Source organism: Rutidosis leptorrhynchoides, chromosome 2 (assembly GCF_046630445.1).
Source record: "Rutidosis leptorrhynchoides isolate AG116_Rl617_1_P2 chromosome 2, CSIRO_AGI_Rlap_v1, whole genome shotgun sequence".
Taxonomy (NCBI): Eukaryota; Viridiplantae; Streptophyta; class Magnoliopsida; order Asterales; family Asteraceae; genus Rutidosis; species Rutidosis leptorrhynchoides.
In genome coordinates, this window is record NC_092334.1 from 43,748,111 (window position 1) to 43,820,199 (window position 72,089).

At 33.1% G+C, this 72,089-nt stretch overlaps 2 protein-coding genes and 1 long non-coding RNA gene across 4 annotated transcripts; 1 reads left to right on the top strand and 2 right to left on the bottom strand.

Annotated features, from left to right (window-relative positions):
* The first annotated feature begins 6,054 nt into the window (after nucleotides 1–6,054).
* Nucleotides 6,055–6,471, top strand: LOC139887830 (nuclear transcription factor Y subunit B-4-like). Its single transcript, XM_071870881.1, has one exon. It carries the CDS (start codon nucleotides 6,055–6,057, stop codon nucleotides 6,469–6,471), a length of 417 nt encoding a protein of 138 aa, XP_071726982.1.
* Nucleotides 6,472–10,098: 3,627 nt separating this feature from the next.
* On the bottom strand, nucleotides 10,099–12,728 carry LOC139890791 (uncharacterized). Its single transcript, XR_011773445.1, has 3 exons — nucleotides 12,605–12,728; nucleotides 12,301–12,364; nucleotides 10,099–10,656 (listed from the first exon to the last, which is right to left on the bottom strand). It is a non-coding gene; the product is annotated as an uncharacterized lncRNA (long non-coding RNA).
* A 2,228-nt stretch (nucleotides 12,729–14,956) lies between these two features.
* Nucleotides 14,957–21,882, bottom strand: LOC139890792 (uncharacterized). Of its 2 annotated transcripts, none has more exons than XM_071873705.1 (10): nucleotides 21,788–21,882; nucleotides 21,464–21,606; nucleotides 21,067–21,361; nucleotides 20,579–20,803; nucleotides 20,153–20,412; nucleotides 19,685–19,905; nucleotides 19,040–19,165; nucleotides 18,353–18,526; nucleotides 15,734–15,871; nucleotides 14,957–15,504 (listed from the first exon to the last, which is right to left on the bottom strand). In XM_071873705.1, the coding sequence occupies exons 2-10, from the start codon at nucleotides 21,540–21,542 to the stop codon at nucleotides 15,172–15,174; spliced, it is 1,851 nt and encodes a 616-aa protein (XP_071729806.1). In that variant the 5' UTR covers nucleotides 21,543–21,606; nucleotides 21,788–21,882; the 3' UTR covers nucleotides 14,957–15,171. The 2 variants fall into 2 exon arrangements, with proteins under 2 accessions (XP_071729806.1, XP_071729805.1); XM_071873704.1 differs by having other exon boundaries at nucleotides 20,153–20,442.
* Nucleotides 21,883–72,089: the final 50,207 nt, after the last annotated feature.

The following is a 72,089-nucleotide window of genomic DNA, read 5'->3' on the forward strand; positions in this document are numbered from 1 at the left end:
TACTTATTAATACAAGCAATTTTTACATATATCATAAAGCATAAGCACACTATATTACATATATTACACCACACGAATACAACTATCTTATTCCGACTCGCTTGTTTCTTCTTCTTCTTCGGTTTTGGTTCGTTTTGCCAAGTTTCTAGGGATATATGATGTTCCCCTAATACGAGCCGTAATTTTCCACATTGGTTTAGAAAAACCTGGTGGTTTAGAGGTTCCCGGGTCATTGTTACAACTTAAGGACTTCGGGGGTTGACGATACATATAAAGTTCATCGGGGTTGGAATTAGATTTCTCTATTTTTATGCCCTTTCCCTTATTATTTTCTTTTGCCTTTTTAAATTCAGTTGGGGTAATTTCTATAACATCATCGGAATTCTCGTCGGAATCCGATTCATCGGAGAATTGGTAATCCTCCCAATATTTTGCTTCCTTGGCGGAAACACCATTGACCATAATTAACCTTGGTCGGTTGGTTGAGGATTTTCTTTTACTTAACCGTTTTATTATTTCCCCCACCGGTTCTATTTCTTCATCCGGTTCCGATTCTTCTTCCGGTTCCGATTCTTCTTCTGGTTCCGACTCTTCTTCCGGTTCCTCTTCGGGAACTTGTGAATCAGTCCACGAATCATTCCAATTTACATTTGACTCTTCATTATTATTAGGTGAGTCAATGGGACTTATTCTAGAGGTAGACATCTATCACATAATATCAAACGCGTTAAGAGATTAATATATCACATAATATTCACATGTTAAAAATATATAGTTTCCAACAAAATTTGTAGAGCAATCATTTTTCAAGTAAACACGGTCGAAGTCCAGACTCACTAATGCATCCTAAAAAACTCGATAAGACACACTAATGCAAAATTCTGGTTCTCTAAGACCAACGCTCGGATACCAACTGAAATGTCCCGTTCTTATTGATTAAAAACGTTCCATATTAATTGATTTCGTTGCGAGGTTTTGACCTCTATATGAGACGTTTTTCAAAGACTGCATTCATTTTTAAAACAAACCATAACCTTTATTTCATAAATAAAGGTTTAAAAAGCTTTACGTAGATTATCAAATAATGATAATCTAAAATATCCTGTTTACACACGACCATTACATAATGGTTTACAATACAAATATGTTACATCGAAATCAGTTTCTTGAAAGCAGTTTTTACACAATATGATACAAACATGGACTCCAAATCTTGTCCTTATTTTAGTATGCAACAGCGGAAGCTCTTAATATTAACCTGAGAATAAACATGCTTTAAACGTCAACAAAAATGTTGGTGAGTTATAGGTTTAACCTATATATATCAAATCGTAACAATAGACCACAAGATTTCATATTTCAATACACATCCCATACATAGAGATAAAAAAATCATTCATATGGTGAACACCTGGTAACCGACATTAACAAGATGCATATATAAGAATATCCCCATCATTCCGGGACACCCTTCGGATATGATATAAATTTCGAAGTACTAAAGCATCCGGTACTTTGGATGGGGTTTGTTAGGCCCAATAGATCTATCTTTAGGATTCGCGTCAATTAGGGTGTCTGTTCCCTAATTCTTAGATTACCAGACTTAATAAAAAGGGGCATATTCGATTTCGATAATTCAACCATAGAATGTAGTTTCACGTACTTGTGTCTATTTTGTAAATCATTTATAAAACCTGCATGTATTCTCATCCCAAAAATATTAGATTTTAAAAGTGGGACTATAACTCACTTTCACAGATTTTTACTTCGTCGGGAAGTAAGACTTGGCCACTGGTTGATTCACGAACCTATAACAATATATACATATATATCAAAGTATGTTCAAAATACATTTATAACACTTTTAATATATTTTGATGTTTTAAGTTTATTAAATCAGCTGTCCTCGTTAGTAACCTACAACTAGTTGTCCACAGTTAGATGTACAGAAATAAATCGATAAATATTATCTTGAATCAATCCACGACCCAGTGTATACGTATCTCAGTATTGATCACAACTCAAACTATATATATTTTGGAATCAACCTCAACCCTGTATAGCTAACTCCAACATTCACATATAGAGTGTCTATGGTTGTTCTGAAATATATATAGATGTGTCGACATGATAGGTCGAAACATTGTATACGTGTCTATGGTATCTCAAGATTACATAATATACAATACAAGTTGATTAAGTTATGGTTGGAATAGATTTGTTACCAATTTTCACGTAGCTAAAATGAGAAAAATTATCCAATCTTGTTTTACCCATAACTTCTTCATTTTAAATCCGTTTTGAGTGAATCAAATTGCTATGGTTTCATATTGAACTCTATTTTATGAATATAAACAGAAAAAGTATAGGTTTATAGTCGGAAAAATAAGTTACAAGTCGTTTTTGTAAAGGTAGTCATTTCAGTCGAAAGAACGACGTCTAGATGACCATTTTAGAAAACATACTTCCACTTTGAGTTTAACCATAATTTTTGGATATAGTTTCATGTTCATAATAAAAATCATTTTCTCAGAATAACAACTTTTAAATCAAAGTTTATCATAGTTTTTAATTAACTAACCCAAAACAGCCCGCGGTGTTGCTACGACGGCGTAAATCCGGTTTTACGGTGTTTTTCGTGTTTCCAGGTTTTAAATCATTAAGTTAGCATATCATATAGATATAGAACATGTGTTTATTTAATTTTAAAAGTCAAGTTAGAAGGATTAACTTTTGTTTGCGAACAAGTTTAGAATTAACTAAACTATGTTCTAGTGATTACGAGTTTAAACCTTCGAATAAGATAGTTTTATATATATGAATCAAATGATGTTATGAACATCATTACTACCTCAAGTTTAGTAGGTAAACCTACTGGAAGTGATAAGAAATGATCTAGCTTCAAAGGATCTTGGATGGCTTGAAAGTTCTTGAAGTAGGATCATGACACAAAAACAAGTTCAAGTAAGATTTTTACTCGAATTAAGATAGTTTATAGTTATAGAAATTGAATCAAAGTTTGAATATGAATATTACCTTGAATAAGAAAGATAACCTACTGTATATAACAAAGGTTTCTTGATCTTAGATGATTACTTGGAATGGATTAGAAAGCTTGGAAGTAAATTAGTAAACTTGAAGGGATTTTTGAAGTGTTCTTGAAGTGTTCTTCCTATGATGATTATAGCTTGATTCTTGAAGTGATTTTTGATGAAGATGATGATTAAGGGCCTGTTTACTTGTGACTTAATGAGATTAATTGAGTGGAGGGATTATTCGGTCAGCATATTTGATTGTTTACTTGGACCTTATTGTTTAATCCCAACTAACCAAAGGGCTGTATGGCTCATTCCAAAAACCTATGTTGTCCACATATAGCTGTCATATTTCTCAGATTTGCCCCAATCCTCTCGTTTTCCTTTTTTTTCTTCATCTTCCTTATAAAAACAAAAGCAAATCTTTAAATTGAAGCTAGTTATATGAAAACCCAAATCAGAAAATTCCTCCGAGCACCATCACCGTCACCGGCGTAGCTGCATCGGCTTCACCACAAAAATCACCGTCACTGTCCTACTCTCAGATCTGGTAATTGTGAATAATAAAAGGGCTTGTTGTGGATGTCGCCGTTGATCAATGGGTGAAACAAATGAAGATAATATATCCTTCTTTCCATGTAGAGAAGTTTATGGTTGTGCTGTTATCCATTTGTCAGAATTACATGTGATATTCTCAATTTGTGTTATTTATTTTTAATTATTATTACTTTTATTTATGTTTCTTTATAAGCATATCGAACCTGTTTTTTAGAATAGTAAAATGGAAAGAAACATCTAACAAAGCTCATGTGAAATTTACCCGTGCCCTCATTAACAATTTCACGAAAAGATTTCTTGTATTTTGTTGTAGTAGCTTTTAAGGATAAAATGGTCATTAGATGTTATTCAGGCTATTAATTCAAGATAAAAGTAAACAAGCATTTTCATTCTCCCCTTACTACATATTGCCTTTCATTATCCATATGTTCATCCATATCCATTTAGGACTTAATAGTAAGAAAAGTAAACAGGCCCTAACTACTGGAAAAATACGTTCATAATAGTGTGGGTGTGTTGAGAGAGAATTAGAAAGAGAATTGGAAGTGAAATGGAGTGAATGATGAGTGGTAATTGGTGAGTGGTGAGTGGGGTTAAAAGGAGTTCTAGTTAGTTGACTAGCTCATGGTAGAAGTTAAAATTGATTAGTCATACATGACATAATCAAGAGTGGAATCCCATGCTAGTTCCTATTGGTATATACCCATAGTAAGTACGTTTTGAAGCTGTGTATAATACGGGTAAAAATACGACTAGAATTCTTGATGAAAGAAAAGAATGGGAAAGTAACTGTAACCATTTTCGTTAAGTATGAATGTTTTGATATATGTCTTGAAGTCTTCCAAAAGTATTTTAATACATCTAAATACACTACATGTATATACATTTTAACTGAGTCGTTAAGTCATCGTTAGTCGTTACATGTAAGTGTTGTTTTGAAACCTTTAAGTTAACGATCTCAATTAATGTTGTTAACCCATTGTTTATTATATCTAATGAGATGTTAAATTATTATATTATCATGATATTATGATATATTAATATATCTTAATATGATATATATACATTTAAATATCGTTACAACGATAATCGTTACATATATGTCTCGTTTCGAAATCCTTAAGTTAGTAGTCTTGTTTATATGTATATAACTCATTGTTAATATACTTATGGAGATACTTACTTATCATAATCTCATGTTAACCATATGTATATCCATATATATATATCGTCATGTCGTTTTTACAAGTTTTAACGTTCGTGAATCGCCGGTCAACTTGGGTGGTCAATTGTCTATATGAAACATATTTCAATTAATCAAGTCTTAACAAGTTTGATTGCTTAACATGTTGGAAACATTTAATCATGTAAATATCAATCTCAATTAATATATATAAACATGGAAAAGTTCGGGTCACTACAGAGGGCTCCTCGATATAAATGAGAACCACAAAAGGGGTGAAAACTGCGAGAACCTATTAATTTCATAGTTTTATGTATTTAAATGCAACAATTACATGCAAATATTAATTAATTTTCATATCATTAACAAACATATGTTTATTAACACAGATTACATGTTAAATTGTTAATTATATAGTTGACTATATAGGAAAAACATAACTTTTTTCAAACTATTTTATATTCATTTCTTACTCTTCATCAATATTTATGAGTGATTCAATCTACTACCATGGTGAAAATCTTTGTAAATTAAAAGTTCACGCCCTTTTTGTGGTTATCGTTTAAACTTTTAGCTATATATATATATATATATATATATATATATATATATATATATATATATATATATATATATATATATATATATATATGTATGTATATATATAATCATAAAGAGTGAAACTCTTTTTTGGGGGGAAATAATTTTATTTTATTTTTAATTTTTTTTCTAACATTAAGATCACATGAAAATATGAACATTTAAAAAAAAAACACTTGTGACGAATGTTATCATTTTGGCGGAAAAACGTTCGAAGAAATAAATGATAAAATTCATCATGAGTAATGTTTTAGTTAGAGTTTATTTTCATCTTGTGTGAAGTTATTTTTTTTTTTAAATTTAGCCCGATTTAGAGTTTAGGGTTTAGTGTTTTGGGTTTATACCCTTAACTCTAAACCGTTTAGTTAAAAATTCAATCTAAACCCTAATTTTTAAACCTTAAACCCCAATTTCTAAACCCTAAACCCTAATTTCTAACCCCTTAAAATACTTTAATTATAACATGCATGTTATCATTTATTTCTTCGAGTATTTTCCCGTCAAAATAAGTATCACACATCTATTCATGTCCATGCAATCATACAGACAAGTGGGTATGCATCCATATCCATATACATACATATAAATGCATATATAATATTTATGTATATTAATATATAAAGTGATACGTGTCTGTGTTTTAGAAGGCCTTGACAGAACCTAGCTAGAGATTGATAAATGGGAGATGAGCAAGATAAACTCCTGCCTGTTGCAAATGTGGGCCGGATCATGAAACGGGTCCTACCACCAACAGCCAAAATCTCCAAAGAAGCCAAAGAAACAATACAACAATGTGCCTCAGAATTCATAAGTTTTATTACTGGGGAGGCATCTGACAAGTGTCAAAAGGAGAATCGAAAAACGGTGAATGGTGACGACATCAGTTGGGCTCTTGGGTCATTAGGGTTTGATGATTGCTCGCAGGCGATCGTACGCTACTTGCATAAGTATCGCGAATCTGAAAGAGAGCGAGGATTAGCTGCTGCAGCCTCTTCATCAGCAGCATTATTAGCATCAAATGATATTATAAGTTCACCACTAGAGTTCAGATCACAAATTGAAAAAGGGGGAGCATCATACACAAAGCCTTGTTAATTAAACTTATTTGTAACCCTTATTTATCTCTATTTTGTAATCTAAATTAAACGCTCAATTTTTTTCAACTAAATTAATTGTAGTATGTACTATAGAACATAAAAATTGTTTTTACTTTCGCGATCTCTAATCATATATTTAACAGAAGGGTACTAAACTCTAAAGTTTTGTGAGATGTGAGCAATCATATGTCATGATGGATATGGCATATATTCCAGAGTTAATACTAATTGTTATGGATTAAGTCATTAAGATTACTAGCTAATTAAAGACTCTATGCGGTCACGATTACTTTTTTATGGGCTTTATGGCGATTCCGGAACGGTGTTGTTTTTCTTGATTCCTTTTGTAGAAAAAGTAGTTTGTTTGATGTTATTAGACTTACTACTTTTCGTTGGATTAAAAATAGAGGTCATCTAGTTTCTAATTGGAACTCATGGCTTTCTATTCCGTTGTAATTATCCCTTAGCGACGCTAAGGGATCGTTTTATTTATATAATTGATTCTTTGGCCGTTATATATATAAAAAAAAAAAGACTGTATGCATCTCCTTTGTTAGTTTTGTTCATTGCCTTCTAAAATATTCTTTACTTCAGGTTTTGCATTGTTACATGAACTCTGATAGTACTGAAATGATTTCAGTTGCTCACTGAAGTATTTAGAACTGGTAACAGTTGTAACAGTTTTTCAGTTGTGCGTTTCAACTGATCATACATACCAAATTAAGTAGAGTATTTAATATGCGATACTCTAGTGATTGTAACTAGCTCTCACAATCGTATTTGAAGTTCACATCTACTTTAGTGATTGTAACGTTGAAGGGTTGTAAGTTGTAACCCCTTAAAATTTTTAGGTGTTACGTTGTTATGAAATTTTATTTAGTGAATACTTTAGTACTATCATAGATGTGTTCATAAATAAAACAATGCGTGTGTACCTCAAAATTTCAAGATCGTGCTCCATTGCATCTTTTCTTGTAGTTTTTAACAATTTTTTAATAATTTTTCCATGCTTAAAAATGTAAATATAAGTTACAAGCGTAGAAAAATATATCGTTAAAAAATTTGAAGCGTGAAAAAATTTGGTGTCAAATGTTACCGTTATTAACTTTTTTGACACTTTTAAGTGTCCCTGGGTTTTCCTGGGTTTTCTTTTTTGACGTTTCTAAGTGTCAAATTTTGTGACACTTATAGTTGTAAAAAAAAATGTTAGTTATTCACGTTTCAAATTATTAAAAATATTGAAAGCGTAAAAAATAAAACATATTTTCGTAAGAGTTAAAGTTTACGAGATTGGGTGATGTTTTGATTATTTTTTGAACTTTTTTCTCAGTTGAGAGAGATATTTATGAAATCACGCATGTCATGCAGTTTGGCTCCCTAGATGTTTTTGTTCAAGCTCTGCCACGCTACTAATTGTCATCGTTACATAATTAGCCCAAGAAAGAAGCTATATTTCCATGGCATATAAAAACTGTACATAATCTACGAAATGAGGAAATCATTTATCATTTATAATTATTGAGAATTGAGAATATATGGTCACCTTCTAAGCACTGAAGTTGCTTTGTCACACTACATGTATTGTATCTGGATCTTTAATATTGATCCCAAATCAAATGTTCATTATGCTACGTGGTGCTTTGGTGTCCAATTAGTTCAAGCTAATCAAGTTAGCGTTTTCTCATAAATTACAATTTTCTTTGTTGATCTAACGTGTTATAAAAAGTTCCATAGATTTATATATTTCTATCTATTTGTTTATGGTATAATATATAAATATAAATAAATAAAATATACATATACATATACATATACATATACATATACATATACATATACATATACATATACATATACATATACATATACATATACATATACATATACATATACATATAAAATAAAACTATGAATTAAAATGAGATAATATGATTATGAATAAGAAAGTTATTCTTTTGGGTGATGCATATTTCCTTTATAATTCATAACCCAAGCTTACATACAATCACTGAAGCTTTGGAAAATAATCATCCATATTTCAATATCTGTACATCCGACATAAACAAGCAGTATCATATGATATGTGCATTAATTCAATGAGTTCAAAAGTGGTCCACATCATAGTCAAACTTGGTATCAGTTTCTCATAAATATTATACTTAACCAATCATGAAAAGGGGTTGTAATTAGGGTTTTGTACTTTTGTTACGTTAATTAGTAATTAGTATTAGTATTATTATTAACCCAAGAAGCAGGACCATTTAGGTAGCTAGTTTTGGTAACTTTACAGAACATGATTTATCTTTCCTATAACAACAAGAGAGAAAAGATTTGAATAATCATACTCCCCATACATATAAAGAAAAATTTGTTTAAAACCATAACAACTCTTCTTATATCGATTTAAAATAAGAAGTTTGATCCCTTTATAAGTCTACAGTTTTTTTTTTTTTGTGGTTAACCATTTTAAGTTGAACTAGAAGATATCTAGTTAGTTAAAAAAAATTGTTTTAGATTTGGGGCGCTACATATGGTATCACCATAGAATTTGAATGAGTTGTTTGTAACGGGGTCGTCAGGAGTTTGAGTGAGTTGTTTGTAACAACCCGTCCTACATCGGTTTAAGATAAGAAGTTTGAGTCTCATGTAAGTCTAAAATTATGTTTAACTAATATTTATCAACATAAATTATACGTAGTAGTTGAAACTTAAAGATATATACCTAGTTAAGCTCATCTCATTACAAAATTATACTAATACACTTGTTTATTGTCAGAGTTTAGGGTTTAAGCATGCAACTTAAAAGAGCTCTCTTTAAGGACCACTTCTCCGTTATATTCCTTGAATGGTGTTACTATATGTACTCATCACATAATGTAGTACACTGAAAGTTAATTTTTTACATGGTTTCAGGTGTAAATGTCTCAATTTCATAACTTAACATATAAGTTATTGGACACTGCATGATGGATCATAAAAAGTTCAAGATTCAAGCACGTGTGGCAGAAAGAAGGACAAATTAAAGTTGAAAATCAAGTTCTAGATTTGCAGGGGATATTTGTTTATCATCTTAAGGGTGACTTGATCCCGAATAAAGCAATTTATTATAACTTCAAGGAATGGTGCTACAAAGTTTGCGCTCTCGATTTATTGGCTTTCATCATAAAATAAAGATGAGTTGTACCTTGGTAACACTATATCATCTTTTTAATTATGAATGGATGTCGACAAGCTGGCGCTACACGCTGTTTCGTGTGCCAGTTTATGGTGACACAGAGTTTAATGGTATTCGAGATTTAGGGGTTTATGTTTTACGTCATCGAATTTTGATTAACATCTATCGTGGCCACATATTAAACAATATGTCTAGTGCCTTAATAATTGAATTCCTATATGAGTGTGTCTTTTAAACATGTCCTTCATTGTTATATTAGATATTCAAGCTCTAGCTGCAACTGTATTGCAGAACAGTGATTGCAAACATACAAGAACAAAGATATATTTCAGCTTTCAACATATTCATCTATAAACATTCAGTTATTAGTATATGTGTTGAACACAAACATGTACATTTATATGTATTAAACATTCAAAACTTGGCATTATTATTATTATTATTTTGGAAAGCTGAGATTATATTAAAACCCCGCAAGGCGCGAGCAAAAAAGATACAATTGATTATAAGATTGAAATGAACTAACACCAAAACTAAAACCAAATGGCCAGTGACCTTACATATGATAATCAATAGAACCCCTTGGATTCAATCTCCACTCTTCAAAACACCCGTGAATTAATTTGGATCTACTCGATAACCATAAGAATGATAATGCCTTTAGATTGGCCATTGGGTCTTCGTTTAAGATCGACTGTCTTGATTCGGGGTTAGAGTACACCAAACTAATTTTGAGATAGACTATTAGCTTTGAACATTAAAGAAAGATAAATACAAAGAATTAAAATGAATCAAATATTAGGTTTACAGTAGCTTCAACAAAACCCCATCCATCCTCAATATCAGGTCCCACCCAAAATCCAGATATCACCCTTGGAGTACGTACAAAACTATAATCAGGAAAAACAGCTCCAAAATAATGTCTTGAATGTGCAACAGCCGTGTTATGATGCCGCTTCAAAGAAAGTAGTCCATCAATATATGATTTGGAAGCCAGACAACGGGTTCCTTTAAATAGCAATTACATATGTCAGAACAACAAAGAAAATAACGATACAGAGACATGGTTCAAATAAAAAACAGTCCTTCATCGCGGCAATACATATTTATATCAGAAGCCTGTCTGGATGCATTTAAACAAACATAAAAAACGAACATATAAATTATTCAGGAGAACTAAAATTGAACGTCAAAATTACAGAAAATGCTCAATTCTTCATTAGTGGACTATCTAAATCTTAAAGATGGTACTTTTCATTAGAAAATTTCCAAGAACGTAAGGCAAGGTAGTCAAAAGACAAGAAAGACGGACAAAACAGGGTGATTTTAGACAAAGCCCTTCAATACAAGTCAGGTGAGTTGGCCGACTCCCTAAAGTGGAAAGTCGCAAAGCGCCAGATTTTCGACAAACAAGCTTTTAACTTTTCTTTAATTGACAAAAACGACATATCAGTTCTTCTCTAGCATTCTATTTTGATCAAGCTGACAAAATTATCCAAAAATGAAAGTTATATCGTATTATACATGTCAGTACCCACCCTTGTGGCCTAGTGGTACACCCAACACCATGTGTGTTGGCTGGGGGTGGGAGGTCTCAAGTTCGAGTCCCCTCCCTTAAAACATTCCAGGGTATTTACCCGATTTATGGAGCGACCCCGGGAGGTTTGTATTCCAGGATTTCAGCCCGCTCCGCCTGCTCCTCGGGATGGTTTAAGGATTGGGTCCCTGTAATGCGGTTCGGGTTTTCGCCGAAAGCGTATGTGTGCGTGGAAAATGATCGGGTGGGTGGGTTATTTCCCCGTCAGTAATTCCAAATACTTGTCTTTCAAAAAAAAAAAAAAAAAAAAAAAAAAAAAAAACCTATCCCATGTTTTATATACAATCAGTGAATCACGCACAATACATATGCAATGTCTCAATTGAGACATCGGCTATGGGTACCTTTCCATATCGTTGGGCCAAAAGCCCTTTGGTGTCACAACTAAAAACAAAAGAATCACATACACCATTTTCCGTCTTCTATATTCTCTCATTATTAAGACCATTTTTAACCCTGAAGGGCGTGTTGGCGTATTGCTGGGTGGGGGTGGGGTGCTTGATGAGCGTGTTGCTAGACTGTGTAATGGGGTGGAGTGTTAAGTGGCGTGTTGGGTGATGTGTTAAAATCTGATTGGAAGTTGGGTGAAATAGTGGATAAAAATAAAATAAATAAATATTTGGGCCAATCAAAAACAAGGAAATACTCAGCACATGAGATTCATTCCCGCGCCCACTTGAAGCACACCACCAACACACAACCCAACACACCCCATTACCATGTGCTGGGTGGCGTGTTGGGTCAACACACAAGCCAGCACGCCTGCGTTAAATAAGGTCTAATTAATGTCACAGCAACATTGAAGAACCACGACTGGCTAAAACATTACGATAAATTTGAAGAAATGAAACATAGTGTGAGGAATCACATAAGTATACAACCATGTGTTTTTCTAACACAAAATTACACCATTACGAACAACATGAATAGTTGAATTCGGATGGAAAGTCTAAATTAAAGACATATCAACAGGTTATATAGTAGTATAAGCATGGAATCCCAATTATTAGTACAGTCAAGCTAATGATAAATAAGTTTTTGAAGGAGATATATACCGCTTAAGTAGGTCGGTGAGCTTGAAAGCAAACTGCAGCTGTCCGTTGTTCTTACTTGTAGATCCTGTAATTAAAAATAGAATTGGAAAAACAATCACTATCAAAATCATACTGCAGTACCTTAATTTAAGTCAAATAGGAAAAATTAAACACTTCTCTTAGATAAATATGCATATACTAAAAAAATGAAGATAAAACTAAGTTGCAAAAAGAAACTTAACAAAACAGTAGAAGAAATGTAACTGTAAATTGGAATTGAGGAGTAAATGAAATATGAAAGGAAATGAGTATACTGTTAGGGTACCTTTTTAACGAAAATTAGGGTTTCTGTATGTGGAGCGAAGAAGATGTGAATTAAGGGAACGAAACACGCCATTGAAATCGAGGCTAGGAGGCAAATCAAAACACAAAGTTGGAACATTTTAGAGTGAAACTAGTTAGACACTCGCTTTAGCCGGGTTCATTTTTAATGTATTTTATTAAGTTTAGTTTGTAAAAAATTTTTGTGGCTAACGATGATGTTGTTGAAACGCAACTCGAGTCGAACTAAGGTATAACCCGTGAAAGATTTAAATGTTATTTAAAATTAATAATATATGTGCATCTCCGCGTTTCGCTATGGAGTTGTCGACTTTTAAAAATTTAACGGAGAATTAACGTGTATGAAAAGTACCTCAAATATTTAGCGTTTTTTAAAAAGCGCCCATTTTGCGTATAGCTAGTGACATTGTGTTCCTAAAATTATTTCGAGTTTAACGATGGTGGCGGAAAAATTTAACTCGTTGCAAGTGCGAAGATATGACCCGTTGAATATTTGGGTGGAGTTTGTTTAAGATTTTTTATGAGAATGGTTAATTGACACTTTACCCCCTGTTTGGGGGGTAGATTTGATTTTTTGGATAAAGTGTGGGGTGGTTTGTGGTTGAATTTGCAAAAAAAAAATAAAAAAATAAAATAAAGCAAGAAGTCGAAAATACCCCCGGGTACTATTCATTTTATCCATGTCTTTTAGAATATACTAGTTGTGGAGCCCTCGCTTCGCGCCGGGGGCTCCGTTTTGAATGCGAGTTAAAAAAAAAGTCTTGATCTATTTTGTAAAAAAGAATTTTTTTCGACATCTAACATTGAAGGGTTGTTCTTTTTGTGAAAGTTGCTTCTTTTAGCGTTCGGGTTTTATTTAAAAAAAAAAGTTAGTAAAGTGGGGGTTCGATTTGTATTTTAATAAAAGTTAGGGGTTAAGTTTGTGAAATTTGAAAAAAATATACGGATAAAGTGGGAGTTCGATTTTTATTTTAATAAAAGTTAGGGGGTTAAGTTTGTGAAAATTGAATATTAGTAAAAAAAAAAAGTTAGTAAAGTGGGGGTTCGATTTGTATTTTAATAAAAGTTAGGTAGTTAAGTTTGTGAAATTTGGGAAAAAATATATGTATAAAGTGAGGGTGCGATTTGTATTTTAATAAGAGTATAAAGTGGGGGTGCGATTTGTATTTTAATAAAAGTTGGGGGGTTAAGTTTGTAAAAAGTGAAAAAAGGAATAGTACTATTCATTTGGCCTTTGCCTTTTAGATATTGGTATATAATGTATAATATAATATAATATATGGCCTGTTGCGAGTGCGAAGATATGGCCCGTTGAATATTTGGGTGGAGTTTGTTTAAGATTTTTTATGAGAATGGTTAATTGACACTTTATCCCCTGTTTGGGGGGTGGATTTGATTTTTTGGATAAAGTGTGGGGTGGTTTGTGGTTGAATTTGAGAAAAAAAAGTAAAAAGTCGAAAATACCCCCGGGGACTATTCGTTTCCCCTATGTCTTTTAGAATATACGTATAATATAATATAATACATCATATTTTAAATTTACTCCTCCAATAATAATTTATTGATATTTTGGCCCCTCTTAAAACAAAACCTAACTATTGATACATAATATTTTCTGAAATATTACGTTGATATCATAATTAGTGAATTAGAGTTTTTAACGTCATGTTGAGAAATACATAATAGTAATGAAACTGGTAATACAAATAAACGAATCGTTAAGAATTTGTTTGTAGTTTGTTTCGGGTCACGAGTTGGGCATTTCTTGAGCCAATGACGAATCCACCCACATTAGAGTGATGTACTTTGACTCTACTAGTTATATAAATTATGTACAAAGTACCACTAGATATGTATAAGACACCACTAAATTATAATATAATCATAAGACTTCATAAGTTTTATTTTTATGAGACCCACTTGAGTTTTGATCTTAAATTCGTTACTACCTAAAGCTCAAGAGTCGTCAAATATAGGTCAAGAAAGTTATCACGGGTGAGTTTTCTAAATGAAAAACAAATAAGGTTTTTTCCTGTTCAAACAACCCGTGAATAAAAAGTATTTTTATTGTGATATACGCGACCTAATGGGTTAGCTTTGTACATTGAATAGGAACATATGACCCGTAGATAAAGCAACGAAAGCTTGTACCCTATCAGGTCGGGTCAACAACAACATTACTCAATCCTGTCAAAGTGGGGTGATGTGTCAGAAATTTGACAGTGACATGGTTAATCCTTGCATGAGAACCACACTTGTAACTTCGAGGAGTTAGTAAGTTACCCCGGGGAAGATGGGCCTTGAAGAAAATACAGGTTTACAAGATAAAGTTCAAGTAAAATAGCTGAATACAAAGATACAAGCCAAGGATCATAATCTATTTTTGGTAGAGGTGTATCTGATCGGTAGTAAAATATTAATTTATACTAATTTATAAGAAATAAAGATTAGTACCTACAAAAAGTTTTTGGAACAAATTCTATAACATCCACTTCTACCAGTAATGTACAAATTCTATGTTGAAATGGTGCAAGCCGTTAAATGCATACTTTAAGTTGAATCCACTTGTGGCACCACCCTCTTGTCAGATGTATCTTTCGTAACATGTTTGCCGGTATACTTTTTACTATTGTTATTGCCACTACTTTTGCCACCGGTGTTCATGTCCTTTTTCACAATGGTACGTTGCATGATACGAACCGGTATCCCACCCAAATCAAAGTCTTCCTTCAAAGATCTTGTTAAGAACCTTATGTCTGTATCTGAAAGCTTAGTCTTCCCACTAACAAATGCAACAAAAGTCGGTGGTCGGGCTTTGACTTGCGTAAAATACTTGACCTTGGGCTGAGATGCTAGATCCTTCCACGAATGCCTGCTCATAACCTGAAAAATTGTAGAACTTTATATCTAGGCCAAGTGTTTTGGGTCACTTAAGTTTGTCAATTTGAAACCAGTCAAAATAAATATTAATTAGAAGTGAATTAATTTGAAGGGATTTGATGAGTTAAGCAGATCATAAGTCCTCTAGCATGCACATTAATACTGGTGAAATTGGAAACGTAAGAAATTAAAAAATTTAATTAAGAATAATATTACGAAGTATAGTATTAACCTTGAGTAGCCAACGATTAAGGCGGGCTGTTGACAATCTCAAACACCATTTTTTGTAGGTCTCAATGACATGTTGCATTACATCGATTCTGCCTTTTCCCTCTAGTGCTGAAACGAATACAATGGGTATCCCAGTCACCTGTCAATAATAAGCGTATGTTAATCTTTAAAAAAATGCGTGTAAAAAAAACTAGATTCGGAGGCAAGCAAGAAACAAAAACTAGATTATAGCTTATACAGAGTACGACAAAATCTCAGTAGCCTAGCTATACAACTTCTTTTCAGTTACTTGTAACATTTCATTTCATTTCATTTTGTTCTTCTACCCAATACTGCAACAGAAATAGATGAATCTCTCATGTATGGTAATATCCATGAAAATTGATAATTTAAACATGTTAAAAAAGGTTAACTAGTTATGAGATACACGTCGAAAATTGTTCGCTTGTTTGATAGCTAAAATATCAAATCAAGTAATATTAAATGCGGATTTATACCTTCAAACCCTATTCAGAGTCTACACAAAAATTATAATGTTTGACCTATATTCACCTATAAACACTAAATTAACATTACTCATAATATCTTATGTATTTAACTAGTTTTCGAACCCTCGCTTCGCTGCGGGGGTTCGATTTTTAATGTATTTTATTGTGTTTAGTTACGGAGCCTGCGAGTGAAAAATCAACATATATGAAAAGTACCCTAAATATTTAGCCTTTTTTTAAAAGTGTCCGTTTTGCGTATAGTTAGTGACATTGTGTTCATAAAATTATTTCGAGTTTAAGGATGGTGTCGGAAAAATTTAACTCGTTGCGAGCGAGAAGATATGACCTGTTGAATATTTGAGTGGAGTTTATTTAAGATAGTTTATGAAAATTTTGGTTTGACGCTTTAACCCCCTGTGTTGGGGGCCGATTTTAATTTTTGAACAAAGTGTGGGGGGGCTTTTGTGGTGTTACTTGAAAGAAAGAAGGGAGAAAAAAAGGTGAAAAGACGAAAATACCCCTGGTACTATTCATAAGTTTTGGCTAATAGTTAATATGGTAATTTGTCACAGAGAAGTGTAACTGAAACAATTAGCTGTACAATACAGACATCTTACATGATGCAGGATCCGATAACTTTATTAGTAGGCTTGTCAATGGACTAGAAAATAATGGGCCTCCAAATCGTGTGTGTGGCAGTGAACATTTACGAGATAAGCAAGGATTGCATCAAATGTTGAATTGGAAGCATATTAAATTATTTAAACTCAATTCGTATCCAAGTGGAGTATTAGTTGGTAGCAAATAAGTAACAAACGAGCCACAAAGTTAGGAATATTAATTTGTTATTCATGTTTATCCGTATAATTGTTAGAGGTTATAAATACTTTTACTTTTTAGTTTTAGGAGTTAGTTGATTAATGTTATTTGTTATTCGTGAAGAACAAAATTTATAGCCAAGAAGGCTTGGTTTCTTTTTAGCAATTATATTTTTGATGTGTAATATCCAATCATATTTTGCTATTTGTATTGGTGAGTAATATCCAATACTAATTATCTATCCCATCTTAATTGTTTAAGCCATCGATCCTTTCATTCCGGATTATGTGGTATCAGATTTCAGGCATGGCTAAACAAGCCGAGATTGAGAGCTTGAATCGCAAGATTCAAGAGTTGGAAGACATGCAACATCTCTTGCGTCATATAGAGATGAAGCTTGAAAATCCAATATTTTTAGGAGAGGCTCAACCGGATGACTTTGTTGATTCGGTTGATCAAATTTTCAACATGGAGTACGTTTCTAATCATTGTGTGGATGAAGATACCGTCCCTATTTATGATACTGACGGTGATGAAGAGGAATACGAGTCACAAGAGGACGGGTTGGATATGTCAATCGGTCATGAGAGTGAAGATGAGATAGTTGATGGTCTTTTTTGTGTGTTTAAAAAAATTAACAACACATGCAAGCTTGAACTCCCAGTCCATTCCAATGTATTAAGCACTTTTAAGGCTGCTAATTTGTCATCATATGTCGGTTATAGTGGAGACTCGAGGACGAGTCTTTTTGAAGAACGGGAGAATGATGCAGGATCCGATAACTTTATTAGTAGGCTTGTCAATGGACTAGAAAATAATGGGCCTCCAAATCGTGTGTGTGGCAGTGAACATTTACGAGATAAGCAAGGATTGCATCAAATGTTGAATTGGAAGCATATTAAATTATTTAAACTCAATTCGTATCCAAGTGGAGTATTAGTTGGTAGCAAATAAGTAACAAACGAGCCACAAAGTTAGGAATATTAATTTGTTATTCATGTTTATCCGTATAATTGTTAGAGGTTATAAATACTTTTACTTTTTAGTTTTAGGAGTTAGTTGATTAATGTTATTTGTTATTCGTGAAGAATAAAATTTATAGCCAAGAAGGCTTGGTTTCTTTTTAGCAATTATATTTTTGGTGTGTAATATCCAATCATATTTTGCTATTTGTATTGGTGAGTAATATCCAATACTAATTATCTATCCCATCTTAATTGTTTAAGCCCATCGATCCTTTCGTTCCACATTATTGCATATTTTAAAAAATGTCTGTATATTGAAAAACGGAAATAAAAGAATTCTGCACAAACCTGGGGGATGATTGACTGAATTTCTTCGGGTACAACTTTAATTACCCGATCATATAGTTTATCTTTGAGAAGATCCATCTTATTCACAATTACAACTAAACCCCTCCCTTCTTCTATAGCTCGCCTAGCTATCACTATTTCATCGTGTGTCAAGCTTTTTCTTGCTTTTGAAACCTGTTTATTTTGGGAACATTACAAATTACAAATAGTATTAATTAATATGCTGATTGGCCTATGTTTAATCTTCAATAGATCAAACACACACACACACACACACACACACACACACACACACAAATTAAACTTTGATTGAAAGAACACAATAAATAAGTTGCAAGTTTTCCAACGTGTATTTCAAAGGCACATAACCCTTTTCAATCAATTTATACAAAAGCTAAATATTTATCGATGTGCTATAGTTTGGAAATCGTAGAACAGTAAGTTTCATGATTAATCCAAATGTTTTACCCCGGTCCCTACCAAAAATACCAATCATTATTCAACAAATAACAAATTTTGATCAGTTGCCCAATTCGCAAAACGTTTGCACCTCTAATAACAAATGTTAAATGATGAATACTAGAATATGCCACGAGTTTCACATCTATCTACATTAGTTTGGAGAGAGTGAGAGAGCATTGATAACATCTTAGTTCAATAATTTATAGGTTACAAAATGGGACCCACCTCTTCACCGTCAAGGACTAAAGCAACCACGTGGGCCCTCATCAGATTCTTCTTTGACTGCACAATGCTCAAGGATGATGCTCCTTTCTCCGACTTTGTCCTCTGCAACCAACCTGCTGTGTCCACCTAAACAACAAAAAATAATCAAAGTAATACACTTCATAACAGCCTAAATACAATGAGTTCAGTTTTGTAAATGCAAATATGACAACTAGCTACATGAATAATGTAAAGGTTCCAAAACAACCATCAAAGTTTCAAAAGTTTTGATTGAATGAAACCAACTTTCCAAAATGTCAATGTAAGGAAATCAGACATGGTTACCAAGCAAAATGAAGACATCGCAGCTGATATGTTGGTAATTCTTCACCATGTTGACTTATAATAGACTATCTTACGTAGTTCTTTTGTAACATTTTTGCAGGTACATGTTTGTAGTTCTTTTGTAACATTTTTGCAGGTACATGTTTTTCTATAGGCTTTTGGCATGGTTAAAAGGTGGTTACCCAAACAGAAGTCAGACCAGTGTTTGTTACTTACTAACCATTATATACACCTTAACATGAAAACATATAGCTTCCAGTCATACAATACATCAACCATGAAACATCAATAAACATTACTGAAATAAAAATTAAGCATTACCATGTATATTGTTCTTCCTTCAAATTCAAACTCAACCCTAATTGAATCTCTTGTTAAGCCAGCCTCTGGACCCACCAAAACACGATCTTCCTGCAAAATTGCATTGAGCAAGGTTGACTTCCCAACGTTGGGTCGTCCTACAAATGCCAGCTGCAATGGTAGTTTCGAGTCGTCCTCTTGCTCACAAGACTGACATTTTTCAGTAGTTTCATCAGCAGGTTCTGAGCAGCAAAATAGGATCATGAATACCATTATAATATGAAATTTCTACAAAAAGAATGAAGATTGTAGAGGTCTTTTTGCTTCAAACAAGGCAAACATACCGTAGTTAATTTAAGATAAGCCGGGTCATACCAAAGCTAAGGGAACAAGGTCAACTATAAGATGTAATTACAAGCTTGAGGGCCAAAGTAGACCACACACCCTATGATTTCTTTAATACGTAAGAGAATGTGAATATAATTTTACCATCGATATGTTGAAGCATATGTTCCTCAAGCAGTGGCCTGAGAGCTTCATAAAGATCATTCATCCCCAACCCAGTCTCAGCTGACAGAGGAATAGGATCTCCAAATCCCAAGGTACGGGCTTCACCAGCAGCAGCAGACACCGAACCAAAACCATCATCAAGTGACTCAGCTTTATTCATTACCACAATGATCTTGATTCCAGGAGCATGTTTGCGAAGCCATTTTCCAACATCCAAATCCATTGGCTGCAACCCATCTCTAGACAAGACACAAGGAAATGAGAACAACCTAAAAGCCACGTTTATGGAAGAAAAAAAAAGCAGTGATGGAGACATTTAAAAAATGCCTTTAGATATATGTAGTTTGTAACTCAAAAACAACTGCACATAAACAGATGTAATCATAAACAGCTCATGAAACTAACCTTGCATCTACAAGAAATAATGCAAAATTGGACATCCTTAATACGTTCGCTGTCATTTCTGCTGTCCTCCCAAGAACAGAACCAGATGAAGCCTCGGCCTCTAAGCCAGCTGAATCCAACACCTTGAATCGCAAATCGCCCAACTTTGCAATTCCTTCTCGTATGTCCCTAGTCACATGATCATTGGGTGTATTGTACACAAGTGCCTCTCTCCTTCTAATCAAACTACAATATGATAATCAAACACACAATCATAATTCGTAAGTACTTTTAGCAAGAAAAGTTGATCTTTGTGAAAAATAGACAAACGGGCAGCATATATGCATGCATTAATTTCAATCACTACCAGAATACTTATGAATGAATCCCTTCAGATATTGTTTTATCTCTAACGGGTAAAAAACAAGCTTAAGTATAAACTGGTCAGACAGGTTGATTGCATCAAACTGGTCGAACGTCACTCAAAGTCTATTTGGCGATGTACTAACCGATTAAATAATGCAGACTTGCCAACATTGGGGCGGCCAATCAGAAGTACAGTTGGAAGAAAACGCGCATCTACTTTGTTAAATTCAACTGGTTTTCCACTATCAAACTTAGCCCCCAATAGCTCAGTCCCACTAACAGCAGAAGCAACTTTTGTTTTAGTATCACTCACTTCATCTTGAGCCGAAACAGTACAGAACCAACTTCTACTTTTGAAAGTACAATCATGGTAATGTGAGCCTATAAATGCTGTTCCAATACCACCTACAGGTAAGCATTTATCACGAACAAGTGATCCTATCAATTAAAACAATATTAGCACGTAAGACAACGTTTTTTCTTCGTCTGATATTCGTTCAAGATACATTTGCATAATGAATATAATAATAATAATAATACCTCTATTCAAATGCAGAGAAATATGATTGTTACAGAGGGCCTTGCGACGTAAAAGAGCACGAATTAACACAAGAGACATCACATAAAGTGTTTTGCTTGTAGTGACTAATTTGTGCTACATGTAGCTCTCCTATATTATGCACCTGAATACGATTAAAAAAGGAAAAAACATGGCTAATATTCAGTCATAAACGAGTTGAAAAAGTTAGAATGCGTTTAACAGGCATTACGTCGAACACATGGTGTGCATTCATAAATAACATCGTTAAGAAATTAAACTAAAATGAATAATTTAAATAACTATCGATGGATCAAGTGCCGTACCTTGTTGGTTGAATTGACTAGCTAAGGTGTTTAATAACTTATGGGAAGAAGATGAATGTAGACGGAAGTTAAATTTTGGGGGAAAATGAGACCAGTGAACAAAGAAAGGAGCGGGTTTTGTTTTTACTTCTTTATTCACTTAAAGAATTATAAATTTATATTTTGCTTCCTTGTAATTTGTTATACCGCCACTTTGGTACCTTCAAATATCGTTGACTTGCTAATTGACTCGTTTAAGGCAACACTTGTTAGGTTATCAAAGTATTCACTTTTTATTGTATTAATCAAGTTCTATAATTATTTAACTTTGAAAAGGTTATGGTGTGTGTACTGTACTTGTATGAGGCTTATTATAATTCATTTGAGTATGAAAGCCTTCTAGATGACATTAGAGACTTCACAACTATGTATATGCATCTTGAATAGGTTCTAGAAAATATGAATGGGGATTTATCGTCATTAGTAAGTCATGCTTTAGAATACCATTGCATTGGAGGGTACTACAAATAGAGGCGAAATGGTTTATTGAAGAATACGAGCAACTAAAAGACATAATTCGGACAATGATTGAGCGTGCAAAATTGGATTTTAACATGGTCTAAGCAATTTGCATTGAAGATCTATAGTACTCATCGAGGTATCATTCAATTCATCAGAATTAGATGATTTGTAATTTGTAATACTCGGTACTATATATGTGATCTTGATGATAATAAATTATTGGTACGTTGTGGGAAAATCTAAAATGGAATAAGAAGATAAATTTTTTGACAAGATCAACTAATAGAGCATTTTAGATGTGTGTGTGAGTGTGTGCACGAGCTATATTGTTAATATTATTATTATCACTTATAACTTATGTTAGAATCATGTTTTATCAACTACTATTTCTACTAACTTTTTTTGTGTATACATGGGTTTCCGACGCGTTTTGCGAGCCGACTAATCACAAGGGGACTATTCGCTTTGCGGGCAGCCCGGAGCCAGGGCCGGATTTGGGGTTGAGCGGCTTGTGCAACAGCACTGGGCAGAAAATGGTAAGGGGCATCAAATTTCATGTCGAATTTGAAATATTATAGTCAAGGAAATCGATTTAAAAAACTTAGGTTTATGTTTGAGGTTGCAGGTACTTAGGAAGAAGAAGAAATGTTTCATAGTATTTGGTTTAGGACCCTTTTTTTATAATATAGCTTCATTATGGTCCCTCAAATTTTATTCTTAACAATCTAGCTCCCTATAAATTCAGATAAATCAAAAGAGTGTACAGGGACCTCGTAAACTACAAATACTAGAAATTGTACTACGGAGTACTTTACTATACATAATACTCGTATTATTCACAAAACTTACGAAAATTTTCATTTCTAGTTTTCAACTTGTCAAAATGTGTAGTTTGGTTGAAATTTTTTTTTTTTCTACCAAAGTACAATGATTCAAGAAAGACCGAGCGAATTAGCATTTTTGAGTATTGAGAATAAATTATTTATCGGATGTTGACTATGATAAAATAATTGATGTTTTTGCTTCAAAAATATCGTTTTAGGTGTTAAACAGACTTATAATTCGAAGTTTAACTCCTCGTAGTGTAAAGTTTTAAGTAGTTAATAATAATAATAATCGGCAAGTGGTTTAGCCGCATAACTTGACTAGGTTGTAAATCCTTAAAAGAGTATTTTTTTATAAGGGGCATCGTTTTTCCCGACTCGTACATGGCATCCAATATTGCAGGACCGGCCCTGCCCGGAGTCATCGCAGATGAACCTCTGTGGCCATGAGAATGATTAATTTTGTCGCCTCAATGGATTTGAACACATGATCTACACTTTGGAAAGGTAGAACCTAACTACTTCACCACCACCCTGTGGTTAAACTACTTATGCAACTTTCATAACACCTAAAAGTAACCCTAATTTGTAGATGGGAATATGGGATATCAATGCAATCGAAGAGATTTTTTTGGATCATATGGAAAAAAAAAAAATGTTTCATTGGCTTCTACAGCGTGATAAAAGAGATCACAAAAACCACATTGATCAACACACAATTGGTCATCCTTCCCTATCTTAAAGTGTAGTAATAAGTCTAACTAATGTTGCTACACATTGATTTAAATGTTTCTCTACTGATAATTAATAGTGTAAGTCATGCCTAGTGATTCAACTGTCCTGTTCTTTAAGAAGGAAATGGCAAGAGGGGATAGTTCAAAAGCAATTCAGTGTTACATGCAGTGGTGCTACTAAAGATGAACAAGAGTGGACATCAAAAGTTTAATCCTAGAGACGTGAAAGAAACTCAACATAGAATGAGATTTTGCTAAATCTCAACTTTTAAACGAGTTTATCGAGTACAATGAAGCAGATTCTGTTTAAAAAAAATGTACAATGAAGGAGATGGCATGCTCGTATATTATTATTCTTGTTCAATTCAATCCAAGATTTGCAATAGTAAAAAATGTGCACCTTTCATTTGAAAGGGTAGTTAATTCTAAGATAACTTTTGTACGATGAATGTAAGACCTTGTGTTTGTGTATTTTTGGAATTCCAAAAATGACTCATGAAGAAACATGTATTCATAAATTTTGTCTCGTGACAATCTTTCTTCAAAAGCTCTTACACAATGACATTGCAAATTACACAGTTTGCTTTACTATAAAACTCTTGTCATACCGTAACAACAAAATGAATTTTTTTTTTTTTTTTTTTAAATGATATTTTAGCCATAAATAAGGTAATTAAATCACACAACTTCTGCCAAGTTAAGCCTGCTACATCTATTACAACCATCAATACATTTAATTGCTAAGTGATTATGTTGGGCAACAGATCATTTTCCGTTGAAAAGTTAAGAAACTATTTTGCTCAGTATAGTTTACCACATTAAAAGCGAATTATAGCAATCAGTTTGCTACACATCCATAGTTAATCGGCCTAAACGATGCAAAACAAGATTTTAATGTTCAAGTGAAAAAGTATTACACATCACAATCTTCAACGAGATACAAGCCAATGTATCTCCACCGGAGAGAGCCAAAGCATCACAATCCTTGAAGTCTTTGCACACTCCATTATTATTGATACATAGATTAAGAATAGTCTCACTGACGAGTTAACTAATACCCGGCGCTATGGATATTAACCATAAACAAACTATACTTGACATTGTTGAAAAAAAAACATAAAGTATCTTTTTTTCTTGCAACTTCATATAATCAATATTCCATCTAAATTCAAATGTAGACATTGAGTTACAATGAAGTACAATTAAACTTGTATTTTCCAAACACAAGAAGCTATGAGCATCTAAGTAATGATTAAACACACTCAGATTTTAAATAACGATTCAAAACACGTAGATTTTTATAGTAGATTTTTATACACTGAAAGGATGAATCCTCACAGCCAACGTAACTAACCCATACATCTACCGAATAATGAATTTCCTTAATTTATGTCACTTGTTTACCACATAAACATATTCAGGATAATCTTCAATCGGCCCATATTTATAAATATTATAACTATTGATTTCATAAGATAATACATTGTTTTACAGATACTTGCTAAACACACTTAGATGTTCCCGAAAAATCTTGAATCGCCCATATTTATAAATATTCTAAGTATTAATTCCATCACAAGATAATACATTGTTTTACGAATCTTGCTTGTAAAAGTCATCCGCAACCATCCTTACCCCACCGAGGCACCGGATACCTCAATAATTAAATACTAGTACAGGATTACCATATCAAACTTTATGAATCAAAGAGGTGTATGTAACAACTCTTAGACTTGGAATACTACCTCTCGAATAAAGGTCGATCTATAAGAGCATAAACAACCTTTTTTTCAAATAGAGACTTATAACGCAAAAGCATAAGTCACTATCTTCATTTAAACAAAGAAACATCGGTTGAAAATTCGTCATTGCAATAACAGTAATTAACAGAGTTAATTTGACGATTAAAAAAAGTGGTTGAGTTGGAAGCGTTTGGTTAAACAGGTGGATGAAGTCATCGAATATAACGATTAGGGGAATAGGTTTCAGAGAACAAAGTGTTTGATTTGATTCGTACGGATGGTGAAAAAAACGAAAATTGTTACCTGATTTGGCATAGAGAAGAAGAATACTTGCGGACATCATTTTGCGGCTACCTCATCAGGACAATGTTATAGAATTAGGGTTTACTCGTCAATGGGTTATTTATATACACATTTTATGGGAAATATTTATTTTTTAAATTTAAATGTAAATGTAAAATTTTATTATATTAATATTATATTCAATTAAATTAAATTACTGATAATACTCCGTATTTTTTATTTTACAAAACAACATAACAACAAACTGATTAAAAACTAATGTTTTTTTATCTCGATGAGATTTTTTTTGTATATATAGATAATTTGTTTTTGTTTATGATTTGTATACATTATAATAACTAGCTTTGGTTATTCGGACGAAATGATTATAGTTATAAAAAGTTATAATTTTTCGTTAAAATAAATTATCCATACTGTATTTAACAAAATTATATAAGATAATTTAAACAATCAAACCCGCATAATTATATGTTAAAAAGTTTGCACAAAACAATAATTGTTATACGATAATCAATAATAATAATAATAATAATAATTACTATGTACAACTCATTTATGTACGTTATCAACTTATTGTAAGGGTATCGCTAGAATTATAAATGATATAAAACTAATTTGTATGTAACATAATTTATAACTGGCGAACTCGAGTGATTATAAAAAAAATAAAATTAAGTTATAAGGAACTCGTCAACTTTGATGTTGTGAGTTCGAGTCCAACACCAAAAAGTGTGTGTTAGCAGGTCAGAATGATGTTGAAGAAATATGTGTTAAATTGAACAAATGAACATCTTCGGCAAGCAACATGAATTACATACAAGATGAATAATAGTTGGAAGTTATCGCTCCTATTTTGTAATATTACACACCATATGTGTTGTTCGACGTGCTTTTCAAAGAGTTGTAGATGTTATTAAACTATTGAAGTATTTGTTTATTGACACTAATGCTTTTGTTAATTGTCCGAAGTTATATGCAAGTAATAAATAACAGTAAATTTCATTTTCAAAATTATAAGAGAGTGGAATAAGTAACTGCTTATAAAAGTACACAATCTACAAAGACAGAAAAAAATTGAAAGTAATGAATGAGTAACGTTTACAATATAGCATGGGTATTATAATCAAATCGAGGGACAATAGTTGTTGTGGTGAGCATAAGCTAGTAGCAAGTACTCGATATGATAGACACATAACACGTTCACTTGAAGTCTCCAAACGTGAACATGTGAATGAAGATTACACAATTCTTCGAACGTTGAACGAAAATTACGCGTGTGATAGCTATGCTATTACTCCTTGTCCCAATTTAATAGTCTTTATACAAAAAAAAAAACACACATTGTTTAATAAATGTTATCATCACTTTGTACTTTTTGATTCACTTTTCTATGTCACATTTTTTACTTTTTACATAGTTTTTTTATTTTACATGAAAATAGCAATAGTATTGAAGAACTTTATATTATTATTCTTACCTATGTTTAGAAGTGGATTTTAGATTGGAAAATTTAAAAAAGGAAAACGGGAGCTGTTAAATTGAGACGGAAGGAGTACATGTTGACAAGTTGATATAAGGAGTAACACAAAGAATTAATTCAATATGGTTAGCTCTTCGACCAGATCCTTCTTTGACATATTCTATACTACTACAGACTAAAAATGCATTTGATAAAACTAAATGATTTGACGCATAATGGTTCATAATCTGTGATTTAAAATCTATGAATAAATTTGGTTCTAAGTGAAAATAAGTTGTCCGATAATCATTTTAAACGAATGATATGAATTGAGTAAAATTACCTTATTAACGTGTTACATGAATAAAATATTCTATATTTGTTTGTTAAGTGTACTAGATATTTTTTGAAAAGCAAACTCACACACTCATTAACACGAATATTTACAACCACGAATATGTCCCAAGTGGGACTTGAACCCTCAACCTCTTGGTTGGAGGGCCACCACGATACCGTTGGGCCAAAGGCCCTTTGGTAAGTGTACTAGATATGATTTGAGAAGGAGATTACACGAAACTTATGTGTTTAATGGTTAAGAGAGTGTTTCAACTCTGAATGGTTATGCACTGAATGTTGAACCATCCAACATCATATGTCATTCAGAGATAAAAAAGAAACGTACTGAATGATGAACTCGGCGTTGAACCATTAAATTAGGAAGTAAGCAAACATACCATAAATCCACAATCCACAATATCTCTTATAACTGCACAAATACAGATATATTAAAACCTCATAACACGTTCTCACTGCACATTAACAAAAATATTCCATTAATATGTGTTTTACTTTCATGTTTTTAATAGGGGTGTCTACGGTGCTTCTGCAAAGTGTGCAGCCGCACAGGGCCCCAAATTTTTAAGTGGCCCCAAATTTTGAAAAATCTATGTAATAATTCATTTATTCGTACATCGTAACGAAATATCTTACTTGCGGTCTATCATCTAACAAGAAAGACTTAATAGATTGACGTTTATAGGTATTAGAACAATATAATGGGAGTATTGACTATAAAGAGTTGAACAATTACTTCGTTACAAAAAATGTTAGGATTACGATTTTATGTAAACAATAGTATAACTATAACGAGTTGACAACTATATGGGAATAACACTTTGCAATGGTTGTTTTGAAAATTTTTAATTCTATTGATTACGCTATCATAGTATTATATATTATACGTATTGAAAAAATTAACATTTATAGGGGCCCTTTTTTAAGTTTCAACCAAGGCCTCCGAAATTAGCGAGACGACCCTGGTTTTTAATGAGTATATTGGTGTTGACTAAAAGTGAAACTTTTGACCCATTTATATCTCTGAGTTACGGTTCTCGATACAACCCAACCCATTAAGACTCAACCCGTTTGATCCGTCTAAAAGGATACAAAATATCAAATATCAATATCAAAAAGGATTCTAATAAGAAAACAATGCCTCAAATAACACTAACTTGTAGAATTGTTACAACAATAGTAGTACCAAAAATCCTAGCAATCGCTACATCATCAACAAAATCCAATATAGCTGCCGCGTACCACATCCTAATCGTAATCACGCTTAACAACAAAGTGACCTATTTTGACCCTGTTAATATCAAACCTGACCCATTTGCAAACCAGCAATGTAATAATTAATATATTAATATTAATTTGGGTGGAAAGGGTACATACTCTATAATGCTTAATGTCTTGATATTTAGTTGCAACTCTTGATAGCCTATGTCTATACCTTATGAAGTGCTTTCCATTTGATCATCAACAGTAGGATCAACATACTACACACACATCCACAAAACCCAGATTATCAATCAATCAATCAATCAAGAATACAACAACACTAAAATACTTCGTATGCCAAGTATTAAATTAACGCGAAGAAACCGAAAAACCTACATTTGAAGCATTTGATACTCTAATAAGCATCAACTTTTGCGAATTGGATTTGGATTTAGATGAATAAAAAAAACAACAAATACATGTGTGTTCGATTCTTTAACCCTTTTTCGCATCCATAAAACAAGTGTTTAACAACAGTATCACATTACGTTACGTGAAATAGAATACAAATAATGATGAGACAATATCATACATTTTTTGTTCCAGTGGCTTAAGGTAGGGGTGTGCACCATTTAGTTTCAAACCGAATAAACCGAATATCGAATTGAATCCAAACCAAAAAAGTCAAACCGAATTTTTTAAACGGTTTTCGGATCGATCGAAACCGAAACCGAATTCGTGATTCGATTTTTGGTTTGATTTTTGGTTTTGAAAATTCTAAATTTGGTTAACCGAAAACCGAATTAAAAACCGAATTCAAATTAATAACATTTTAAAACATATTTATAATAATAATATTTAAATATTTATATTATAGTATTTGATGTATTATTACATTTTTATTAAACAATAAACATGTTATATATCCTATATACTTAAATTAATTCCACAACCGTTATTCTTAATTTATATGTAAGTTTATGCTGATTAGGATTTTTATTATTAGTGATTATCGGTTTTAACCGAAACCAAATCGAAATAAAATTTGGTTTTCGGTTCGATTTTGGTTATGGTTTTGATATTTAAATTTGGTTTCGGTTTGGTTTTTGGTTTTGATTCTGTAAGTTTCAAAACCGAAAAAACCGAACCGAATAAACCGAAAAACCAAACAGATGAACACCCCCAGCTTAAGGTATACAACAAGAAAACATCTAATACTACTTCCAAATATAATAAGATAATAAATTATTTGTTGTTGAAGTGTCTAGTTCTTCGATCATGGATTCCACTGATCCAAACCCTTTTGGTTCATAGGAATGCTTGTAGTAAAGTGACTTGACTCTTTGAAGACGTTACTGACATTGAAGATGGTTCCACAGCAAAAGTTGTGAAGACCCGTCCTAATCCATCCGGACGAAGTCCATATCGATTATAAACGAATCACAACAGTTGATTACATCGCGAGGTACTTGACCTCTATATGATACATTTTACAAACATTGCATTCGTTTTTGAAAAGACAACATTTCATTACATCGAAAGTGGACGGCATGCATACCATTTTATAATATCTAACTATAATTGACTTAATAATAATCTTGATGAACTCAACGACTCGAATGCAACGTTTTTTGAAATATGTCATGAATGACTCCAAGTAATATCTTTAAAATGAGCAATTGCACAGCGGAAGATTTCTTTCATACCTGAGAATAAACATGCTTTCAAGTGTCAACCAAAAGGTTGGTGAGTTCATTAGTCTAACATAAATAATCATTTCATAAATTAAATAGACTACAAGATTTCATATTTTCATTTCTTAAAAACATACGTCCCATGCATAGAGACAAATATATCATTCATATAGATTGAACACCTGGTAATCGACATTCACAATATATATATATATATAAGAATATCCCCATCATTCCGGGATCCTCCTTCGGACATGATATAAATTTCGAAGTACTAAAGCATCCGGTACTTTGGATGGGGCTTGTTGGGCCCGATAGATCTATCTTTAGAGTTCGCGTCAATTAGGGTGTATGTTCCCTAATTCTTAGATTACCAGACTTAATAAAAAGGGGCATATTCGATTTCGATCATTCAACCATATAATGTAGTTTTGATTACTTGTGTCTATTTCGTAAAAACATTTATAAAAATTGCGCATGTATTCTCAGCCCAAAAATATAAAGGGTAAAAAGGTAAATGAAACTCACGCATATAAATATTGTAAAACAGTTAATAAAGCATTTGCATGTATTCTCAGCCCAAAAACGTAAAGAGTAAAAGGGAGCAAATGAAACTCACCATACTGTATTTTGTAGTAAAAATACATATAACGACATTAAACAACTGAACAATGCAGGGTTGGCCTCGGATTCACGAACCTATATCATTTGTATATATATATATTAAAACATATACTTGTAGTCGAACAAATATATATATTTATTTGTGACATCATTAAAAATTTATAGGTTTCATTATTTGTTTAAATGTACTTATTTCATATATTTTAAGGATATTAATATAATTAAGTTATGTATGTTAAATATATTTTATATGAAGATCCTTTGTTTGTGAAAATGTTAATTATGATAATATTAATTTTAGTAATAATAATGATATTTTATAATAGAAATGATAAAAGTGATAATAATAATGTTAATAAGAATAATGATATTACTAATGCTAATAATACAAAATTCATATTAATATTGGTAAAGATGATAATAGTTTTAACTAGAAAAAATCCGACCGCGCGTTGCTGCGGTTGTATTCGACGCGCGGTCCAATTTGGATATACGATGTCCGTTTCGCGTATAGTTAGTCGTGTTGTATATCTATATATATGTATGTAATATAGCCCGAAATATTTATTTTTTTAACGATGTCCGTCTCGCGTATAGTTAGTCGCGTTGTGTTCGTAAAATTATTTCGAGTTGAACGGTGGTCTCGGAAAAATTTAACTCGCACCGAGCGTGAATATAGGGCCCGTTATTTAGTGTTTTTTTAACGATGTCCGTTTTGCATATAGTTAGTCCCGTTGGGTTCGTGAGATTTTTTCGAGTTGAACGGTGGCCTCGGAAAAATTTAACTCGCACCGAGCGAGAAGATAGGGCCCGTTATAAATTCGGGTGGAGTAAGGTTTTTTTATTTTAATTAAATTATAAATTTACGTTTTTTACCCCTGAAAAAGTGTTAAGTTGAGGGGTTGTTGTGTAATTTGTGCGAAACTTGGAGGACCATTTGTAGTGTGAACGCAAACTTAAAACGACGATTCGTTAAAACTGAAACGACCAAAAATGGGAGGAGGTTTAGTATATAAGTATAATATAATATAATATTTAATATTACAAGTAAAGGTATTTTTGTCAATAATTATATTAATGATAATAATAATAATGATATGTATTACAATAATAGTAATAATCATAATCATAATAATTATAACAATGATAATATTACTCATACTAATGGTAAAATGATATAATTTATCCTTTAAAAGATAATATTAATATTAGTAATAGCATTAATAATACCAAAAATCTTATTTGTAACTATAATCATAAAATTACGTATGTTAGTAATAATAATGGTATTGATAATTATAATACATGTAATTATATCAATAATTAATAATCACAATCATAATAATAATAATAATACTTGTACCAATAATAATAATAATAATAATAATACTAATAGTACTTAGTGATATTAATTAGTAATAACAAAAATGATAATAATATTACTCCTATGATCTATATTAACCTAATCAATAACAATCTTTAATAATGATAACAATCATAATGTCAATAATAATAATAATAATAATAATGATACTAATAATAACAATAATAAAAATAATAATAATAATAATAATAATAATAATAATAATAATAATAATAATAATAATAATAATAATAATAATACAAGAACTACCTCAAAATTCGGCCCAAAAAGAATATAATGACCCTGCCAGGATTCGAAACCGAGACCTCTCGCACACCCTACAACTCTCACGACCACTGCACCACTTCTGTTTTTCTGATTCATTACTAATTTAAAATCTATTAAGTCGTCCCTCCTGCTTCCCTAGTTCTTCTTCTTCTCCTTGAAAACTCAATCGACCAACATGTAAGGATCAGGGATAAATCCCTATTTTATATAACTTTAGTGTTTATAAATGATACATAAACGACTAGTGATCAATTCAATCAATTAAAACAACAACAACAAAATTTAAATGAAACTGAAATACACTTGCTGCTGTCGCAGCTTTTTTAAAAAAGAAAAAGAAAAATGATTTTCGGTTTTAAGAGCGTTTTAACAAAAACTTTCTATAGAAAATAGTTTGGAAATCATGTATAAAAACTTGAGGAATCATCAATTGTTCCATAAATTCAAAAACGAACTCGAATTTCCTTATGAACAAATTGTTTGACTTTTTAATTTATATGTTTGACTCCAAAATTCGTACGTGTTAGAAGGAATTGAAGATTGAGATTTTGAGGATAGATTTAAAATGGAATTCCTAACCGCACTGTATTTATACATTTTGAAGATTCGTTCAAAGTCGACATATGGTGAAAAAGTTGACTTACAGAGTGTCGAGCTGTGTCTAAAAAAAATGATGAATTTAACTGATTTAAATCCTTGTTGGTTGTTTTAATTGATATTAAGAGTGTTAATTTGGATGTTTAAATCCATCATTAAGAGCAGCTCGATGGTTTATAGAGGAGGAGGATTCGACAGCCATAAATCAAACAAGGAGAAGAACCAAAAAAATATAAAAAGTAGATATAGAGATTTAACAGAATCGTACAATTGATATCTGTGATAAATATTCGATTGGCTTTTTCTGCAATAATCGACAGACATGTAGGGTAAGCAGAAAATAAAATTTGAATGTTAAATGTAACATATCACTGGTATTTATCTTATTTTTATAAATTTATAATTACTATTATTAATTAATAATTATTCTAATAATAATAATACAAGTTATTACTAATGATATTAATAATCATAAGAGTAATAATAATGATACAAATAACAAGTATAATGGTATTTATTTATAATAATGTTAATACTTAATGATATAAATAATACTAATATTGAATATAATAAAGAAAGTAGTAATAATAATATTAGTATTAATCCAACCATCATATTTTTACTTGTAATCAATATTACTTATTAATATTTATTTCATATTTACTAATTATATAATATATTCTATAATAACATAACTTGAACATGTTTTAAATATACGTTGCAAGTTATATTCATATATATATATATATATATATATATATATATATATATATATAACTATATAATATCGTAATAGTTTTCATTACAGTTTATAATATTTTACATATTTATCTATAACATCAAATACATATAATAGTTTATTAATATGTTTAAAAACTTATTTATAATTTTGTAAATCCATGATTATGTAAGTGTACATATTCGTTTACAAATAATTGTTCGTGAATAGTCGGAAATGGTAAAAGGTCAGATGATTTCATGAAAAAAAATTTGAGACTCAACGTTACACACATTGCTCATCGTATCGAAATCATATAAAGATTTAAGTTTAAATTTGGTCGGAAATTCCCGGGTCATCACAGTACCTACCCGTTAAAGAAATTTCGTCCCGAAATTTGAGTGAGGTGATCATGGCTAATCAATAAAAATGTTTTCATGACCAATATGAGTTGATAATTAGAGGTTTATCATCATTGAATAATAATGATAAAATAATTCGATTATTCTAAGGATTCAAATGAAGCTATCGTAAAAGAGTGAATTGAAGAAAAATAAGATTTTCCTTAGCCTTTGATGTAAACAGGGTTGAATTTAGAAAATAAGGTGCATCATAGCTTTTGATGTTGTCTTGGTTGAATTTCGGAATTCAAGGGATTTAAAGAAAATCTTCGAAATCCGAAAGATTTGATTCTTCGACGAATAGGGAAATTAAGATCTTTATAATTAAATACGGTGATCTGCCTCGATTTCTCTGTCTGATATTCCCTTTATAAATTAAACATTTTCCGTTCCATTATTTTCACCATTCCTATACTTTCTTTCTTAGTTCATACATCCAAAGATTTTGAAAATGCTTAATCTAATTCTGATCCTTGTCCTCATTCTTACTATCGCAACAATCATTCTCCTTTTCCAACTTCCACCAGAGGAATCTGCTTTCTTCTACTTCGCCCTTGAGATTATAATGTTTTTAATTCTCCCGTGTCTTTATGTTGCGATTAACATTGATATGCACGGTTTGTAATTTATGTGTTGTTATCAGGCTTTACATTCTCCCTTATATTTTAAAATTCTATGATTTTGTTTTCTCTTCCTGACTTCAAGTCAAGCGAATATTAGTCCAGAATTTGTAGATATAGAGTTTCGAATGATTATAATGTTTTAAGCAGGAAGGAATGTGATAGCACGGTTTGATTTGTCAAATTACCAGAATCACTGAGAATAGAACTATCAAGAATATATTTTCTTGATAAGTACGGAGGTGAAGTAGAATGAACGAGTCGTGTAACATGGCACATGATGACGTTATGATCTGTGAATCATCATGTTTCATTAGAAACTCAGCATGACTTACTGTAATATAATCACGTTGATCAAGTGTCATTATATTATTGATGTTATGCGAGGTGTATATAAAATAGCTTATATTTTACTAGGAAAAACTATTAAATACGATACAATTTTACACAAGATATTTATTTATTTATAGAATGGATATACTTAAACCTTGCTACAACACTTATAGGCAGTGTACCTAATCGTACAGTAGTGTAGTTTTTAGTAAGTCCGGTTCGTTCCACAGGGAATCCTTTTTTTTAAACAAAGCTCAACGCTATATTAGTTTACTTTTATAAAAATACAAACATATATATAAGTAATATTATTATTATAAAGGGGGGTTTTTACCGTTTAATGACCGGTTTGTCGATTTTAAAACTTTAGTCGCAGTTAAAACCTAATGTAAACTATTAAATAAATAAAAGACTTTAAATTAAAGCGTAAAGTAAATAACGATAATGAAATTGCAATAAAAGTGCGATAAAATAAAATTGCGATAATTAAAAAGTACGATAATTAAAAGTGCGATTAAATAACAATAAATAAAAGTGCGATAATTAGAAGTGCAATTAAATATAAAATAAAGGAAATTAAATATGAAATAAAAGAATTATGCTTATTTAAACTTCCGTAATCATGATGTTTGACGTGTTGATTTTAGTTTTATGCCCATGGGTTAATTGTCCTTTGTCCTGGATTATTTAATATGTCCGTCTGGTTTTTGTCCATAACAGTCCATCAGTCATAAATATAAAGTGCGAGTGCCCTTGTCAAATTATTCTTATACCCGAAGTTAAATATTCCAACTAATTGGGGATTCGAATTGTAACAAGGTTTTAATACTTTTTTTAATGAATACACCAGGTTATCGACTGCGTGTAAACCAAGGTTTTACTACTTTGTTAACAATTACACCAATTACCCTTGAATGCAATTTCACCCCTGTTTTAATTATTCTAGTGGCTATTAATCCATTTCCGTATTCGGTTAAATGAACGATTATTCGTACATATAAATGCCCCGCCCATCGTGTCCGATTGAGTGTATATGGTAATTTATAGGGACGCCCAATTGTAAATCTTTAAATTAACATTAACAAACTTTCATTTAGTTAAACAAATATAAAGCCCATTAATAGCCCATAGTCTAATTTCCACAAGTGTCGTTCTTTTGTCCAAACCCCAATTATGGTACAAAGCCCAATTACCCAATTTTAGTAATTAGCCCAACATCATGATTACTTCGTTTTAAATAAGCATAATAATAACTTAGCTACGAGACATTAATGTAAAAAGGTTGAACATAACTTACAATGATTAAAAATAGTGTAGCGTTACACGGACAGAATTTCGACTTACACCCTTACAACATTCGCTAACATACCCTTATTATTAGAATTAAAATTAAAATTAAAATATAAATTATATATATATATATATATATATATCGTTTACGTATGATAAGAGAAGAAAAAGATTATGAATTGCGATCAGAATTCGGTTGCTTTTATAGGAAAAGTTGATTTTTGGGGCTCCGCGACTCGCGGTGAAATCCTCTTCAATCTCCGCGAGTCGCGGAGAATGAATTTACAGCTCAGTCCTTGGAGTCTTTCTCTGCCGACGGTTTTTATTTATAAATATAATATATATATAATTAATATAATTAATTATATATTATATTATATTTATATACATAGTTAACTTGTAATTTTTAGTCCGTTGCGTCGAGCGTTGAGAGTTGACTCTAGTCCCGGTTCCGGATTTTCGAACGTCCTCGCGTACAATTTTATATTTTGTACTTTGCGTTTTGAATCTTGTACTCTTGTAATTTCGAGACGTTTCTTATCAATAATTGGAACCTCTTTGATTGTCTTTTGTTCTTTTGAGCTTTTTGGTCATTTGCGTCTTCAATTCGTCGAATCTGTCTTTTGTCTTCACCTTTTATTATTTAAACGAATATCACTTGTAAATAGAACAATTGCAACTAAAAGCTTGTCTTTCTTGAGGAATAATGCTATGAAATATATGTTCGTTTTTAGCATTATCAAATATTCCCACACTTGAGCGTTGCTTGTCCTCAAGCAATATTGTCTTGAAATACTAGAATCACTTCTTTATTCTTCACACTTTGTACATCAGTGATTTCTATACGGCGGTATAAACAATGGTAGTAACGATATGGTTTACAGTCCCACATGACTATAAAAATTTAGATCCATTAAGGAAATTGGATCTTTATGAAAACATTTGATCTTTTGAAAATTAAATCTAGTTTTTACCCTAGATAAGTTTTCCGGGATAACCCTTTACCGGTGTTTGCAAAATATTTTTGTGGGTTTGGTGGGTTTCAGATTTGAAAATTTTAGCTCAAACTTGCGGTTTTGTGTCACCCACTTGCTAACCTTGTATTTGGAAAGCAACACGTCCAGTTTACTTGTCCCGTATATTACCTTTCGGTAAACTACCGTCCGGTTGAAAGGAAAGCGTTGAACAAGCAACTGTTAAGGCAATGTCCCCTGACATGCTTTTAATTATGGTCTATAACGTGTCGGACGCAATTACTATCCTTGGTAGGAGCAATAGTAAAGCTCACCCTTATAATTTTTCGGTATGGCACAAGGTCCTGTCTTTGACCACTATGCAACCACCGTTCTTACGGTTGACACCCGATTTAGTTCAGGTGACCTAATGAATTCCAGGTGAATTCCTAGGATTTTACGTTCAATGGTAATGAACGCATTGAAGATAGGGTTTTCAGAAAATAAATCGGTTTATAATTTTGATCAAAATATTTTCTCGTTCAAGCTCGAGTTTAGATATCATTGAATTCCATGAGTTTGAATTCTCAATCTTTAAGGTCAATCTCTAGGATTGAGTAATATCAGTCTTAAAAGCTGATTTTTAATCTTTAAGGAGATTATCCTTTCTGGGGATCTGATTCATTAGTCTTATCCAGCTAATTTGCATGGTGCCCCCCCATTGTACGAGATAAATCCTTCTCATGGTTAGGATAAATCCGACCACTTGGCGACCCTGTTTTATGCTGAGGTCCGTGGATTTCCAACCGATTTTAGTGATGACTTTTCTAGATTTTTCGTCAACCTACAGCTGGTCTGGACGACAACTTCTTGACCTAAATCAAGAAGCGCGTGTCTTTTTCGGAAGACTTTACTTCCTTTTAATGATGGAATTGATTCATCGTGTAGATCCATCTCTTCTTTTCTTTCATCCGGTAAAACAGTTTAGTTTAGTCCAAAGCAAAAGTATTTTCAGTTATTTGTTACAGATATATGTGACATATGTTTAAGATAACTTTGTAAATTTTCCCACACTTGGCTTTTATTTTTCTTTTTTTTTATCGTCCTCTATTCCATTTTAAATGAATTTTAACATTTTGGTTTGTTTCTCAATTTATGTCCTTTCCGAGGTAACAATAATTTCGGTGTTAAAACCTAGTTTTACCGTTCATAAATATGTACAAACATGATTTTGAATTCATTTAATTGAAAATTTTGAAAAATTTTACTAGAATTGGGTAGTCAGTATATAAGACTAGGGCTGTTCTTTATTATCAGAGAGCACTAGATTCTAATACAACTACTGCTTTACTAGTATTTTTAATGGTAACCAAGTGTATAAAGTAAAAATTTTTAAAATCCGAAAGAATTTAACCCCTCCCCACACTTAAGATCTTGCAATGCCCTCATTTGCAAGAAATCAGTAACAATTTAAATTATTGAGGGTGATTTGTGTGAAAATGATTAAATTTTTACCAAAGTTTCCAAATATATTGGCGTTTGTTTGCTGAATGATAAATGGTGCACATCATTTGTTCATTCCGTCTTGTTGTTATTTCACATATATTTTGCATCTTGTCGTCAAAATTAGTTGCTTTTGCTGAACTTAATGCCAGTCTTTGAAAATGCGTTGTTTTACCCTGTTGTGTACATAGGATAAACTGCAAACATATATACATATTTTTGAAGTTTGGTATATTACCCCACATTCAAAAATTATTAAAATCTAAGAATAAAAGTTAGATAATTATAAAAATGATTACAATATTAACAAAAGTATTAACCGTATCAATAATTGCAAATTACAAAATAAAAAAAATAATAAGCAAACTAAGGATGATATTGGTACCAATAGGGGTTCCAGGCATAACCATAGGTGCTATAGAATGCTTCGGCAGGGTCATACGTAGGATATGGTGGCTGCATCTCTATAGACCAAGGAGGGAAGATGGGTTTCGGTGTAGGAATATAGTTTCTACCTATATGTTGGCAATGAGCTATGATTTGGTTCTGATGAACTTGCCAATCTTCAAATGCTCTCTGTCTAGCATTTTCGTATTCCTGAGAAGCTATAAACCTATGCATTTCTTGCATCTCATTCCCCCCTCCTACATTACCTTGCTGCTGGTTTCTCTCCACCTGTGGATGTCTACCATGGTATCGTACTGCGGCGTTATTTCGCCTCTTCAAAACTTTCGCACCATGGTTGTAGCGACCCCGACAAATCGTCAAATGACGGCGTCATCTACGTATGGTCTCATTACATGGTCGTAAGTCTTTATAACAAAGTTTGACCGAAAAATATGTCGCATTCATTTCATAAATAAGGATGTTTCAAAGTTTACAAAAGTAGTTTCCATAACAAGTACATAACAATGTTTAGAGTTTGTATGAAACACGTGCGACACAATTAAAAGTAGTCAAAAAGACGCTCCACGTACGCAAGTATACTCGACATCCAATGCAAGTATCAAAAAGTATGAGCGGAAGCATGTATCACCTAAGTTCAAGGACCTGAGAAAAACATAGAGAATCTGTCAACGAAAACGTTGGTGAAATCATAGGTTTAAATAAGTAAGTGAGTAAAAGTAAGTTGAACCACAAGATTTGCAACATCGATAAAGTCATAGTACATTCTAAAAGTTAATATTCACGAGCACTCAATTATCAAAGCTTAACATTCCGTCCGTTGAACCCCGTAATAATAGTGTTAGAACATACACTGTTTCCCGAAAATATATTTCACCCGTAGACGGTAGCGAACCGTCCGAAGTGAGGGTTTGTCAAACCCATATGGCCATATAACATAAGTTCTCGCTTACACCATCTGATGTAACTAATGATAATCGAATTGAGGATTTGTGTTCAAACTCGTATGTAGAATGTTTGTTTTCCCTGTACTTGTGTTCACGTAGTTTAAAAGAACGTTTATGTTTTCTCATCCCAAAAGTAAGTTCAAAAAGAGTAAAAGTGGGACTATGATCTCACCTTGTATGCAAGAACCAAAAAGTACTTCGACAAGTAACGTGTGCAAAGAACAATGCTAGTCTTGACCTAAACAAATAGGTTGTATCAATAACGATAGTCACGAAGGGTCAAAGATGTTCAATTAGTCCTATGGCTCAATACGACTCGATCAATATAGCATGTGAATCAAATCATCAAGTTTCATGCAAGACACAAGTATAAAAGCATGTTAGAAAGATTGCATAATTAATTGATTAAGTTTGACAAAAAGTCAAACTTGGTCGAGTCAAAGTCAACGAAAAAGTCAACATGTTCGGGTCGGGTCCCGGACTATTTTTCCATGCTAATTATTCATATACAAGTATATTAAAACAAGTTTCATGTGAATCGGAGGTCGGTAGCTAGTCAAACATTTCACGTGAAATGGGACCAAGAGGTCAGAATCTGGCCAGGTGATTCTGCGCGCCGCGCGGGGATGGGGCGCGCCGCGCCACTACCTGGGCAGAGAATTTTGGTCAGTTTTTCAAAGTGTGCACGAACCAAAACCTTTTCTAACACAACTCTTGACCCACAAACACTTATAACGCCTATCATACATCGTTGGAAAGGTATTTTGACGAGTAAAACAACTAAACACATATCATCAATCAAACTTCCACTTGCAACAACCAAAAACCGCAATTAATGTTCCTCATTCAATGCATACAAGTCATAAATGCAATTTAATGATTTGGCAACCAAATTACATGAACGATATGCCGTTTCGAAGGTAATTAAGCGTACAACACAACCTAACACTTACAATTAACATTATCAAGCATTTAATACATCAAGATTCAATTTACTTCTATCAAACCCTAACCCAAAATCACAAATTCAACAATCATGATTATGAAACTAATCCATGTCAACCTACATACCAATTTGAAGCTAGTGATGTTAGGAACACAATTAAAACATGAACTTTCATCATCAAACAACATATGAACACCTAAAACTCAAGATTATGCAAGTGTTCTTTCATAATGAACTAGTTACATCAAAATTGCAAGAACAAGCATACAAATCACATAATCATACTAGACTTGAGCCATAGACACTAATTAACAACTTTATAACTCAAAAATCTCAAGAACACATAAAATTAGTGATTTTAGAAAGTTACCCAAAATTGATGAAATCGGTATGGAATCGAAGAGGAGATCACGAGGAGTTCAAATATGTAATTTGTTTTGATTGAATCCTTCTTGAACGAATTTGGATGATGATTTCCTTTTGATGAAATTAGAGAAAAATATGGAAGTATTTTAGAAAAAGAGAAATGAATGGATAATGGTGGGGAGGTGGTTGACTTAGTCAAAAGCTAGTCACCACTTTGGTGTTTTGGCGGAACTAGTCCCTCGAGTTCGGTTGCGGGTGCGTTAAATTACCTAAACATGATAATTTAAAACGCGTATTAACGAGAGGTGTTATAAACATAAAACGGAACTTAAATAGCTAAACGGAAAATTGACGGAAAAAGGCGGGATGTTACATTACCTACACCTTAAAAGAAATTTCGTCCCGAAATTTAAGCAGGCGTAGTAATCGTAGTTTCTTCCTCAGAATCTGACGTTTCCGGAACCGGGAATAGATGAGGGTGTTTCTTTCGCATTTGATCTTCCCTTTCCCAAGTAAACTCGGGTCCTCTTTTGGCGTTCCATCGGACCTTAACAATCGGGATCCGGCTTTGTTTTAATTCCTTCTCGACGTAGTCCACAATTTCAACCGGTTCCTCCACAAAATGGAGTTTGTCATTAATAGTAAGTTCCTCGAGAGGAACGACGATATCGGGCTCGGCAAGACATTTCTTCAAGTTAGATACATGAAAAGTAGGATGGACGGAGCTTAGTTGAGGCGGAAGATCCAAACGATACGCAACGGTTCCAACACGCTCTAAGATTTCGAAAGGACCAACATACCGCGGATTTAGTTTCCCACGTTTCCCAAAACGGATGACACCTTTCCAAGGTGCGACTTTTAACATGACGCGGTCACCGACTTGAAATTCGAGGTCTTTGCGTCTTTTGTCGGTATAGCATTTTTGACGACTCCGGGCCGTCCGAAGCCTATCTCGGATTTGAAGAATCTTCTCGGTGGTTTCGTGAATGAGTTCGGGCCCGGAAATTTGCACGTCACCCACTTCAGCCCAACAAAGAGGAGAGCGACATTTTCGACCATATAACGCTTCAAAAGGTGCGGCCTTAATACTCGCGTGATAACTATTGTTGTAAGAGAATTCGGCGAGAGGTAAGTGATTGTCCCAAGCTTTTCCAAAATCAACAACGCAGGCTCGTAACATATCCTCTAAGGTTTGTATTGTACGTTCACTTTGCCCATCGGTTTGGGGATGATATGCGGTGCTCATGTCCAAACGCGTTCCCAACGCTTCTTGTAACGTACGCCAAAATCTAGAAACGAAAAGACCATCTCGGTCGGAGATAATCGATAACGGTACTCCGTGTCGGGCTACAATCTCTTTAATGTAAAGTCGTGCAAGTTTCTCCATTTTGTCGGTTTCTTTCATGGCGAGAAAGTGCGCGGATTTGGTGAGACGGTCAACAATGACCCAAATTGTATCATAACCGCCCGACGTTTTCGGTAGTTTGGTGATAAAATCCATCGTGATCCTTTCCCACTTCCATTGCGGGATCTCGGGTTGTTGAAGTAACCCGGACGGTCTTTGGTGTTCGGCTTTGACTTTAGCGCAAGTCAAACAATTGGCGACGTATCTAGCAACCTCCTTTTTGATGTTCGGCCACCAATATTGTTCTTTAAGGTCATGGTACATCTTATTGGCGCCAGGATGAATCGAGTATCGCGATTTTTGGGCTTCGTCTAGGATGAGGTTTCGTAGATCGCCATATCTAGGCACCCAAATTTTTCTGGCGTAATATCGAAGTCCGGTCTCCTTAACTTCGAATCGGGAGACGAGAATGTTTAAAAGTTCGCGTGCGATGTTGTTGTCCTTAAGAGCTTCATCTTGGGCTACCCGAATTTGGCTATTAAGGTTGGAGTGGATGGTGATATTCAAAGCTCGGACACGAAGAGGCACCGCTCTTTCTTTTCGACTTAAGGCATTGGCCACTACATTTGCCTTCCCGGGGTGGTAACGAAGCTCGCAATTATAATCGTTCAAGGTCTCAATCCACCTTCGTTGTCTCATGTTTAGTTGCTTTTGATCGAAGATATGTTGGAGACTTTTGTGATCGGTAAAGATGGTACTTTTGGTACCAAGAAGATGATGTCTCCATAACTTAAGTGCAAAGATGACGGCACCGAGTTCAAGATCATGTGTCGTGTAGTTTCGTTCGTGGACTTTGAGTTGTCGAGAGGCATAAGCAATGACTTTCTTTCGTTGCATTAATACGCATCCATAACCGTTTTTCGAGGCATCACAATATACAACAAAATCATCATTGCCTTCGGGAAGTGACAAGATAGGAGCGGTGGTTAGCTTAGTTTTCAAGATTTGAAAAGCGGTTTCTTGTTCGGATGACCAAATGAACTTTCGGTCCTTGTGAGTTAACGCGGTTAAAGGGTGAGCGATTAAGGAAAAGTCCTTGATGAATTTACGATAGTATCCGGCAAGACCCAAGAATTGACGAATTTGAGTAGGAGTAGTAGGAGCCTCCCATTTACTAATGGCTTCGATTTTCGCAGGATCGACTTTAATGCCTTGATCACTTACAACATGACCGAGGAATTGAACTTCCTTCAACCAAAATTCACACTTGAAGAACTTGGCATAGAGTTGTTCTTTTCTCAAGAGTTCAAGCACGAGTCGGAGATGTTCTCTGTGTTCCTCTTCGCTTTTAGAATAGACCAAAATATCATCGATGAACACGATAACGAATTTGTCGAGGTAAGGTTTGCACACGCGGTTCATGAGATCCATGAACACCGACGGTGCGTTACTGAGACCGAAAGGCATGACAAGGAATTCATAACTACCATAACGAGTCCGGAAAGCGGTTTTGGAGACATCTTCCCCCTTAACCCTTAGTTGATGATAACCCGAACGGAGATCGATTTTTGAATATACACGAGAACCTTGTAGTTGATCAAAGAGATCATCGATGCGAGGAAGGGGATATCGGTTCTTAACCGTCAATTTGTTTAGTTCACGATAATCAATGCACATTCGTAGGGATCCGTCTTTCTTCTTGACGAACAAAATCGTAGCGCCCCATGGTGAATGGCTAGGTTGAATGAAACCACGGTCAAGTAGCTCTTGGATTTGACTTTGCAATTCTTGTAATTCGGATGGAGCGAGTCTATACGGTGCACGCGCTACGGGTGCGGCTCCTGGAATAAGATCGATTTGAAATTCAACCGGTCGATGAGGTGGAAGACCCGGTAATTCGTCGGGAAATACATCGGAAAAGTCACTAACAATTGGCACATCTTCGATGCGCTTTTCATCGGCCTCGACTTTCTTAACGTGAGCAAGAATCGCGAAACAACCCTTGCGAAGTAGCTTTCGAACTTTAAGGCACGAAACGAGATTGAGTCCGGTGCAATTTTTGTCGCCATAGACAATCAATGGTTCACCATTCTCGATAGGAATTCGGATTGCGTGAAGATCGCAAAGAATGTGAGATTTATTTTTGACCATCCAATTCATACCGATTATTACATCAAAACTCCCTAATTCCATGGGTATCAAGTCAATTTCAAATTCCTTACCCAAAATGTTCAAAGTACACCCCCGGTAATATGTGTCGGCACTTAAGAGTTTTCCGTCGGCCACTTCGATGGAATAAGTAGTATCTAAAGGGTGTGGTGGAGTGCAAAGGGTAGGAGCCAAAGTCTTAGACACAAAACATTTATCGGCACCCGAATCGAATAAGCAAGTAACATAAGAGTTGTTGAGAAGAAACGTACCCATGACTAGTTCATTGTCATCTCGGGCTTCCTCGGTGTTGATGTTAAAGGCTCGGCCTCGGTTGTTGGGGTTGGCTTTCTTTTTCGGGCATTCGTTCTTATAATGGCCCGTTTGGCCACATTCGTAACAAGTGACCGTTTTTGGAGGATTGGGCCCCTTTCGAGCAACGGGGGCGGCGCTTGTGCAATTGTTGGCCCTATGACCAACACCTTGGCAACGGTGACAAACTAGCTTGTTACATTCGCCGTGATGATGCTTGTGGCATTTGTTGCAAAAAGGTAAGTTTCCGACATAACCCTTCTTGCCGTCGTTGTTGAAAGGCTTTTTGGTGAAGGTGTTGTTGTTGTAGTTGGTTGATGGAGTGGCTTCCCATTTCCTTTTGTTGCCACCCGACTTGTCCTCGGTCTTAGGAGCCGGCACTACGATTTCGTCAACTGTTTCGATTAATTGGCGGGCCATGTTCATAGCGGCTTGATGAGTAGCGGGTTTGGATGACATCACTCCTTGTTTGATGCTTTTTGGAAGACCGAGCATGTAGAGCTCAATCCTTTGAGATTCGGGGTTAACAAGATTAGGACACATCAAGGATAGTTCGGCGAAGCGTTGATTATAAGCTTTAAGATCGTTTCCGACCGCTTTCAAAGCTCTTAGTTCTTCCTCAAGCTTTCGGGTTTCTTCGCGCGGAAAATATTCAACAATCATCTTTTCCCTTAGATCGGCCCAAGAGAGGGCATGAGCTTCATCGGTACCCACCGATTGAACATAGGTGTTCCACCATGTTAGAGCAATTTCGGAGAAAGTGTGGGTGGAGTATTTGACCTTGTCTTGATCCCGACAACCGCTTATGCTAAAGACGGCCTCGGTTTGTTCAAACCAACGAGTAAGCACAACCGGTCCCCCGGTTCCATCATAAGTGTGAGGTTTGCACCCCATGAAAGCTTTGTAGGAGCACCCTTCGCTAGAGTTACCGGCTCCTTGGTTATTGTTGTTGTGGTTGGTGTTATTGTTGTTGTTAGACGAGTGACCGGCCATGGCCGCATCCACGGCGGTGGCTATCATGCGTTGTAAGGCTTGTTCGGGAGTTTTATTGCGTCGTACACGGCGAGGAGGCATTGTTCCTTCAAAACAAAAGAATATCGTTGGTTAGTATTCTAAATAATACTAACCGTGATATGGAATAAAGATAGAGAGAAAATTATCCTTGACCCGCCTTAAATTCTTTATGTCATAATGTCGGAATGTTCATATGTGTCACCGTAATATAATCCCGGAAATTATATTACCCTAACTCATATGTGCATGCGACATTACTTCATATAGTCAAGGTGGCGTGCCAATTTAATTATACAACGCGAGATTAAGATAGAATAAGAGTAGATATGAGTAAGAGAGTTCGAGTATAAATGCACAAGTAGTCAAGTAATTCCTATGTCAAGTCTATATGCCGGTTGTAGTCTAGACTCACCAATGTACCCTATGACTCGGGGTTGACACTAATGAACTCTAAATCCCTACAACCAAGGCTCTGATACCACTTGTAGCGACCCCGACAAATCGTCAAATGACGGCGTCATCTACGTATGGTCCCATTACATGGTCGTAAGTCTTTATAACAAAGTTTGACCGAAAAATATGTCGCATTCATTTCATAAATAAGGATGTTTCAAAGTTTACAAAAGTAGTTTCCATAACAAGTACATAACAATGTTTAGAGTTTGTATGAAACACGTGTGACACAATTAAAAGTAGTCAAAAAGACGCTCCACGTACGCAAGTATACTCGACATCCAATGCAAGTATCAAAAAGTATGAGCGGAAGCATGTATCACCTAAGTTCAAGGACCTGAGAAAAACATAGAGAATCTGTCAACGAAAACGTTGGTGAAATCATAGGTTTAAATAAGTAAGTGAGTAAAAGTAAGTTGAACCACAAGATTTGCAACATCGATAAAGTCATAGTACATTCTAAAAGTTAATATTCACGAGCACTCAATTATCAAAGCTTAACATTCCGTCCGTTGAACCCCGTAATAATAGTGTTAGAACATACACTGTTTCCCGAAAATATATTTCACCCGTAGACGGTAGCGAACCGTCCGAAGTGAGGGTTTGTCAAACCCATATGGCCATATAACATAAGTTCTCGCTTACACCATCTGATGTAACTAATGATAATCGAATTGAGGATTTGTGTTCAAACTCGTATGTAGAATGTTTGTTTTCCCTGTACTTGTGTTCACGTAGTTTAAAAGAACGTTTATGTTTTCTCATCCCAAAAGTAAGTTCAAAAAGAGTAAAAGTGGGACTATGATCTCACCTTGTATGCACGAACCAAAAAGTACTTCGACAAGTAACGTGTGCAAAGAACAATGCTAGTCTTGACCTAAACAAATAGGTTGTATCAATAACGATAGTCACGAAGGGTCAAAGATGTTCAATTAGTCCTATGGCTCAATACGACTCGATCAATATAGCATGTGAATCAAATCATCAAGTTTCATGCAAGACACAAGTATAAAAGCATGTTAGAAAGATTGCATAATTAATTGATTAAGTTTGACAAAAAGTCAAACTTGGTCGAGTCAAAGTCAACGAAAAAGTCAACATGTTCGGGTCGGGTCCCGGACTATTTTTCCATGCTAATTATTCATATACAAGTATATTAAAACAAGTTTCATGTGAATCGGAGGTCGGTAGCTAGTCAAACATTTCACGTGAAATGGGACCAAGAGGTCAGAATCTGGCCAGGTGATTCTGCGCGCCGCGCGGGGATGGGGCGCGCCGCGCCACTACCTGGGCAGAGAATTTTGGTCAGTTTTTCAAAGTGTGCACGAACCAAAACCTTTTCTAACACAACTCTTGACCCACAAACACTTATAACGCCTATCATACATCGTTGGAAAGGTATTTTGACGAGTAAAACAACTAAACACATATCATCAATCAAACTTCCACTTGCAACAACCAAAAACCGCAATTAATGTTCCTCATTCAATGCATACAAGTCATAAATGCAATTTAATGATTTGGCAACCAAATTACATGAACGATATGCCGTTTCGAAGGTAATTAAGCATACAACACAACCTAACACTTACAATTAACATTATCAAGCATTTAATACATCAAGATTCAATTTACTTCTATCAAACCCTAACCCAAAATCACAAATTCAACAATCATGATTATGAAACTAATCCATGTCAACCTACATACCAATTTGAAGCTAGTGATGTTAGGAACACAATTAAAACATGAACTTTCATCATCAAACAACATATGAACACCTAAAACTCAAGATTATGCAAGTGTTCTTTCATAATGAACTAGTTACATCAAAATTGCAAGAACAAGCATACAAATCACATAATCATACTAGACTTGAGCCATAGACACTAATTAACAACTTTATAACTCAAAAATCTCAAGAACACATAAAATTAGTGATTTTAGAAAGTTACCCAAAATTGATGAAATCGGTATGGAATCGAAGAGGAGATCACGAGGAGTTCAAATATGTAATTTGTTTTGATTGAATCCTTCTTGAACGAATTTGGATGATGATTTCCTTTTGATCAAATTAGAGAAAAATATGGAAGTATTTTAGAAAAAGAGAAATGAATGGATAATGGTGGGGAGGTGGTTGACTTAGTCAAAAGTTAGTCACCACTTTGGTGTTTTGGCGGAACTAGTCCCTCGAGTTCGGTTGCGGGTGCGTTAAATTACCTAAACATGATAATTTAAAACGCGTATTAACGAGAGGTGTTATAAACATATAACGGAACTTAAATAGCTAAACGGAAAATTGACGAAAAAAGGCGGGATGTTACAATGGTATACATTTAAACCTATAGTATCGCGGGGTTCCGGCTCTTCTAGTAATAATCCCCCCCGACTTATATCCACACCGAGATATTCACCAATCAAAGTAATAAAAATACCACCTCCTATTATGCTATGTGGTCGCATCCCCCGAACCATAGCTGATAAATAATAACCCACACAATATGGTATACTTACAGCGCTTTGTGGGTCTCGAATACACATATGGTAAAACAAATCTTGTTCATTTACCTTTTCTTTGTTTTTACCCCTTTGTGTAATCGAATTAGCTAAAAACCTATGTATCACTCTTAATTCGGCTCTATCTATATCCAAATAAGAGTAATTTCCCCCTTTGAAACGGTGATGGCTTGTCATTTGACTCCACACACCGTGTGTATCAAAATTTTCATCTATCTTTCTACCGTTTAGTATCAATCCTCTACAATCGGCAGACGCTAACTCCTCAGGCGTATATATACGTAAAGCCTGAGCCATGTCTAGTAAAGACATGTGGCGCATCGAACCGCCTAACAAAAATCTAATAAAAGAACGATCGGTTAAACTAGCTACCCTATCATTCAACTCTATACTACATAACAATTCTTCACACCATACTTTATATACAGGTCTACGTATGGTGAATAAACATACCCAGTCATTAAAAGAAGAATTACCATACCTCTGTACAAGTAATTCCCTAATTGGCCCGGCCAATTCTACAGCTTCTAAGGGTCCCCATTCTATGACCCTTGGTACCTCAACAACCTTAGAATGAAGAGTATGCAAACCCCGTTGATATTTTGGATAATCTATCCAAAGTCTGTCAAATCTCAGGTTCGGGTGCAACTCTTCCAAGTGCATATCGGAAAAGGTCATGATTGGATGAGGTATATCCTGCTTGTAGTAGTTATCCACCTCCTGTTGTTCCAAATTCTCAGCAGGAGCATTGCGGGCTTGGGATGAAGATTCACCCCTTTCATTCTGCAAAACACATCAAACACAATTTTTGTGCATCCAAATATGCATTAGTTTCAGCAAAATCATCAATCAAAATAATTACAATGACATTATCAATTTATATCAAACTTAAGCTCATTTTCATATTTTCATCAAATCTACACTTTTTCAAATAAGCATATACGAAAATGTTCGCCAAGTTCATAATCATTCAACTCAAATAACATGTCAAAATAATCATTACTAGCAATTAAACAAGTCTCAAATGGCATTATCTTTCAAAAATCAAGTTCATGAATTTTAGACTTGAATAAGTCCACTTTAATTCTCAAAATCATGTTTAGGCTCAAAGTTTGGATCATTTAACTATCTAAACATGTTACACTACTTAATTTAGCAACAATTCATGACAAAAATCGGCCATAACCTGTTTATATCAAAAAGCCCCAAATTTGCTCAAGAACACAAACCCTAGATTATTCAAAATTTGAAGTTTAAGGCTTCTAATCATGTTAAACAGCATCAATCTAGGTTATACAAGCATAATACATAAACAATTTAAGCCTAATTACACTAAAAAGCTTCAAAATCAAATTTGGAAAAAAAAATAGCTCAAGAACACCAAATTTCGGATTAAATGGTGTTTAGGTGTAGAAATTTACCGTTTTTCTTGAGTAATTCTTAGATCGCATCCTTCTCAACATGATTTTAGCAAAAGATTTGGTGATTAACGGTTAAAAATTGTGATTTTGGGGGGTTTTTTTCGTGTTTTTGCGGAGTGTTTTTCGCAGGTTTTTATTGTTTTGGGGTTGGGACTGATCTGTTCCAGCTCTTTATTTTTTTCTGATTTTTCATCCCTCCGCGAGTCGCGGCGAAATGCACTTCAAACTCCGCGACTCGCGGAGTTTGTTTTTTTTTTTTTTTTTTTTTTTTTTTTTATAATCATTAACTTTTGAAACAATTAAGTACTTAATTTTAAAATTTTGTTTCCCTTGTTATTTAGGACGAGGTCGTTTCGGATCGATGTCCTAGTCCGTCCCTCGACAAAATTTTAAAATTTGTCTTTTTGTAGCGATTGTTTTAAAAGCTAAGATTTTTGGGTTTTTTCAATTTTTTTGGCATACTTTAATTCAATAAGATTAAAAATAATGATATTAAAAGTTCTCGTCCCTTCCTTGGGTAAAGCAATTTCGGTTAAAAGACCTAGTCTTCAACTTACGACGAATTTTAAAAATCATATTTTTAACTTAATGAGATAAAGTAAATTTTTGTTTTTAAATTCACACAACTTAAATATAAAATTCAAAATTAATATTAAAATTTCACACCAAACTTAAAATTTGAAATGCATAAAATTAAAAATTTATATTTTAAAAATTAAAAATTCACACCAAACTTAATTTAAAAATTCATATATTCATAACAAATTTATATTAATTTTTCAAATATTTAGAATTTTAAATATATTGTTTTTACAAAGTTTACAATATTAATTTAAGATTTAAATATTAATTTTAAAAACATGGTAAAAATAAATTTAAAAATCTTTTTGTCTTTTTATCCCACTTTAATCAATCAAATATTATCAAAAATATGCGCCCCTCTTTTCGGTAAAGTTATTTCGGTTCCAAGACCTAATTTAACTCATGACGAATTTTTGAAATATTTTGGTTTGATTGATTAAAGATATTTATACCTTAAGAATAAACGTTAAATTTCGCAGTGATGTAATAAATTTTTGAATGATATCAATAATTTCAGTCGCCAAACCTAATTTTATTCAATACCAATTTAATACATTTTAGCGAACAAATTAGCGTTTATTATCAAAAGGTTAAAAATAAAAATAAAAATAAAAACTGTACAGACATACCTGTGAAAGAGATTTCTTAGTTATATGATCTATCCAATTCATAAGATAGTCGGTTTAATTGATTTTCCATGGCTACATAGGCGTAACCTCGAGCATTCAGTGTCTTTTCTTCTAAACATATGAACGGTCCGTCTCTGCATAAAGTAACAAATTCGGTATTTGAATAGGTTTGATTATTTGAACATTTACCTCCATGTGACCATTTTCCGCATTTGTGACATCTTTCTAGGTGTCGTGCTCTTCTTTTCGCTGCGGATTTTGATTTTCCTTTACCAAATTGTAACTTATTATCTTCGCATCTGGATTCTTTTCTAACTCCGTCCATTCTTTCTCTGATTACTGATACTATTTCACTCGGTAGTATGTCATTATTTCTTTTAGTGATCAAAGCGTGTAGCATTAGACCATGGTTTAGTTCACAGGCAGTCTTCATTTCGTAAAAACCTAAAAAAAATAAAAATTCAGAATGGGGGGAGAAGACTAGTTCTTTAGGGTCTGCTAGGGAAAGACCATTCGGGTTCCATTTTCGAGAACTACACGAAAACAGACAATCTAACTCTAACAGAAATACATATTATCCTTTAAAGACTTGATTCTCCCCACACTTAGTTAGCTGTGGTGTCGAAATTGTGATTAACTTCGTTGTCGACTTCCATAGGACCATGTATGTAATGTTTAACTCTGTGACCATTAACTTTAAATTCAATCCCATTTGAATTTATTAATTCTATCGTTCCGTATGGGAAAACTCTTTTGACTATGAATGGTCCAGACCATCTTGATTTCAATTTTCCAGGAAATAGCTTGAATCGTGAATTGAAAAGAAGAACTATGTCTCCTTCTTTAAATTCTTTTGAACTTCTGATTCTTTTATCATGCCATTTCTTCATTCTTTCTTTATAGATTAACGAATTTTCGTATGCTTCATGTCTTAATTCTTCTAATTCGTTTAGTTGACTTAATCGTAGACGTCCGGCTTCATGTAAATCAAGATTACATGTCTTCAAAGCCCAAAATGCTTTGTGTTCAATTTCTACTGGAAGATGACATGCTTTTCCATAAACAAGTCTAAAAGGTGTGGTTCCAATTGGAGTTTTGTAGGCTGTTCTAAAAGCCCAGAGTGCATCCTCCAATTTAATGGACCATTCCTTCGGATTTGATCCTACGGTTTTCTCTAGAATACGTTTTAAAGCTCGGTTGGTATTTTCAACTTGTCCACTTGTTTGTGGATGATATGCGGTGGAGATTTTATGAGTTACTCCATATCTTTTAAGAACTTTCTCAAGTTGATTATTACAGAAATGAGTACCCCGATCACTTATTAAAGCTTTCGGTGTTCCAAACCTTGCAAAAAGACGTTTTAAAAAGTTGACTACGACTCGTGCATCGTTAGTTGGGAGAGCTTGTGCTTCCGCCCATTTAGATACATAATCAATGGCTACGAGTATATATAGATTATTATGAGATTTTGGAAATGGACCCAAAAAGTCAATACCCCAAATGTCAAATACTTCACATACTTGGATGACATTTTGTGGCATTTCATCACGTTGACTTATTTTTCCGGCCCTTTGACATGCATCACAGGATTTGCAAAGAAGGTGTGCGTCTTTGTAAATTGTAGGCCAATAGAATCCAGCTTCATAAACTTTTCTTGCTGTTAGTTGAGGCCCATAATGCCCTCCTGTTGGTCCTGTGTGACAATGGTTTAATATTTTACTAGCTTCATCTCCAAATACACATCGGCGTATTATTCCATCGGGACAACTTTTAAACAAATGTGGATCTTCCCAGAAATAGTGTTTTATATCACTGAAGAATTTCTTTCGTCTTTGGTATGATAATCCTTTTTCAAGGAGTCCACAAACTAAGTAGTTTGCATAGTCTGCAAACCATGGGATTTCTTTATAATCTATCTTCAATAGATATTCATCAGGAAAGTTGTCTTGTATGGCTGATTCATTTAGAACTTCTAATTCGGGATTTTCAAGACGAGAAAGATGATCAGCGGCGAGATTTTCTGCTCCTCTTTTATCTCGGATTTCAATATCAAACTCTTGTAAGAGTAAGATCCAACGGATTAATCTTGGTTTAGCATCTTGTTTTGAAAATAAGTATCTAAGAGCAGAATGGTCGGTATAGACCACCGTTTTTGCTAGAACGAGATATGATCGAAATTTGTCAAAAGCAAAGACAATAGCAAGGAGTTCTTTTTCAGTAGTTGTATAGTTCGTTAGTGCTCCTTGTAACGTCTTACTAGCATAATATATAGGTTGAAATCGTTTTTCAATCCTTTGTCCTAAAACGGCTCCCATTGCAAAATCACTTGCATCGCACATTAGTTCAAATGGTAGATTCCAATTTGGTGTTATCATGATTGGCGCATTAGTGAGTTTCTCTTTAAGAATATTAAAAGATTTGATACACTCATCTGAAAATATGAATGGCGCATCCTTTTCTAGGAGTTTATTCATAGGAGTGGCAATTTTAGAAAAATCTTTTATGAAACGTCGGTAAAAACCGGCATGCCCTAGAAAACTCCTAACTCCTCTAACATTGGTGGGATGTGGAAGTTTAGCAATTACATCTACTTTAGCTCTATCCACTTCAATTCCTTCTTTTGAAATTTTATGTCCAAGAACGATGCCTTCTTTAACCATGAAATGGCATTTCTCCCAATTAAGTACTAGATTTGATTTTTCGCATCTAATTAGCATTCGTTCCAGATTAACTAGACATGATTTAAATGTATCACCGAAGACTGAAAAGTCATCCATGAATACTTCCATGCATTCTTCTATCATGTCGTGAAAAATTGCCATCATACACCTTTGAAAGGTTGCAGGGGCGTTGCAAAGTCCAAATGGCATGCATTTGTAAGCAAAAGTACCATAAGGGCACGTGAATGTGGTTTTCTCTTGATCTTCGGGTGCTATTGGAATTTGAAAATATCCGAAAAATCCATCTAGAAAACAATAGTAACTATTTCCGGCTAATCTTTCCAACATTTGATCTATGAAAGGTAAGGGAAAGTGATCTTTTCTGGTGGCGTCATTTAATTTTCTATAATCAATACATACACGCCATCTTGTTACAGTCCTAGTAGGAATAAGCTCATTTTTCTCATTTGTAATGACAGTCATGCCACCCTTCTTAGGCACGCATTGAACTGGGCTTACCCATGGACTATCAGAAATTGGATATATCAAACCTGCATCTAGCAGTTTAATAATCTCTTTCTTAACTACATCTTGCATATTAGGATTTAGTCTTCGTTGGCGTTGCACATACGTTTTATGACCTTCTTCCATAAGGATTTTATGTGTGCAATACGAAGGACTTATTCCTTTAATATCATGAATCTTCCATGCAATGGCTGGTTTATGAGCTTTCAACACAGAAATGAGTTGTGATTTCTCATTTTCAGTAAGAGAAGACGATATTATTACAGGTAATTCAGATTCACCATGTAAATAAGCGTATTCCAAATGGTTTGGAAGTGGCTTTAACTCTAATTTCGGAGGTTCTTCTATCGATGATTTATATCGATATCTGTCTTCTTCTTTTAGCATTTGAATTTCTTCTGTTGTTGGTTCATATCCATTAGCTATTAGTGTAGCTAACATTTCAGCTTCATCAATTGGTTCATTACCTTCTCCTAAAGAACATTCTCCCGTTCCTTGTAATTCTGGAAATTCTTCTAATAATTCTGCATGTGCATCTATAGTTTGAATATAATAACATGTATCATCTGCAGATTGTGGTCGTTGCATTGCTCTATCAACTGAAAAGGTAACACTCTCATCCTCTATACTTAGGGTCAGTTTCTTACCGAACACGTCTATCATTGCTTTAGCCGTGTTTAAGAATGGTCTTCCTAATATGAGAGGAACTTGAGAATCTTCTTCCATGTCCAAAACAACAAAATCTACTGGAAATACTAAAGTACCAACTTTAACTAGCATGTTCTCCATTATTCCTCTAGGATATTTTATTGATCTATCGGCTAGTTGTATGCTTATTCTGGTTGGTTTTAATTCTCCAAGGTCTAGTTTAGCGTATAGTGAATACGGCATTAGATTTATACTAGCACCTAAGTCTGCCAATGCTTCTATTGAACTAAGACTACCCAGAAAACATGGAATTGTGAAACTTCCTGGATCAGATAGTTTTTCTGGTATCTTATTCAACAGCACTGCTGAACAATTAGCATTCATAGTAACAGCCGAGAGTTCTTCCATTTTCTTTCTATTTGAGATTAGATCTTTCAAGAATTTAGCATATCTTGGCATTCCTAAAATCACATCAATGAAAGGAAGATTTACATTTATCTGTTTAAACATATCCAAAAATTTGGATTGCTCGGCTTCAAGTTTTTCTTTCTTCATTTTACTCGGGTAAGGAAGTGGTGGTTGGTATGGTTTAACATAAGGTTTATCCTTAACTTTGTTATCTTCATTAACCTTCTCAACTACCGGTTCTTTTTCCTTATCTTGATCAGGTTGTGGTTCTTGTGGAGTAGGAATAGTTTCATCAGAAGTTACAGGTATTTCAGGTGGTTTAAGTGTTGTACCACTTCTTGTGGTAATAGCTTTAGCTGTTTCATTCCGGGGGTTAGCATTTGTATCGCTTGGTAAACTTCCCGGTTTTCTTTCACCTATTAATCTTGCTAGGTTACTTACTTCTTGTTCCAGATTTTGAATAGAAGCTTGTTGATTTCTAAATGCTTGAGCATTTTGTTCATTAGTTTGTTTCTGAGACGTGAAAAACTGCGTTTGAGTTTCAACTAGCTTCGTCATCATATCTTCTAAATTCGGCTTTTTATCATCGGTTTGTTGTGGTGGTTTGTTTTGAAAATTAGGTCTTTGCTGATTATAAGTATTATTGGATACTTGTTGATTGCTAGGACCTTGTTGGTTGTTGTATGGAATATTTCGGTTATAATTCTGGTTTTGATTGTAAATCGGTCTTGGCGGTTGATAATTATTCTGATAATTATTTCCAGGCCTTTGGTTTATGTATGAAATATTCTCTCTTTGTTCCATTGTTAATTCAATACTGAGACAATCTTTTGTCAAATGTGGTCCTCCACACTGCTCACAACTAATTCGTATTGAGTGAATATCTTTAGTCATCTTCTCCATTCGTCTCTCCACAGCATCTATCTTTGCGGAAATGGAATCTAAGTCATGGCTAGAATCGGCTCTAGCTGCTTTAGATGATCTAATGATATCTTTTTCTTGGTGCCACTCATGTGAGTGGGAAGCAGTGTTATCAATAATTTTGTAAGCATCAGTTTCGGTTTTCTTCATAATAGAACCACCAGCTGCTATATCTATGTCTTTCCTTGTAGTGATGTCGCATCCTTGGTAGAATATTTGTACTATTTGACAGGTGTCTAAACCATGTTGCGGACATCCTCTTAACAACTTTCCATATCTTGTCCACGCCTCATATAGAGTTTCATTTGGTTTCTGCGTGAACGTAACAATTTCTGCTTGAAGTCTTACAGCTTTAGATGCAGGAAAGAATTGTTTAAGAAATTTGTCAACTAAAACATCCCATGTATCAATCGCCCCTTCAGGTAACGATTCCAACCAATCTTTGGCTTCTCCCTTTAAAGTCCAGGGAAATAACATGAGATATATCTGTTCATCCTCCACTTCTCGGATTTTAAATAGTGTGCAGATCCTATTAAAGGTACGTAGATGTTCATTTGGATCTTCCTTCGGCGCACCACTAAATTGGCATTGATTAGTCACCATATGTAGAATTTGTCCTTTGATTTCATAATCTGGCGCATTAATGTCAGGATGAGTAATTGCGTGACCTTGGCCAGTGCGTTTAGCTCTCATTCGGTCTTCCATACTTAGAGGTTCCAGATTCTCCATAATTGAATTTGTTGAATCGGTATCACTAGATGATTCTGATTTAATGGTTCGTTCCTCAACAATCTCTGTTTGAATGATTGGTGGCTCCGGAGGAAAGTTTAATGGTTCAGGATCTACGAACCGTTCCTGAATATTCTCCGGATTCTCAATTGTGAGGTCGGGTTCAAAAAATGGATTATCGGAAATTTGAACTGAAGTACTTGGTCGACTGGATGACGATTCTAAAGAAAAATCAACGGCGGTTATATTTGCTAAATGTCTTGATCGAGTTACAGGTGGTGAACGTACAAAAGGTGATGAACGTCTTGCTCGGTGCATTCACTGAATATCCTATTAGTTTTAAAAAGGAAAGAAAAATTATAATAAGTTATCCAATCAATAGACTTTTCTGGTTTTGCCCACGTTTCGAATAGCCAAAAGATGCAGCAGAGGGGCAGGATTCGTTTGGTCTCAATATAATTGAGGACTGTTTGGCTCCAATAACCCGGTCCACGTACAAATCCAACTATTACTACGAACCAGAAAATTTTGATGTCTATTAATTTAACCACTTAAAATAAATTTTCGTAATTTTAAGAAATTTAGATAAGAAGTAGAATAAAAAAATCTAAGTCCTAAAACTAGAATAGCGAGAAATAAGAAAGAAAAAGAGTTCGTCGAAAAAGGTCGAAAAAGAAAAAATGGTTGAAAAATAAAAGGTGACGGAAAAATAAAAGAAACTTATAAAAACTTAAAAATACTTGATTAACCTAACCTTATTACTACAACTAACTTAAAATTATAATCGCAAATTGAAATTACTAATTTGAATGATAATTGATACATAGTAAAAGGTGTCTAAAAATATTAAAGCTTACAGGAAAAACTAAATCCCAAATGGAAATAACTTAAAAAGAAACTAAAACTTAAAAAAGGCGTCGCAAAATTCTAAAACACCTAAATCTTAGTCTAAAGAAAAAGCACTTAAGGAATTCTACGGCAAAGCCTAAAAATCTAGGAGTAAAAATGACTATAGCAAAAACTAAGTTTAAAATTAAATATGAGCTAAAAATACAAAATTTACGCTAAAACGATTAAAAAGGAACAAAATATAAAAATATACAAAAAGTTGTAAAAAGTATAATTTTTATAAAAATATTATTTTTATATTTTTTTATTTAATAAAACTACTAATTTTACAATTTAATAAAACTAATTAATACTAAATACATAAATTAAATAAAAAGTAAAAGTTAAAATAAAATTAATTATAATGATAATAATAATTAGGGTTTAATAATAATTAATAATTAATTAATACCTGTAATTAATGCTGGTTTAGGGTTTTTTGTCGCCTGTCAGAAAGTCTCCGCGAGTCGCGGCAATTAAAGCATCAAACCCCGCGAGTCGCGGGGTTCCAGAATTCAGCTGACAGGTTTAAATATTCGACGCGTTTTTTCTTTATTTATTTTTTTTTTTATTTTCTGTTTTCTGTTTTTTCTATAAATAAAAGATATTTAATAAAACTTATATTTTTATAAATTAAAATAAAAATAAAGAAACTTATAAAACTTAAATATTTAACAAAATCTTAAAAAATACTTATATTTTTGTTTTTCTTTTTTTATATTTTCGAATATTTAAAACGTATTTTTACAAAAGCGAATTTTAATAAAAGTAAAATAAAAATCTTTTTTTTTTTTTTTTTATATTAGCGTTGCGCTTCCGGCGTTTAAGAGTGTTCCCCGGCAGCGGCGCCAAAAATATTCTTGATGTTATGCGAGGTGTATATAAAATAGCTTATATTTTACTAGGAAAAACTATTAAATACGATACAATTTTACACAAGATATTTATTTATTTATAGAATGGATATACTTAAACCTTGCTACAACACTTATAGGCAGTGTACCTAATCGTACAGTAGTGTAGTTTTTAGTAAGTCCGGTTCGTTCCACAGGGAATCCTTTTTTTTAAACAAAGCTCAACGCTATATTAGTTTACTTTTATAAAAATACAAACATATATATAAGTAATATTATTATTATAAAGGGGGGGTTTTACCGTTTAATGACCGGTTTGTCGATTTTAAAACTTTAGTCGCAGTTAAAACCTAATGTAAACTATTAAATAAATAAAAGACTTTAAATTAAAGCGTAAAGTAAATAACGATAATGAAATTGCAATAAAAGTGCGATAAAATAAAATTGCGATAATTAAAAAGTACGATAATTAAAAGTGCGATTAAATAACAATAAATAAAAGTGCGATAATTAGAAGTGCAATTAATATAAAATAAAGGAAATTAAATATGAAATAAAAGAATTATGCTTATTTAAACTTCCGTAATCATGATGTTTGACGTGTTGATTTTAGTTTTATGCCCATGGGTTAATTGTCCTTTGTCCTGGATTATTTAATATGTCCGTCTGGTTTTTGTCCATAACAGTCCATCAGTCATAAATATAAAGTGCGAGTGCCCTTGTCAAATTATTCTTATACCCGAAGTTAAATATTCCAACTAATTGGGGATTCGAATTGTATCAAGGTTTTAATACTTTGTTTAATGAATACACCAGGTTATCGACTGCGTGTAAACCAAGGTTTTACTACTTTGTTAACAATTACACCAATTACCCTTGAATGCAATTTCACCCCTATTTTAATTATTCTAGTGGCTATTAATCCATTCCCGTATCTGGTTAAATGAACGATTATTCGTACATATAAATGCCCCGCCCATCGTGTCCGATTGAGTGTATATGGTAATTTATAGGGACGCCCAATTGTAAATCTTTATATTAACATTAACAAACTTTCATTTAGTTAAACAAATATAAAGCCCATTAATAGCCCATAGTCTAATTTCCACAAGTGTCGTTCTTTTGTCCAAACCCCAATTATGGTACAAAGCCTAATTACCCAATTTTAGTAATTAGCCCAACATCATGATTACTTCGTTTTAAATAAGCATAATAATAACTTAGCTACGAGACATTAATGTAAAAAGGTTGAACATAACTTACAATGATTAAAAATAGCGTAGCGTTACACGGACAGAATTTCGACTTACACCCTTACAACATTCGCTAACATACCCTTATTATTAGAATTAAAATTAAAATTAAAATATAAATTATATATATATATATATCGTTTACGTATGATAAGAGAAGAAAAAGATTATGAATTGCGATCAGAATTCGGTTGCTTTTATAGGAAAAGTTGATTTTTGGGGCTCCGCGACTCGCGGTGAAATCCTCTTCAATCTCCGCGAGTCGCGGAGAATGAATTTACAGCTCAGTCCTTGGAGTCTTTCTCTGCCGACGGTTTTTATTTATAAATATAATATATATATAATTAATATAATTAATTATATATTATATTATATTTATATACATAGTTAACTTGTAATTTTTAGTCCGTTGCGTCGAGCGTTGAGAGTTGACTCTAGTCCCGGTTCCGGATTTTCGAACGTCCTCGCGTACAATTTTATATTTTGTACTTTGCGTTTTGAATCTTGTACTCTTGTAATTTCGAGACGTTTCTTATCAATAATTGGAACCTCTTTGATTGTCTTTTGTTCTTTTGAGCTTTTTGGTCTTTTGCGTCTTCAATTCGTCGAATCTGTCTTTTGTCTTCACCTTTTATTATTTAAACGAATATCACTTGTAAATAGAACAATTGCAACTAAAAGCTTGTCTTTCTTGAGGAATAATGCTATGAAATATATGTTCGTTTTTAGCATTATCAATTATACTAACTCATGCTTCAGTTTCCAACATTACTTCAATAACATTCATATTTTAAACTCGAAGTTTACAGAATATAGAAACTAATAGTTTCTATATGATGTAACACTGATAGCACGAAGAGATTAATGATTTCAGATAAGAATAGTTATGAAAATATCTTCAGAAATATGGAGGATATTTATAATGAAAGATACGATGATATCTTTGAATATCTAAGATCAGAGAATGATGGAGACTATTGTCTGCAAGGATTTAGAGTAACGAGCAAGATATTCGCTAAAGACTTCAGCAGACATTGAATCATTTGGATTCTTTGAAGTCAAACTTATTATTTGTGATTTGTCCACGGCTTTCTTCATAGTTTCGCATAATCTGCTTTTCGGTACTAAATTTTTTTTCTATTGAATGTTTCCAATATAATGATACGCAGGAAGCACGAAGAGGTATATAATTTAGGACGTGAATATTTATGAAAATACCCTCAGAAATATCGAAGATATTGATGATGATATTTTGGAATTTCTAAGTTCGATGGTTGATGGAGAAAGATTTTTCGCAAGATTTTAACATGACTTCGGAGCAAGATATTCTCTAAAGATTTCAACGGATCCAGAATTATCTGGATTCTTTGAATATAGGGTATGGTCCTTGTATTTGTCCTTGGTCTCCTTCATGGTTAACTCTATCCGTTTTCCAGTTCCAACGTTTCTGAGTTTTTCTAACATATTATTCTCTATCATCAAACTTTCGATGATTAAGGTCGTTTACGATTATCTACAGTTTCTGCTGCTTCATTCAGCTTTTTCAAAGTTCAATGTATTAATTCGTAGGCTGGATGCTTTTTAAAATTTCAAAATGGAAGATCATTATTCCAAAATATAAATGTTATACATATAACTGTTGACGTAGATATGCTGTGAGTTTTCAAAGTACTGATTGCCGATTCCTCTACATTTACTGCTACCATATCTGAATCATTAGTTATCGATCCGAGGTGATTTTAAGAGAATTGTATTTTTAGATGATTACACACTGGCGGTAAATGGTGGAATATAAAGGTTCCCCAGTAACAATAAGAGAACATATATATAAGTCAAGGTGATAATAAGGTTGTTTCGAACGAAAAGTCGAAGTTGATTTGCTGAAGCTGTGACAAAATTTGCTACCTTGAACAGGGATCGCAAAGTTATTTATTTATTTTTTTTAATAAATGCCAAAGGATCTGACGTGGCTATGTGTTAAACTTTTGCTCAGTTGCCGAGAGTTTCTCAGGTGCATAACTATATGCACAAATCTTTCCTTCCGTAGATGAAGTGCGGTTGATTCATCCTATCGATTGAGGTGTTTTCAAGAATCATGAAAGGTTTGAACGCAGATTGTAATCATCAAGATACTAATGAAGTTTAGAATGAATTCAAGTGGCAAACTTGAAGAATTGTTTAGTTTCATATGTTATAATCAGTATTTTAATTCATTTTAATTGTCCAATGTTGGCAGTCCACAGTCGATAGTCCACAGTTAACAGTCCAATAACTCATACATAGTTTATTATATAATATTCGAATTAATTAATTCATATCGTGACCCAACATTTAAAGTGTGTAAAATAAATAACAGAATTTAAATGACGATAAATAAAATTGCGATAAATAAACTGCTATAAATAAAATGTAATCAGTTAGATAGGAACAGTTAGCTAGGATTTTGTTAGCGTGGATTCTTAACAAAATTTCTCATAGTTAATTTGTTTGTTTCTAACAAATTTTATTTTGTCCAATGTTTTCTTCATTATGCCACTTGTCGGATTCTGATAGGTCAAAATCCAAATATGAAATTGAATGAAAATGATTATTCTGTGAGGAACGAATTCGTATAGCTGTGATTGTAAGTAGGATAGTAAATGAATGTTGAATCATATTCGAAGAATGTACAGTGTAACTTATTATTGTGAAATCTAAATATTCCTCGGGTATTACCTACCCGTTAAAATATTTTCACCATTAACAGTTTGTATAATAAAAATTTTAATTACAATTTTTATGAAAACATATATACATATATATTTTCTTCAGACGTAATTATGGATTTAATGAGTCAATGTGATTTTAAACTCATCAGATTAATGGCTAGAACTAGAGAATATAATCTCTAAAATATTAGAGATTATACAATCACCATGAAGGACGAAGATAGTTTATGTAGATCGGTTCGTAAAACGATTCGTAGAACGATGATTATGCTTGAGGTATAGGTTGTGAGGTTGAGACGTGTGATGATGTTGTTGTTGTTGGTACTCCTTGGTATCCATGGTGCGTATGACGTTGATGTTTAAGGTATAAATTAAGATGTTGAGGTGTGGGATGCGGATGTTGATGGTGGTGGTGGTGATGGTATTGTTGACATTGGTGGTGGTACTGGTTATGCTGCTGGTGCTGCTACTGGTGTTTGTAACCTTCGCACCATATTCTCTAAAGCCACTACCCGAGCGCGAAGCTCGTTGATTTCTTCTATTACACCGGGGTTATTTTCGGTTCGGACTAGCGGATAAATATAATCTAGAATTTGGTATAGTATATATTCGTGGCGAGATACTCTGGAAATGAGAGAAAAAATGGTGTTTCGAACAGGTTCACCGGTAAGTGCTTCGGGTTCTTCGCCAATAGGGCAATGTGGCGGATGGAAAGGATCACCTTCTTCTTGTCTCCAATGATTGAGGAGACTACGAACCCATCCCCAATTCATCCAGAATAGATGATGACTGATTGGTTGATCCATTCCGGTCACACTGCTTTCGGAGCTTGAGTGGGATTCCATTTCGGAATCCGAGTGACTTGAACTAATGATGAATTCCATTTCGTACGATTGAATAAAGAATTTTTAAATATGAAATGATTTTCTGGCTAACCGATGGTATTCTTAATTACATAGAATATCCATATATATAGAACAAAAGGCTTCGTAGATTACGGAGGGATTTACGGGACACGCCAGGTAAGGTTTACAGTAACAGATTCGCTAAGATATGAATCTTGTCTATACACTATTCATGCAATCAATGCAGCAAGATGTGTCTAGACTAAGAATGATAAGCAGATAATTTTCTAAGGATGATAAGCAGATGATTTCCGACTAGAAATGATAAGCAAAACTTTTGACATGCAGACACGGTCGAAGTCCAGACTCACTAATGCCTCCTAACGACTTATCAGTTAGACACACTAATGCAGACCTGGTTTGCTAAGACCTCTACTCTGATACCAACTGTGAAGACCCGTCCTAATCCATCCGGACGAAGTTCATATCGATTATAAACGAATCACAACAGTTGATTACATCGCGAGGTACTTGACCTCTATATGATACATTTTACAAACATTGCATTCGTTTTTGAAAAGACAACATTTCATTACATCGAAAGTGGACGGCATGCATACCATTTTATAATATCTAACTATAATTGACTTAATAATAATCTTGATGAACTCAACGACTCGAATGCAACGTTTTTTGAAATATGTCATGAATGACTCCAAGTAATATCTTTAAAATGAGCAATTGCACAGCGGAAGATTTCTTTCATACCTGAGAATAAACATGCTTTCAAGTGTCAACCAAAAGGTTGGTGAGTTCATTAGTCTAACATAAATAATCATTTCATAAATTAAATAGACCACAAGATTTCATATTTCCATTTCTTAAAAACATACGTCCCATGCATAGAGACAAATATATCATTCATATGGATTGAACACCTGGTAATCGACATTCACAATATATATATAAGAATATCCCCATCATTCCGGGATCCTCCTTCGGACATGATATAAATTTCGAAGTACTAAAGCATCCGGTACTTTGGATGGGGCTTGTTGGGCCCGATAGATCTATCTTTAGAGTTCGCGTCAATTAGGGTGTCTGTTCCCTAATTCTTAGATTACCAGACTTAATAAAAAGGGGCATATTCGATTTCGATCATTCAACCATATAATGTAGTTTTGATTACTTGTGTCTATTTCGTAAAAACATTTATAAAAATTGCGCATGTATTCTCAGCCCAAAAATATAAAGGGTAAAAAGGTAAATGAAACTCACGCATATAAATATTGTAAAACAGTTAATAAAGCATTTGCATGTATTCTCAGCCCAAAAACGTAAAGAGTAAAAGGGAGCAAATGAAACTCACCATACTGTATTTTGTAGTAAAAATACATATAACGACATTAAACAACTGAACAATGCAGGGTTGGCCTCAGATTCACGAACCTATATCATTTGTATATATATATTAAAACATATACTTGTAGTCGAACAAATATATATATTTATTAGTGACATCATTAAAAATTTATAGGTTTCATTATTTGTTTAAATGTACTTATTTCATATATTTTAAGGATATTAATATAATTAAGTTATGTATGTTAAATATATTTTATATGAAGATCCTTTGCTTGTGAAAATGTTAATTATGATAATATTAATTTTAGTAATAATAATGATATTTTATAATAGTAATGATAAAAGTGATAATAATAATGTTAATAAGAATAATGATATTACTAATGCTAATAATACAAAATTCATATTAATATTGGTAAAGATGATAATAGTTTTAATATTTAATATTACAAGTAAAGGTATTTATGTCAATAATTATATTAATGATAATAATAATAATGATATGTATTACAATAATAGTAATAATCATAATAATTATAACAATGATAATATTACTCATACTAGTGGTAAAATGATATAATTTATCCTTTGAAAGATAATATTAATATTAGTAATAGCATTAATAATACCAAAAATCTTATTTGTAACTATAATCATAAAATTATGTATGTTAGTAATAATAATGGTATTGATAATTATAATACATGTAATTATATCAATAATTAATAATCACAATCATAATAATAATAATAATACTTGTACCAATATTAATAATAATAATAATAATACTAATAGTACTTAGTGATATTAATTAGTAATAACAAAAATGATAATAATATTACTCCTATGATCTATATTAACCTAATCAATAACAATCTTTAATAATGATAACAATCATAATGTCAATAATAATAATAATAATACTAATAATAACAATAATAATAATAATAATAATAATAATAATAATAATAATAATAATAATAATAATAATAATAATAATAATAATAATAATAATAATAATAATAATACAAGAACTACCTCAAAATTCGGCCCAAAAAGAATATAATGACCCTGCCAGGATTCGAACCCGAGACCTCTCGCACACCCTACAACTCTCACGACCACTGCACCACTTCTGTTTTTCTGATTCATTACTAATTTAAAATCTATTAAGCCGTCCCTCCTGCTTCCCTAGTTCTTCTTCTTCTTCTCCTTGAAAACTCAATCGACCAACATGTAAGGATCAGGGATAAATCCCTATTTTATATAACTTTAGTGTTTATAAATGATACATAAACGACTAGTGATCAATTCAATCAATTAAAACAACAACAAAAAATTTTTTAAATGAAACTGAAATACACTTGCTGCTGTCGCAGCTTTTTTTTAAAAAAAAGAAAAATGATTTTCGGTTTTAAGAGCGTTTTAACAAAAACTTTCTATACAAAATAGTTTGGAAATCATGTATAAAAACTTGAGGAATCATCAATTGTTCCATAAATTCAAAAACGAACTCGAATTTCCTTATGAACAAATTGTTTGACCTTTTAATTTATATGTTTGACTCCAAAATTCGTACGTGTTAGAAGGAATTGAAGATTGAGATTTTGAGGATAGATTTAAAATGGAATTCCTAGCAGCACTGTATTTATACATTTTGAAGATTCGTTCAAAGTCGACATATGGTGAAAAAGTTGACTTACAGAGTGTCGAGCTGTGTCTAAAAAAAAATGTTGAATTTAACTGATTTAAATCCTTGTTGGTTGTTTTAATTGATATTAAGAGTGTTAATTTGGATGTTTAAATCCATCATTAAGAGCAGCTCGATGGTTTATAGAGGAGGAGGATTCGACAGCCATAAATCAAACAAGGAGAAGAACCAAAAAAATATAAAAAGTAGATATAGAGATTTAACAGAATCGTACAATTGATATCTGTGATAAATATTCGATTGGCTTTTTCTGCAATAATCGACAGACATGTAGGGTAAGCAGAAAATAAAATTTGAATGTTAAATGTAACATATCACTAGTATTTATCTTATTTTTATAAATTTATAATTACTATTATTAATTAATAATTATTCTAATAATAATAATACAAGTTATTACTAATGATATTAATAATCATAAGAGTAATAATAATGATACAAATAACAAGTATAATGGTATTTATTTATAATAATGTTAATACTTAATGATATAAATAATACTAATATTGAATATAATAAAGAAAGTAGTAATAATAATATTAGTATTAATCCAACCATCATATTTTTACTTGTAATCAATATTACTTATTATTATTTATTTCATATTTACTAATTATATAATATATTCTATAATAACATAACTTGAACATGTTTTAAATATACGTTGCAAGTTATATTCATATATATATATATATATATATATATATATATATATATATATATATATATATATATATATATATATATATATATAATATCGTAATAGTTTTCATTACAGTTTATAATATTTTACATATTTATCTATAACATCAAATACATATAATAGTTTATTAATATGTTTAAAAACTTATTTATAATTTTGTAAATCCATGATTATGTAAGTGTACATATTCATTTACAAATAATTGTTCGTGAATAGTCGGAAATGGTAAAAGGTCAGATGATTTCATGAAAAAAAATTTGAGACTCAACGTTACACACATTGCTCATCGTATCGAAATCATATAAAGATTTAAGTTTAAATTTGGTCGGAAATTCCCGGGTCATCACAAAAGTTATCTTGACCCAATTCTTTAGTGAGTCCCATTGCTTGTAATGCAAAACCAGAACATCTTCAATTAAACATAATAAAGGTTGTCTTATTTTAAGACCACATGCAATGGTTGGGTTCTTTCACTGAACTTCTCTCCTCCACATCAGCACAAACCCTTTAACATTTCTTTCACATTCCTTTCACTAAACACCCACAATCATAAACTTCACCAACACACTTTACCCATTTTTTATTATTATTTAAAACTTCAAATATAAATATATATATATATATATATATATATATATATATAACATTTATAAACTAAAAAAACAAAAAATACGAATTACATTAAAAATAATAAAAAAGCCGATTACATAAATTAATAAAAATACGCTTACATTAAAATTAAACTACGATTACAAAAAAAAAAAAAAAACGAGTACAATTAAAAAAAAACACACGATTACATAAAAAATAAAGACTAGTACATAAACTAGATACCGATTAATCGGTATAATAACCATCCGCACTCCCATCGGTTTCGTGAGGAAGATCGTCCCAAATGTGTTTGGTATACAACACGACATTTGTGGATTTGATTATTGCGGTTTCGAGTAGCCACGCCCATTTATCGTTATCATGAAGCCACTCGAAGACCTTGTTCTCGGAATTCCAATATGCAAACTGCGAAATCTCATCGCAGTGCGTGTTTCGCCTTAAATAATCAAACATTTCGTCAACTCGAAGCCCATTGACCGGCACATCTGCATAGTCGACCCGCCCGCCGACGTAGCGGTACATGTCATCGGAATACAAATCGCCGCCGTGAATCTCGAACGTAACAATGTTTTCGAAAGCCATTTATGAGTATAAAAAATTGAGAATGAAATGAGTTTGAAAAATAAAAATTGAGAGTGAAATGGGTTTGACAGTGCAAAAATTTTAGAGTGTAATGGTGTATATATATATATATATATATATATATATATATATATATATATATATATATATATATATATGAAATGGGTAGGGAAAAAAAACTGATCACTAGCCGTTGGGAAAAAGAAAAGAAAAAAATAATATGAAAGAGCCGTTAGAAGGGTGAGGAGGGTGGCTGGCGGTTGATGTGGCGATTCGGTGGTGGTGGGGGTGAGCCAGGTGGCGGTGGGTGGCGCTGTCTCTCACTCACCACTGCATGTGGGCTAACAGCCAACTAATCAATAAATCAAAACCTCTAAGTTACTGCACTTGGTGTAAAAGAATAAAAATACTTAAAAAACTCGATTAAATCATCTCTTTACTAACAAACTACTATCATCATCTCTTAATAGTCTCATAATACACTACAACTAACCCGTAATTAATCTATGAAAGAGAAAACAGATAAAAAAAAAGTATATCATCATTCTAATAATGTAAATAAACTAACAAAAAAAAAATATGTTTTTCATGCATATCGTATCGTAAAGATGCACAAAAAAAGTTAACGAAAGGACTACAGTCTTATACTATTATAATTAATAGACCAGAATTCTAAATTTGGTAAGATAGTTCATTCAAGTGCATGGCATGCTCCAAAATACATCGTGGAAATATTTAATGACAAAATATGCAACTAAGCCATATAGCCAAGTAGAAACCAGCACGTCAAGTTAAACATGTTCGACCTAAATCAACCTATGGACCCGAATACGATCTGCTTATTTTAACCCGTGTGAACTGAAGAAGAACCCGCCAACATGGCTGGTCAGTTTACTTAAACGGGTTATGTGGGTCTTGTCTTAGGTTTAAATTCCCGACCCATTCATTGAATCAGGTCACGCTCAGATTGCTAAACATATGTTGTTTCACATATTCTGGAACAAAAGCACGATTGTGACCATCAAACACTTCGAAAGGACTAATGGTTACACCCCTTTTAGAGTGTAATGGTGTATATATATATATATATATATATATATATATATATATATATATATATATATATATATATATATATATATATATATGTATATATATATGAAATGGGTAGGAAAAAAAAAACTGATCACTAGCCGTTGGGAAAAAGAAAAGAAAAAAAATATGAAAGAGCCGTTAGAAGGGTGAGGAGGGTGGCTGGCGGTTGATGTGGCGATTTGGTGGTGGTGGGGGTGAGCCAGGTGGCGGTGGGTGGCGGTGTCTCTCACTCACCACTGCATGTGGGCTAACAGCCAACTAATCAATAAATCAAAACCTCTAAGTTACTGCACTTGGTGTAAAAGAATAAAAATACTTAAAAAAACTCGATTAATTTGATCATCTCTTTACTAACAAACTACTATCATCATCTTTAATAGTCTCATAATACACTACAACTAACCCGTAATTAATCTATGAAAGAGAAAACAGATAAAAAAAAAGTATATCATCATTCTAATAATGTAAATAAACTAATAAAAAAATAAGTTTTTCATGCATATCGTATCGTAAAGATGCACAAAAAAAGTTAACGAAAGGACTACAGTCTTATACTATTATAATTAATAGACCAGAATTCTAAATTTGGTAAGATAGTTCATTCAAGTACATGGCATGCTCCGAAATACATTATGGAAATATTTAACGACAGAATATGCAACTAAGCCATATAGCCAAGTAGAAACCAGCACGTCAAGTTAAACATGTTCGACCTAAATCAACCTATGGACCCGAATACGATCTGCTTATTTTAACCCGTGTGAACTGAAGAAGAACCCGCCAACATGGCTGGTCAGTTTACTTAAACGGGTTATGTGGGTCTTGTCTTAGGTTTAAATTCCCGACCCATTCATTGAATCAGGTCACGCTCAGATTGCTAAACAGATGTTGTTTCACATATTCTGGAACAAAATCACGATTGTGACCATCAAACACTTCGAAAGGACTAATGGTTACACCCCTTTTCATATCGATTATCACCTAGTTGAAATCTTACATTGTAGTACCTGAACGAATGGCAAACCAACCACCTGCTAAACAAAAGTAGACAACATATTAACAAATCACACATGCGGATCTACATTGGTTAATTACAATGATATTAGCATTTGCATTATTCTTACCTACATTCTCTACAACACAAAATAGATAACTTAAGTTTTTATTGCATTTTCAGTTGATGTGACAGCATTCAGGTCTATACGA

What these genes read in the sequence shown, in the direction of transcription:
- LOC139887830 (XM_071870881.1), top strand. Translation starts at nt 6,055, where the DNA reads ATGGGAGATGAGCAAGATAAACTCCTGCCTGTTGCAAATGTGGGCCGG.
- LOC139890792 (XM_071873704.1), bottom strand. Translation starts at nt 21,542, where the DNA reads ATGTCTCTTGTGTTAATTCGTGCTCTTTTACGTCGCAAGGCCCTCTGT. An exon ending in AAGGAAGAACAATATACATG is followed by an intron (nt 19,166 to 19,684) that starts GTAATGCTTAAT and finishes TTTGTTGTTTAG; the next exon opens with GTGGACACAGCAGGTTGGTT. An exon ending in TTAATCGTTGGCTACTCAAG is followed by an intron (nt 15,505 to 15,733) that starts GTTAATACTATA and finishes ACAATTTTTCAG; the next exon opens with GTTATGAGCAGGCATTCGTG.